At 47.5% G+C, this 72,089-nt stretch overlaps 2 protein-coding genes across 2 annotated transcripts; both read right to left on the bottom strand.

The window, feature by feature from the left end:
• Positions 1–38,290: 38,290 nt before the first annotated feature.
• LOC8030834 (chitin deacetylase 8-like) lies at positions 38,291–58,876 on the bottom strand. Its single transcript, XM_029974893.4, has 3 exons — positions 58,206–58,876; positions 40,339–40,791; positions 38,291–38,756 (listed from the first exon to the last, which is right to left on the bottom strand). Exons 1-3 carry the CDS (start codon positions 58,874–58,876, stop codon positions 38,393–38,395), a joined length of 1,488 nt encoding a protein of 495 aa, XP_029830753.3. The 3' UTR covers positions 38,291–38,392.
• A 1,899-nt stretch (positions 58,877–60,775) lies between these two features.
• LOC121834286 lies at positions 60,776–66,699 on the bottom strand. The gene is made up of 2 exons (XM_042288053.1): positions 66,683–66,699; positions 60,776–61,574 (listed from the first exon to the last, which is right to left on the bottom strand). The coding sequence occupies exons 1-2, from the start codon at positions 66,697–66,699 to the stop codon at positions 60,776–60,778; spliced, it is 816 nt and encodes a 271-aa protein (XP_042143987.1).
• Between the last annotated feature and the right edge of the window lie 5,390 nt (positions 66,700–72,089).

Below are 72,089 nucleotides of genomic sequence, written 5' to 3'. Positions count from 1 at the left end.
CCGCTTCGTTAAGGGCACGGATAACGCCGCAGCCGACGCACTCTCCAGAGTTGGGGTCAACCTCTGCTCCACGGACCGACCTGTAGTTCCTTACGCACAGCTGGCGGAAGCACAACGAGGCGACCTCGAACTACAACGCCTACGGACAACGTCAACGACACTAGTCTTTGAAGACATACGCATGCCCGATTGTGACGGCACAGTTGCGTGCGAAGTTTCGACAGGTCGTCCCCGCCCCTTCGTACCAGCAGACTTGCGGCGAACAGTTTTTGACTGCTTGCACTCCTTGTCCCATCTCGGGATACGAGCAACCCAGAGACTGATAGTTTCGCGGTTTATATGGCCTCGTATCAACGTTGACGTGAGGTCCTGGGCCAAAACCTGCGTCCAGTGCCAACGCTCGAAAGTTCACCGGCACACCAAGGCGCCCTTGGGAGCTTTTAGCACACCGGACACTCGCTTCGCCCACATTCACGTTGATATCGTGGGACCACTTCCTCCATCACAAGAAAACCGTTATCTTCTAACCTGCGTCGATCGCTTCACGCGGTGGCCGGAAGCGGCACCAATGAAAGACATCACCGCAACAACCGTAGCTCGCACACTGATTGAAATGTGGATTAGTCGCTTCGGTGTCCCACAGACCATCACAACGGACAAAGGACGTCAGTTTGAAGCGACTTTATTTCAACTGTAAAAGGGTTGATAACTGGGCTAGTTGGTAGTTAAACATATTAACGGCATTAGCGCACACGTATGAGGAAGAGAGAAGGGACAGAAAAGAGCGCTCTTTTCTGTCCCTTCTCTCTTCCTCATACGTGTGCGCTAATGCCGTTAATACGACTTTATTTCGAACTCTCTCCCACTTCCTTGGAGTTCAACACATCCATACGACGTCCTACCATCCGATCTCCAACGGCATGGTAGAGCGTTTTCATCGTCAGTTGAAAGCCTCCATCAAAGCGCAAACCAACAGCTCGGCATGGACAGATGCTCTTCCACTTGTCTTGTTGGGAATCAGAACAGCCTTCAAATCGGACATCAATTGCAGTGCAGCTGAATTCGTTTACGGCACGTCACTCCGCTTGCCTGGCGAATTTTTTTCTTCCTCAGCCAACATTTCACAGGAAACAGCAGAAAACTACGTCCAGCGGCTGCGACTACTAATGAAAGACCTCCAGCCCACCTGCCCAAGGACGCCCTCCACAAGACACACTTTTGTTAGCCGCGACCTCGACACAAGTAAGCACGTGTTCGTTCGACACGATGGCGTAAAGAAGCCCTTGCAGCCCCCATATGACGGCCCTTATCTTATACTGCGTCGAGACAAGAAGAACATGACGCTCGACGTCAACGGTCGAGAAGAAGTAGTGTCTCTAGACAGAGTCAAGCCTGCTCACTTGGCACCCGATTTTTACTCATCCGTGACCACACGCCTTCCAAAGCCACGTCACGTAAGGCTCCACATGAACACCAGCCTGCACACAGACCCTCTCGAAGCCAGGAACGCTCGCCAGACCGCTTCCTCGCTAGGGGGGGAGTACCTGTAGCGGCAGCTATCAGCAGCGATCCAGCGCTTGAACGGCGCCAAGCTCAGGGGACAGGCACGAGCTAAGGACACGAGGTGCCTGGACCACGAGCTGCACGGAATCTGGGGATTCGGCGAAGGGCCCCTCGATGAGCTAGTCAGAAGGACAGTGTAAAATATTCTAAATAAATATGTAGAGTGTGATTTGCCGAGCCTCCACTCCTACAACGTCATCATTGACGATCACGATGCGGGTACCGATGACGTCATTAGTGACGTCACTGATGACTTCACCAGTGATGATGACGATGACGATGGAATGTCGGTGACGTCATCAGTGACGTCGCTGATGACGTCATCAGTGATGATGACGATGACGATGCGGATGTCGGTAACGTCATCAGTGATGATGACGATGACGATGCGGATGCCGGTGACGTCATCAGTGATGATGACGATGACGATGCGGATGCCGGTGACGTCATCAGTGACGATGACGATGACGATGTGGATGCCGGTGACGACATCAGTGACGTCACTGATGACGTCATCAGTGATGATGACGATGACGATGCGGATGTCGGTAACGTCATCAGTGATGACGATGACGATGCGGATGCCGGTGACGTCATCAGTGATGATGACGATGACGATGTGGATGCCGGTGACGTCATCAGTGATGATGACGTCATCAGTGATGATGACGATGACGATGTGGATGCCGGTGACGTCATCAGTGACGATGACGTCATTGGGGGTCACGCGACATCGGCGGGGGTCACGTGACCTCAGGGGAGTCACGTGACTTTGGGGGGTCATGTGACCTCGGGGGGTCACGTGCCCCCCACGAGGTCACGTGACCCCGGTGGGGGGCTCGCGAGGTGCATTATGGGACATTTCCCATGATGCACCGGGGTCACGTGACCTCGGGGGGGTCACGTGCCCCCCCCCCCCCCCCCACGAGGTCACGTGACCCCGGTGGGGGGCTCGCGCGGTGCATTACGGGACATTTCCCATGATGCACCGCGCGGTTACGCCGACGGCGACGGCGACGCCGACGCCGCTCAAGCCGGAAACGGGCCCCTAAGAGCTGCGCTCTAAAACAGATACATTACTAAGTTACAGTAGAAAAGGAGAAAACTGACATTGTAAGGTCACGACAAAAAAAAAAAAAAAGAACACAGAACAACAATGTGGGCTTCATATCTGAAGGTTCCTCTTTTTCTTTCTTTCACAATACATAAGTTAGGAGTCAGCGCCCCTTCCTGTGTTTTGTTATCTTCCTCCTGTGCTTGTGCGCTGTTTTAGGGGTGTCTTAAATTAAGTACCAGCTAGCTCAACTCTCTATACTACTACGAGAACAAGCGTCAAATTAGAGCGCTACGCATTGGATTGCTTCGGCTGCACCCGAAGCGGGATGGCCGAACGAGTCGAGGCCGATCCAAGGCCAGAAGAAAATGGCGGAAGAGAAGGCTCCCGCGCGCGTTCGCTTCTCTATCGACGAAGCCATTTATGTGCTACGCGAGGTGTACGCCACTAACCCATTCGAGGATTCCAAGAGATGGACTTCAATTGCCGAAAGGGTTTCCGTCTCCGAAGCAATCGGAAGAATTACTCCACGCGGGCCATCCGCGACCGGGATGACCTGCTACTGGCAGAGTTTAATACGAAGCACAGATTTCCCGGTGACTTTTCGTAACGTAACGTAAAAAAAAAAAAAAAAAAAAACGGGTTTGTGTGAACAAGTTTTTAGCCACGCAGTAGCAATACGTTACCATGTCAACAGTTACGACGTATGTCTAGGCTTAGGAACGTCCAGAATCAGGTACGATCTTTAAAACGGAGGGAGCCCACCCCTCATTCTTTTTGACTTGAGCGAGATAAACCAGAGCGAAAGCCGGTTGCACTATTCATTGGCAATGAAATTGGCTAATAGTTCAGCGACCATGACGAATTGGCTCCGAAGCGAGCGGAAAGGGCGCCGCCATGTTTGCCGACAGAACCCGGCCCCAAGCACCTGGGGGGCCCCACGCTATTTCTTGAATTTCACGTTGGGGGCACGCGCCAACCCAAAACCCCAAACGGAATTTGGGTTCTGCGCATGCGCAGTGCTGGGCCCCTTTTTCTTTGGGGCCCCAAAGCTTTGGGACCCCCTATTATAAAACTCTCTATAACTGTCGTGCTGCATCAGCTACAGGATGGGCTAAGAGCAAGCTACACCAACCAGCGTCGTGCCTGTGACCGGGGAATGGCCCGTCGAGTTCGCAGATAATTCTATTGGCGCACATGATAGCCTGGTATTTGGGGACGTGCACCCTCTTGTGACAAGAGAAGTAGATCTTCTGATTCAGACACGGTCGGCAGATAGGTCTTGCTGTGCCGTTCCAACTGGTGTTACCCTTCCTATTATTTGAACCGCAAGCCAGGATAAAGTGTCGTTTCAGCTCAAATGTTTTGCGTTTTAATAATTTTACGCTGTTAAGAAGTTAGTTGGTTGTCCACAATGGCGCTGCACGCGAAAAAGGCGAGCGTGCCGCGTTGCGTCGTCACAAACCCTATTCTATAAGCACGCTGCGTGAGGTGTCGTTGCGTTGGGTACCCCAAGGCGTTGGGTTCCCCAAAGCGTTGGGGCCCCCTGTTCTAAAACTCTCTAATGACCTATGAAACACGCGTTCGTTTTTCACCCCACGCAATAAAAGTTCCAGATAAAAATGAAAGAAAAACAAGCACCGTTCACCCCCTCAACTCGCAGCCAGAATAAGCGGCCACGTGATCTGGAGCCGATTATTTGCCGCCAATGTTGATCATAGCCACGCGCTGGGGTTGGCAAAGCGCAGGGCGCGCGCTGAGTTCCAGGCATTGTTATGGCTCGGCTATTGTCGTCGTTGCAGCGATTGGACACGGGCCACTACCCGAATGCGTGTCGAGGCATCGACTGTCACAAGCCTGCAGATCGAATGCGAACGCAGTGTTAGCGTCAACTGTGTAAGCAGCATTTGAATATCGTCACCGCAAAGCTCGATGACGCATTCCCGGGGATCGTACTGTTGCCATTGTCCCCACAGCTCCGTCATCAAATTTCGCGAAGGAGCAAAAGGTGACTTTGGAAGGAGAGACTGAAAGAAAAGTTCCTCTATATCCTTTGAATTCCGCCGCGACGAAGACGGTTCTTGGTCAGTGGTGTTGCGTTCGAGTATTTTTGGGTCCCACTGGTGCCAGGAAGCTGGTGTAAAGTAAAGAAATATTCCTACCCAAGGTCGTTGCGCAGACCCTTTAAAGAGCATGGCGTTGAAAAAATACGTATCATCCTTCTTGAATCTGGATTTAGCTCTGATTACGACAGAGAATTGAAGGAGGCTTTTTTCATTCACAAATTCAATTCGGTTGCTTGTGGTATTAACGCAAGTCCAGGGATACTCACTTGGCTGCCACGGTCTGTGTGGGGCCGAAGCCGCATTATTATTTTGGTTCTGCACAGAATGGGCTAGCCGAGCGTGTCTATGACATTGTAGCGCCAAAGGCGCCTGCCATCGTGAGCTCATTCCACGCCTCTCGTGAACATCCGCGTGAGCGTGCGTCCCGTGGCGATTCTTCCGCTCCGTTAAATTCCTGGGCGCGTAAGCATAATTAAAGTATGACATGAATACTTCATACAGAAGAGCCACAGCACTCTTGCGCTGTCTAGATCTCCGCTCTCGAGGCGGTGTTAATCCCGAACACATCCTCATTGCTACTTTTGTGTGCGCTCCGGTTGCTCGGGGGTGATTGTGCTAAAGAACTGTAACAAACACTGTGGCAAATATTGCAAATTAATTAATTTAGTTTGAATGATAAGAATTATTATTGTTTATAATTGCTAATTTCAAAGATATACGACCTTTTTGTTGCTCCTTTTCCGAATATTTCTAATATTCTTCATCGTCACTCTTCCTCTTCCACTTGAACGTCAACAAGAAGAGGACATTCGACACACCATGCCACCCTGAAGGTAAGTAAGCGCTCTGTCCTGGGGTCACCCACCCCGTTTGTGTTTTACAAACCGCTCCTGGTTTTGGGACGTTTTTCACGCCGCACCGACGGTTTTCACCACTTCTTGGGTCACGGTCTCAAAACTAGACTCTTCTTCTTGGAGAACATCAGGTACCGGGGCAACCTGGGTGCCTACAAGGCCAGCTATGGCCTCCGCGGAGGCTGACCAAATGGACGCCATCGAACCAGTGGTTCTAACTGAAGAGACCGCTGAGAAAGACCACGCTTACCATATTATCCCGCCAAGTCAGCGACCCCACGCCCCTGTTAAGCGACGATTTGACAAAACCGACGACTCCACATCACAAGAGTCCACACCAGCCAAACTGCTCCTCAGCAACTGCGATTCAATGGACGCATCCCAAGCAGAGGGAGACGACGAGGGATTCATCCTAGTCGAACATCGCCGTAAAAGGACAACAGGCATACCTGTGCTGTTCACTCCAACGCAAGAAGGGAGAAGATTACAGCAGCTAAACCCGCTCAAGCTAAATGACGAAGTCAGGGCAGCTGCAGGCGCACCCTTCGTACGCCATCGATTTACAGCCAGGGGAGGTCTACTCGTTGACGTAGCAGAGCCGGCGACGGTCAACAGGCTCCTGAAGGTGCGCTGCCTGGGAGAGATCCTAGTTCAGGCCACCATCCCGAAAGCGTATATGCAAAACAATGGGCTGATCAAAGGAGTGCCTGACTGGTACTCAAACTCAGAGATGACTGAATTCCTCGAACCAGTAGGAGTCATTGCAGCACGGCGCCTATACCAACGCAACGGCAAACCAGACGAAACAGTGCGGCCGACAGATAAAGTGGTGATCACTTTTCGCCCTAACACAGAACGCCCTGCCAAGGTTAATCTCGGCTTCACACGACATGAAGTAACTGACTATGTCGAAGCGCCCCCAAGATGCTTCAACTGCCAAGCTTTGGGCCATGTGGCAAAATACTGCAGTGCCACCGCGATCTGCAAGAGATGTGGAGGAACACATGCCACCAAGGACTGCAATGGCGAATCACCCGTCAAATGCGCGAACTGCGGCGGAGACCATCCGGCCGATTATGTCAACTGCAAAACTCGACTTCAAGCTCTAGCGAAGAAGAAGAGTTTTATCAGAGGCCCCAAATTTTTCAAAAATGCGGATTGCACAGAGGTGGAACGTGATGCACCACGCTTAAAGGCCACAAGCCAAGATGACAAAATCACCGCGGAGAGGAATCCAAGGGTTAAGGCTCCGAATGACACTGCGAAAAAGAAGAAAGCCAAAGCTGCTGGGACAAAAGAGGGAAAAAAGCAGACCTCGTCCGAGAAAGAACAAGAAGTGGAAGCACATTACTCAAAAGATGCTGACACCGACACTACCGCCACCTCAAAGACTAATACCAGAGGAAAGAGATCATACAGCGACATCGTCACTGGAAAAAGACCTTCTCAGAATTCGAAAATCGGGGATTTAGTTAGTCTAATATTTTCTGTTTTACCAAACCTCATTGCCAACCTACCGTCAGGTAATTTCAAGACCATATTACAAGCAATCATGTTTTTCCAACCGGCCATTACAGAAATGACACGAAACTTCGACCAGAGCCATGATTGACACTTCAAAGTGTCAGCCGCAACGAAAAGCAATAAAACGACGAAATATACCGATTCTCATGCAGTGGAACTGTGCCGGGCTGAAAAATCGTCATGCGGAGCTTTCTTTGTACTTAGAACACTTCCCTATTCCGATACTTGCATTAAGTGAGGCGGGTCTCCCCAATGACCGCAGCATTTCTGGGTATTATTGCTACAAAAATCCAACCATGAGCGGTTTTCCTGACGGGAGTGCAGCCCTTTATATTCGAAAAGCTCTTCCACAACACCAGATTGACACGAGCGATTTGTGCACCCAAGATATTGAACTGGTAGCAGCACGTGTCATGTTGACCGGACGGAGTTTGTGTGTGGCATCCATATATGTCCGTGCTGGAAAGAGTGGAATCAAGATTTCTGAAGTCGTAAAAGAAATTTGCCAGCGCTGTGAGGACCCAATCTTACTTTGCGGAGATTGGAACGCACACCACAGCCTTTGGGGAGCTAGCAGAGACGATACTCGTGGCCGGGCGTTGGCAAAATGCTTTGAAGAGTGCGACCTCGCTGTTGCAAACGACGGTAGTCCGACCTTTTTTCGTCCTCCTGATACGTATAGCGCCATCGACATCACTGCTCATTCCACAGACCTATGCGTAAATTGGACGAGAAACCCTGATACCATGAACAGCGACCATTATCCGATATTTTTAGATCTGCATGGATTCCGTGGAACTAAACAGCGTATTCGATATGTTACTCACTGGGATTCATTTCGAGCACATATGGAAAAATCATCAGAACCCATATTACAAGCAGTCTTGACCAGCGCAAATCAGGCCACCATCAAGATAAAGCTCCCAGAGCACTACCCACAGCCTGATCTCACGTTGCTCAATCTTTGTGCAGCAAGAAGACAGGCCCAACTAAAACTCCAAAGGAAGTATTCCAGCGCTAACAAAACCGATCTAAACAGAATCAATGCAGCAACAACACGATATGCGAAAAAAACAAAGCGAAAACACTGGGACGACAACTGTGCATCAGCAGATGCAAATAAACCTGGAACCCAAATTTGGCGAATCCTTGATGTTTTCATGGGCAAACGAGATCTCCACCTATCACACGCATCGATGGCGTTTCGGTTGGGCACAAGTCTAGAGGACGCCGCAGAACAATTTGCAGACCAATTTTCTTTAATCGATAACAAGACAGTCAGGACGTATGACGCTGTGACTACATCGTCCCCATTAGATGCTCCCTTCAACATCGAAGAACTACTATCGGCTTTAAAAGAGAGTAAACGAAAAAGCGCTCCAGGACCAGATGGAATAACAAACCAGATGCTGCAAAACATACCAAATGGACGCCTACAAGAACTTCTCAAGTTTCTTAACTATATATGGGAAACAAATGATATACCAGAAAATTGGAAAACCGCTTGGGTAATTCCAATCCACAAGCCTGGTAAACCACGCGACGCGCCATCGTCCTACCGACCCATCTCACTTACATCTTGTGTTATGAAGCTCATGGAAAGAATGATACACGCTCGACTCACCTGGTGGCTTGAAACCAATCGCTTATTACCACACGAGATGACAGGATTCAGGCGTGGGCTATCCTCTCAAGACGGCATTGTAGATCTATTAAGTTCAATTGAACAGAATCACCACGACAACAAATCGACATTAGCGGTATTTTTTGACATTAAAAAGGCATATGATAACGTTGATCCAGCAGTTGTTCTTGAAAGGTTGACAGCCATCGGCATCACGGGAAAAGTCCAGGCGTTTGTACAAGGCATCCTCACGAATCGAACCTTCAAGGTTAGACTAGGCGCGTCTTTTAGTACATCTCGCAACTGTGCTCAAGGACTACCACAAGGAAGCGTACTCTCGCCAATCCTTTTTAACATCGTTTTGGCCAGGCTACCAACATCCCTCCCAAAGTACACTCTCCCCATCAATATATCACTGTACGCAGATGACATTTGCATATGGGTCTCAGCACATCGACATCATGGTCTTCGAAACGCCGCCCAAGCAGCCATTACGGGAGCGAGCAATTTTCTACTTGATTGTGGTCTGCAGTTCTCACAAGAGAAAACTGCGTTCATACTTTTTCCTGGAAAAAACCGGCGAAGCACAAAAATTACTTTGACTATTTATAACGTCCCCCTGCGCCGTGTTCGACAGCACAAATTCTTGGGAATCACACTGAACTCCCGCCTCAACTGGCATGCGCAAGCCACTAACGTGATAAAATCAACGATGACAGCAAGAAATGCCATTCGTAGAGTGGCAGGACAATCATGGGGAAACTCGCCAAGCTCTATGTTACGTCTCCATTCATCCCTTGTTGTCAGTCGTATTCTATATTCATTACCTTTCATTAGATTATCGCCGACAGACTCTCAAACTCTAGAGCGCATACATCGACAAGGCCTGCGTACTTGCCTAGGAGTGCCCAGATCAACGAGGAACGAAAATGTATATCGAGAAGCCCGAGCTCTGACTTTACCCCTTATGGCTACCAAATGCCTTCTTTCCCAACAAATTCGTTTGTCCACTACGTCCGCAGGAAGGAGCCTCCTACGCCGACTTCGAACCAGGCAACACTCTCGCTTTTTTATTTCTACGCAAACTCTTCAACATCTTGGATGGACACCAGAGTTACTGCAAGACAAAGACAACTCTTTATCAGCTCCCCCCTGGAGCGTTTACTGCCCGAAATGTAAGTGCCGCATTCCCGGTATACACAACAAGTTCAGCGCCAACTCAACTGTCATAAAACTAAAAACTAATGAATACATTTCGAGAAGATACGCCAACCACCTTGAGGTGTACACGGACGGATCAGTAAATCGAAGTCGAAGAAGTAGCACTTCCGCCTACTATGCGCCTACTTTACAGCTCGAATGGAGTGGGCGACTAGATGAGTTTGTGTCATCAACAACAGCTGAAATGCATGCAATCCTAGAAGCCCTTCACATGATAAAAAACTTAACACCACAGGCAGTTATTCTCCTAACGGATTCTCGTGCTGCACTTCAACAGCTCCAAAGGTCTCGACAAATGTCACAAGTAGTAATGGCGGCCAAATCAATTTCAAGATCACTAGAAGAAGATGGTTTCGAAATTTCATTTCAGTGGGTACCAGCTCATGTCGGATTACATGGAAACGAAAAGGCAGACCAACTTGCCTCCAACGCACACAATCTTCCTATTAGCATCAATACGCAAGATGACCCCAGAAAATATTACCAAATTATAAATGAACACATCTGTGATTTATCAATAGCGCACTCCTCCCCTATCCAACCCTGTCTAACAGGAAGCCTTCGACGAGCAGAAGCCACACTTCTCTTCCGCCTACGTACAGAAAGTGCGCGTACAGGAAAATTACTTCACCGCTGGAAAAAACGCGATACAGACACCTGTAACGTATGCGGTGTTACCGAAGATATAAACCATATCCTAGAAGACTGCCAGAAATTTGAAAAGGAAAGGAAAGACCTCGCATCACAGTTAAGAAGACATCACTTCGTCGTGGAAGACATTGCAAGCATTATTTTCCCTTCTGGTACCCGAGCTCGGAGGAAATTACTTCAAAGGATATTCCTAACCTTCCTTCAAGCCACTGGGCTACAAGGTCAACTATAAGAAGCAGAGCATTTTCTAAAGTTATGAACATACGAAAGTGCTTTCGTGATGAATAACTTTACACCTCTCACCTTTCTCTTTATTCTTCTCTTTCTTTGCACTCTTCATCTATTCTTTAAACATTTTTTTTTCCTTTCTCGGAGCGAACAATGTCAGCTAATCGGCTAGACTAACCCTCTCCGAATTTCATTATTATTTTAATAAAACGATTTTCTCTCTCTCTCTCTGCCACCCTGAAATCAGCTCGGAGCGCGTGGAGCGAAAGCCCGCGCTGCACAACCCAGAGATCCTGGGATCAATCCCCACCCCTGCCCGTTTCGATCTGGATGAGCATCGTACCGGCGTGCGGTCGTGTATCACTACTGCGTGGTGCACGTTAAAGACCCCAGGCTAGCAGTCGTAGTGCACGGCTAAATTGTTCATCTACAGTAAGTAACAATGTCGCCATGTTCTGGCAGACTAAACTCCTGCTGTATAAACAACTAACGACTAATTTTTTTGCCACCCTGAAGAAAAGTGGTCCCCGCTTGAAACGTGGGTGAAGTAAAGGCCTTTCCTGGAGCTCCTCAACTTTCGTCATATATATATATATATATATATATATATATAATGGGAATGACATAAGACTGACAAGTGCAGCCGTAGTAATATAGTGAACGAAGAGGGGAGAAGGTGATTACTGAATTTATTGCATTGAAGCTAGGGAAAGGGAAAGAGAGCTGGCGAAAAATTGTGCCAGATTAAAGTTAGGGAAAGAGAAAGGGAAAGAGAGCTGGTGAAAAATTGGGCCAGGAACTCCTGGCCCAATTTTTCGCCAGCTCTCTTTCCCTTTCCCTAACTTCAATGCAATAAATTCAATAATCACCTTCTCTCCTCTTCGTTCACTATATATATATATATATATATTGTGAGGCAATGATGTGCAGGTTTCATCCGATGATCAGAGGATCGTAGATGACGGCCAGTGCCGCAGCGCAGCCAGGCGAAGTCAGTCTGAATCGAATCGCGCGGGCACTCTGCGGCCGACACTTGAGCGCGCCACTCGCGTCACATCGTCGTCTTTCCTAACAATATATATATATATATATATATATATATATATATATATATATATATATATATATATATATATATATATATATATATATGTAATTTTTGGCTGGGGCGTGGCAGATAACCTTTGTTGCGTTGGCTTGTAAAACCGAAGATGTGAATATTTGCTTCACTTTAGCTTAGATCAGATCGCAGCCAGCGCTACGTGATGATGAAGCCACTGAAGTAGCACCAAGCGCGCGAGGTCATGCGCAGTTCGTTCTGTGCCCGTGCACTCGGGCCCGTGGGTCGGGCTCACGGGGGAGGAAACATTTATATGATGACTCTGGCCTAGTGCTGCAAAACTATCGATAGTATCGATATTCGCCAGGAATCTGACTATCGATAGTAAAAAAAAATCTATCGATAGTACTATCGATAGTCGACTATCGGAAAACCGTCGATAATACTATCGGCAGTCGACTATCGAAAAACTGTCGATAGTGCTATGGATAGTCGACTATCGGAAAATTATCGTTAATCGACTATCAGGAAACTATCTAGAGTCGACTATCGTAAACTATCGATAGTACTGTCGGCGGTTTACTATCCATAGTTTTGTGACACTATAGTCGGATGCAACCTGAGAACAATCTTTTAGCTCCACCCACAAGCGCATTGCGCCCATCTGAAGTGCCTCCGCCGTCGAGAAAGTAGTCCGCTAGCAACGTTGCTTTTTCTTCGTCCAGGAAACGTGTCTTAAACTACTACAATATTTATTTAATTCATTCAGGACATTTAAATAAGTTAGAATACGTTTTTGTCAACGAAATAGCTGTTTAGTAAAGAAAGAAAGTCATGTCCAATGTACCGTCTTCCCAATTCATTTTCTGTCCAAGATACTGTCTAACATACCGTCTTCCAGCGCCTTCGATTGAGGGAAAGCGAAGCACTTATAGTTCCTGCAAATAATGAATATATAGTGATTTACATAGTTTTGTGGGCTTTGCGCACGAAATGTGTGCCTTTATTTTGTTGGATGAATAGAAAACAAGAATAATTATACTTTTCGGGTTTTGACAAATCGGCACCCTCCCAAGTCATCGACACCACCACCGCGCCCCGCTCTTTTTGTCTTCCGTCATGGATCCCACTGAGGTGACATCAGAAAGCGATTCCCCTGATTCTTCTTGGACGAAACAGCCTGGTGCAGCCTTACCGGCGACACCACAGCGGTTCTTCAAGAAGCACAAGCGAGGTCGGGTTCTCACCTCTCAGCAGTGCTAAGCCTCGCGCCCGCTTCGAAATTTTCGTTGGCGATAGCGTCGCTGGATTTTCACATTGTCGCGCAAAAACTGCTGCAAACGCAAGCCGATACCATTAAGATTTCGTGGCGTAACCTCGGGCACGTAAAACACGGTGCAAAAAACCAGAATAATTGTCACGAGAAACTAGCGTCGCGTTGCTAAGGCCAGCAGCCATGTTGAGCTTTTTTTTTTTTTTTTTTTTTTTCAAAAGGATCGCGATTGGTCTACGGAATCGTGACGTCATGAAAACGATTGGCTGGCGTTTCTCGGTGTAGGATTACATTTTCCTCTCAGAGGCATTTCCGGTTTTTTCTTAGCTTGCAACCGACTATAGTAGTTTGCGTCGCTGCCTCTTTTCTTTTTCACGCTTTAGTTTTTTTTCAAATGGGACACCAACTAGCTTAGGCACTTACCATCCCAACTTTGGTTCAGCTTTCAGTGATGCCGAAGACGGGAGCTCGGGCGAAGAGAGGAGGAAGGGAGGCGAGCGGCGTTGCGGCGGTTGTGTTCGCTCGAGGGATGCAAAACTATCGATAGTACTATCGATAGTCGCCAGATATCTGACTATCGATAGTACTATCGACAGTCGACTATCGATAGTTCTGCGGTACTATTGATAGTTTTGAAAAAAAAAAAACTATCGATAGTATCAATAGTCAATTTATCGATAGTTTTGCATTACTAGTCTGACCGCTCTTCCCGCGGGGAGCGAGCAACCAGATAGTGCTCGGAGCTATACTCCGTGTCACCTTATGTTGTACCGCAGAGAAGGCTAGAAGCGCGAGCTCATAGAGTTGGGAGCTGCTCTTAACGCACGAGAGCTTGTGCCGCCGAGATCTTTCCTAGAGCAAGGAGCTCGCGCTTGTAGCCTTTCCTGCGGTACATCATAAGGTGAAACAGAGTGTAGCCTCGAACCAGGAGTAGTTATACTTCGTTTCAGCTTCGGTCCAGACGCAGCCGATGCTACAAGCGCGAGCATCTGGCCCAGACCAGTGCTTGCACTGCACGAGAGCACGTGCTTGGGAAGGATGCTGAAAGGCCGGAGCTCGCGCTCGTAGCTTTGGCTGCCTCTGGACCGAAGCTGAAACGAAGTATATAGTTCCGCGCCGCCGCGGAGGGCGCTGCGGTGTGGGGTGCCTCCTCGGTGGCCACGGTAGCCAAGGTATCGGCGGCGTAGCGTGCTCGCCTTTTTCGCGGTGAGGTGGGGTGAAGGTAGTGTGCGGCCCGTAGCTGGCCTCGTGTTTTGCTTTAATGCTGTGTCGATCACAGGTGCTACCATCGTCCTCAAAAGTGAGCCTTAACCTGACGAAGAAAAAGAGAAGGAAGAAGAACAAGGTAGAGAACACAGATTTTCGGACTCTGGCGACTTGGTGGCGGCGTGGCGGCGGTGAGGTACAGCAAGAAGCGGGGAGCGAGGGAATGCGGGACCACCAATGGAAGGAACAACCGGATCGGTCGGTTTGGAAGAGACCCGATGCTTGGGCGCCATCTATCCCCGTGAGAGTGAAGCGCGCTCGGTACGCCGAACATAATGTAGTCGCTTCGTCGGACAGAGGGTCCTCACCGAAATGTTTCTTCCACCATGACTGAAACTGATGCTGGGGAAGTCGCACTTTTGAATCATGACGATCGGCAGTTGCGTCTGCTTTGCACTAATCACAAAGATGGCGGCGCCCACAACAATATAGGGGAAAAGAGTGCAAATACTCTAAGGGTATCTCATTTAGTGGCTCCAGGCTAAACTATGCGAGTGCGGTGGGCAAGGAGGTAGGAAGTACTAGGAGGGGGCACGTTACAATATTGGTGAAGCCTAGTCATAAAAATTTTAAACGATTTTGTGCCCAGCGTGACCGCAGTTCTCTCTGGCGATTGGTGCGCGTGACATGTCACGTGTGAGATGGATGGTTGATGGTAGCAGGACTCCTTGCAGGCTTGCGCGCGCTCCGTCCGGTAGGTTTTATCAGTTCGAAGGCTAGACTGTGGTGTATTCTAGTACCCCATAGCTAAACGAAGGCTAGCTACGGCCACGAGATGTGGTCACGTCACTCACGTTGGCATGGTAATTGAGAGTAAGGAGGAAAATGAGAAAGAGGCGAGGCGTCAAGGGAGCTTGGCTTGTGGAAGCTACGCGGCCGACGTCATGCCCTCTCCTACCCTTCTATCCTCCTTGGCGATGGGGGACCATCGGCCGAGTATGTCGGTGCACCGGAGATCAGAGCATGTGGAGAGATGCGCGAGCGCGGTGGAGCTCACGCTGCAGAATCCGCAGGGACTCTGGGCTCAATCGCCCATTTGCATCGTACGGGCGAGCGATCGTGTCTCACTACTGCGCGATAAACATGAAAGACACCGAGCTAACGCTTTTACTGCACTGACTAAGTTTATAATATACAAAGGGTAGCCTTACGAAATTCCTGCTGTCTGATAAACTAACAACTAATTTTGAATGCGCCGTCACATTGCTTTTTAATGTGTGTTTGCGTGTTCGCGTTTTTTTTTTCTCGACACCTTTGGTTATGCGATTCTTACTTTTGATAAAACAGAGTATAGTGTTCAGACTTGTGAGGAAATATTATATAAATAATTAAATGGCACGTTAACGCAAACGAAAAAAAAAACAAACAAAAACAAACATGGGCGCACTTATTTAAAAAAAAGGAAATTATATGATTGCTTGCAATTGTCTTTTAAATGCGACAGCAATTCACGCCTAAATTAATTTAGTTCTGAGCGTACCGAAAGCTATAAAAGCGAGCTCCATAGTTTGAACGGCTCTATCGAGCACGTGCGCTTGTTCACTGGAAGAGTAATTCAGGGCAGGATGCTCTCGCCTGTAGGTTCCGCATCGCTCGCACGGTAAAACGAAATAATTTACTGGTAAAGTATTTGGTGAAACAAAACTTACCTGTTGCATATGTGGAATTCTTCAGTTTTCACATGACTTATCACTTGCTTATCATTATTGTTTTCATTTCCAGCTTCAATCTAGCTCCGGTTCTTTTGTGTGCGGCGTGCATTAGAATCCAAGGTAACGAAAGAGCAATAGATTTCGCGAATTGCAGAAACCTATGCCACTTGCCACGTATGCCACAATCAAAACAGAATATTCTAAACTTGTCATGTGGTCGCTTGCGTGGGTAAACAATGTTGTTTGCCAAGAACAACTATGACTGTTTGATATGACGCGTAAAAAAAAAAAACACAAAATAAACAAACAAAACAACTCTTTGTCAGAACACGATTCTTGGCATGCAGTGAATATTCATAATCGGCGCCGAGATGATTGGTAGCTTTCAGCAAATGGAGTTTTTCTATCAACCCAGAGTTATAATATTTCCTTCTTTCTGTTGCAAGAAATAAGGACCAAACATAAAGGCACTGAAGTACTATGACCATTCAAACATCACGGCCTAAGCAGTACATGTGTACAAACTTCAGTTTTCGATGCACACTAAGCTTTCAATACGCTCAAAGCTAGTGTAAAATGCAGCGCTGTTTCAGTCTTAATCAGTGTACGATGTGCGCACTTACACCAAATGTTACAACGACCCAGACCACCCTTTGCATGCCTTTAATTTTGCACACCACTGCTTGCGCGCAAAGATCACCAAATTAAGACTGGTACATTACTTGAACTCTGCGCAAAAGCTTTCCACAGACCCAGAGTCTTTGTCTGGCCAGTCACTGAATGTATCACGTACTGTACTTGAATTAAAATGAATTCTTATCATTTAATGCTGTGAGTGAATTTTTAACCTTGGAATCACTTTATTAAGCGTAAGACTCCCGCACCAGTCCTACTTTGGGTGTACCAAACTCAATATCTACACCTGAGTGTTATTATGCTTTGTTTTCTAAACTCATATGGTTTTGGTCAAAATAAACATAAAGTTACTGTTGTGTCCAAGAGTAGACACACGGAACGACGATGGAGAAGCGAGCTCAAGCTGACCTACGCGAGCCAGCGAGCCAGCCGAACGCTGCCGTCTGCCGATACCGGAATCACCCTGATTGTAAATAGTTGTTCTATGTGCTGTATATATCCGCGAGGCCATATAATCATCATCAACAAACTCGGGGGGGGGGGGGGGGGGGGGATCTCGCGGTGTTCGCTCGAGCAGCCATCTGTAGAATAGCCATTATGTTCCTTTCATAAAGTGTTCTTTGGAATTGCGTCTCTTACCCGGCGTAACTTAGGCTGCGATGTAACGGTTGGCGACGAGACGGTGAAGCAAACCCGCAATTTGCCGCAGTTCCAGCCATGACAGCCCGTCCACCGCAGTTTGACGAGACAACAGGTTCATGGAACATTTACAAGGTACGGCTGGAGGCCTACTTCGAAGGCCACAGCACCGAGAAACCGAAACGGCGGGCATTATTGGTGGCTGCCCTCAGCGACAACATGGTGAAGGTGCTTCTAGGCCGTTGTCGCCCCAAGAAGGTTAACGAGCTAAGCTACGAAGACGTCGTAAAGCATTTGGAAGAGTACTATGCCCCGCAAGTAAACGAGATCGCAGCAAGTTACAATTTCTTCATGCGAAACCAAGAGGACGGAGACTGCAATTTTGGCGAAATGCTGCACCGCATGACACGAGATCGTCTGGTTTGTGGGCTTCGTGATGACAACGTACGCAGACATCTGCTCACCAGACGGACACTCACACTTGAAGAGGCTGAAGATTTTGCCATTGCATCCGAGAAGGCTGCAGAAAGCTCACGGCGCATGAAGAAGCAGGAGGCTAGCGTAGAAGAGGGCGCTCACCTTGTTCAGTCGGGACGCTACCCGAAAAACAGGCCGAAACCTGGAAACAAAACCGGGGATACCCGAGGACCCTGCGGAAGGTGCGGTAATGAGTTCCACCTGTCACAAGACTGCACACACCGGCGGGCTACTTGCTTCAAGTGTGGAAACCGTGGACATCTCGCCAGGGCCTGCCGGGGTGCCAAGAAGGAACCTCGCTACATGCACAAGACTAACGCACTGGACGAGGATTACGCTTCCGATTTGGATGAGACGGATACGCTGGTCACGCTGGTGGCGCACAAGTCATCAAGCACTAGTACAGTAAGGCCCATCCATAGAACAATGACCTGGAACAACGTACCACTAGTGATGCTAATTGACTCCCCGGTAAGCGTTATTCCGCGAGACGTGTACGAGAAGCACAAGTCCGAGTGGCCCACTCTAAAGAAAACAGAGCTGAGACTTTCGTGTCACCTGGGACCTATTTCTATCGCGGGAAAGATAGAGATGACAGTGAAGTTCGGAGGACAAGCAGTGGCAGGATCGCTAACGGTGGTGAATTGCACGGGGCCTATCCTTTGTGGCAGAGACACGATCAAAGCATTTAACCAGTTGGGCGTGCCTGTGCTTTCCTCGGGAAACACACTGGCAAACTTGCATGCAGCCAAGCCTGCTAAGCCCAAACCGGACACATTGAAGATCCTGCTGGACAACTTTGCTGACGTGTTTGAGCCAACTCTAGGTCTTTGCAAGGGACCTCCAGTTCACCTGCACATAAAAGATGGAGCCTCTCCGCGTTTTTTCAAGGCACGTACAGTGCCCTATGCCCTTCGGGAGAAAGTGTCTAACGAAGTCGACCGACTGGTCAAGGGGGGTGTACTGTCAGCGGTGACAGTTTCCGACTGGGCTACACCCGTCGTGCCGGTGGTGAAAGAGAACGGGGACATCAGGCTCTGTGGTGACTTCAAACTAACAGTCAACGCCGCTACGAAGACGGAACAGTATCACCTGCCCAGGGTGGAAGATATTTTTTCTGCGTTGAACGGCGGGGAAGTTTTCGGCACCCTCGACCTTAGGAATGCCTACAACCAGCTGGTCTTGGACGAGGAATCTCGCGAGATGACGGTGCTCAACACCCACAAAGGGCTGTTTTGCTTCAACAGGCTCCCATTTGGGATTGCGTCAGCGGCTGCTATATTTCAGCGTCGCATTGAATCCCTGTTGAATGACCTACAGGGAGTACAAGTGTACCTAGACGATATCATTGTCGCAGAAAAGAAAAATGATGACATTGCCTTCCGCCGAGTGTTTCAGCGATTGCGAGAGAGTGGAATGAAAGTCAACCGAAAGAAGTGCAAGTTTCGACAAGAGGAGGTGACATTTTTAGGCCATCGCATTGACGCCAGGGGTCTGGACCCCACAGGAGACAACTTGTCAGCAGTGTCCCAGGCGCCAAGGCCAACTTCTGTGACCGAGCTAAGATCATTCCTTGGCCTCATAAATTATTACAGTAGCTTTCTGCCTAACATGTCCACGAAGTTGGCGCCTCTGTACCAGCTGCTAGCTGAAGGTGCAAAATGGCAGTGGAGAAAAGAACAGGAAAAATCGTTCACTGGGACAAAGAAACCGTTGGAAACCGCGCGGTTCCTAGTGCATTTCGACCCAAACAAGCCCTTAAAGTTGGAGTGCGATGCCTCTCCAAAAGGAGTAGGGGCAGTGTTGTCACATTTCACCAATGGCACAAATTATCCAATTGGTTTTCGGTCGAGGACACTAACGCCTGCCGAACAGAACTATTCACAGCTTGAGAAAGAGTCCCTTGCTTTAGTCTTTGGAGTGTCACGGTTCCGAGATTATTTGTATGGACATAAGTTCACACTTGTCACAGACCACAAACATCTGACAGGTTTGTTTCACCCAGAAAAGGCAACACCACAAATGGCTGCGGCAAGAATCCAGCGCTGGGCCTTACTCCTCGGATCCTTCCAGTACGATTTGCAGTATCGCCAGGGGAAGGACAATGCCAATGCCGATGCCCTTAGTCGGCTGCCAGTTTCTGACGAGACGCCATGTTGTAGCGATGGCGAGCCCGCGGAATACATGTTGTACACCCAGAGTCTGGATGTTGGTGTCTTAACGGCTAGGCAGCTAGCAGACATGACAGAGCAAGACCAGTCGCTCCGTCAAGTGAAGATCTGGATTCAGCAGGGGTGGCCAGGGCACCTTGCTGAGACAGAGGAAAGGTTTCAGCCCTTTTTCAGCAAAAGAAATGAACTGACTGTTTGTCACGACCTGGCCTACTGGGGACATCGAGTGGTTCTGCCCCAAGCCGCGTGCTCCAGGATGTTATCGGCCCTCCATGACACCCATCCAGGAGTGTTGGCCATGAAAAGTGTGGCTCGAACCGTCTTCTGGTACCCTGGAGTTGATCGAGACATGGAAGATCTTGTATGAAGGTGCGAAACTTGCATCCAGGCCTCTCCAATGCCCCCAGCTGAAGTTCCCATCAGTTGGCCGGACACCAACCAGCCGTGGTCACGCCTTCATGTAAACTATGTTGGTCCGCTGGAGGGTCAGATGACACTAATTGTAGTCGACTCAAGCACCAGGTGGATAGAGGCGGTACCGATGAAGACGGCATCGGCCGAGACCACAGTGGAAGCACTCCGCGTTATTTTTGCGCGGTTCGGGCTGCCAAGAACGTTGGTGTCAGATAATGGCCCACAGTTTACCAGCGCTGTTTTTAAACAGTTTTTGCAAGACAACCACGTACAGCACCTGACTACGGCTCCATACCATCCGAAGTCAAACGGACTAGCCGAGCGTGCGGTGCGCACAGTTAGGGAGGGAACTCACTAAGTATTGCTTGGCAATCTTAGAAAAAGGCTTGCCAGATTTCTCTTCCGCTACCGGAGGACCCCCACAAAAGATGGGAAGTGTCCATCCGAGCTGTTACTTGGCTACCGCATTCGGTCCCGGATTGACTGCTGTCTTCCAGACCACTCACACTCACGCCCGTCCAAAAGCAGCAGCCGTCCTTTATTCGCTGCCAGGACCGTGTGGTTACCTAATTTTGGCGTAGGACATCGCTGGGTTCCTGGAGTCATCCGATCGTCCGATTGTGCCCGGATGGGAACGGTGGATACTTCACAAGGGGAGCGGCGGCGGCATGCTGATCAGCTCCGGACACGAGCTCCCTCGCCAACGGGCCAGCCTGCGACAGGTCTTACACCTGCTACACGTTCGAGTGCAGTCGATGACCAAGGGACCACCTCACCGGTGCCGATTCTTAGAAGATCGACCAGACAACGACGACCTCCTGAGCGTTTAGATCTTTAGGGGGAGAAATACTGTATATATCCGCGAGGCCATATAATCATCATCAACAAACTCGGGGGGGATCTCGCGGTGTTCGCTCGAGCAGCCATCTGTAAAATAGCTATTATGTTCCTTTCATAAAGTGTTCTTTGGGATTGCGTCTCTTACCCGGCGTTACTTAGGCTGCGATGTAACACTATGTATACTAAAGGTTTATTCGTAACGGCTACGAGTACTCCATGGCCTTAGAAATACAACAAAGTGGCGACGAGGAGTCAACCTAGACCTGATCTACCAGGGCAAGAATCGACCGAACCAGGTACTGTGCATCATGGACGACCTATCGCGTTAGATTGGACCTTATGAGGAAGGAACAAGCTGGGACGAGTACGAGGAACGCCTTCAAGAGTATTTCGAGTTGCAAAAAGAGAAAATCAAGACCGATCGGATGAAATTTTCTGTTTTGATCACTGCCATCGGACAGAAAACTTACTCCAGACTTCGGGATCTGTCGTCTCCTGAGCAACCGAGCAAGAGGACTTATGAAGAGCTCGTACAACTCCTAAGTCGATTCTACTCGCCTAAGCGGTTGGTGATAGCCGAGCGCTTCAAATTTGGAAAGCGGGATCAAAGATCAGGTGAACTCTCAACCACGTATTTGGCAGAACTAAGCCGGCTGGCGGAGACCTGTCAATTTGGAGACAAACTCGAGGAGCAACTGCGCGACCGATTTGTTTGTGGTCTCAATCACATGATGCCCCAGAAGCAGTGCCTAACAATTGAAAATCTGGCTCTGACACGAGCTGTGGAATGGACCTTTTGGCAAATATGTGCTTCCACCTATGGGGCGATCGACGAACCTGAAGCGCACTGGGTTGGAGAGTATTTGTAGAGAAAACAACGTCCACGTTAGGCTTCTTGTGTGCTGCCGTTTCGTTTTTTTTTTGCTGCTCTTAGTTTTCTTTCGCTGCTCGCATTTATAGATCGGCCAAATTGGCCGATGTATAAATGATAGAGCAAGGGAGCACGCAGCCTCGGTGCAAAGCACATCAACAGGACATTTGTCAGCTCATTGCCAGACCTGTGGATGCGATGCCGAGCTCACCAGCATAACCGTCCTTCATAGGAACAAGAACTCCTTCGCGCGTGAAGTGCTGGAGGCCTTGGCCATCGAAGAAAAAGCAGAAGATTGCGGTCTGCCACACCCTGTTGAATACTAGAATAAAAGGTTTTTATAAGTGTTTATTCTGCCGTTAGACGAAGAAAAAGAAAGAAAAAAAGGGCCTAGGCCGGGAAGAAGACAAAGTAAAATCCAGTTGATAGTCAGCGTTGTCTTTGTCCAGTTCTTTCCTTCGTGTCCTTGTTTTTTCGCGTTCAGCTGACCTGATTTCCAACAAAAGGTTCTCACCTTGGGTTGATGATCTGGAGGACCAGCGTTGAAACCGACCGAGGGCTGACGGCCGTGGACGCGAGTAGCTAAACAGTGTAGGGACATAGTCCGGGTGTGCCTTGTCTAACGCCGGCTGTGATCATCGCCGCACTTCGCAAAGCTCTATCGCTTGCAAAAATTACAAGTCAACTTACCTGTAATAAAATGGGCGCTACATAGTGGACAGCTGACTCGGCTTCCAGTTCTTCGAAGGGTCGGACTTGTCAACTCTCCTGACGGCACGAATCCAGGCTGACGGGATGAAGCTTAGCACACGGGAAGCGAAAAAAGCTAGTCCCACAACCCGGGCGATAATAGTTCTGACAGCCGAAAGCTACACAGTTCACCGGCATGATTGCGGTGCACGTCGTAATCTAGAACGGGCGTTGTCAGTACGATGACTCGTGTTCACCTTGTTCGCAACATCAAAACTTGAGTCTCAATGGTCTCCAAGGCGCGCAAAGGCGAGAAAAGCAAGATGGCGGATTGTTTAGAACTAGATACGCTCGAAACCAGGCGCATCAAATACTCCGCGCATGCGCACCGCGTATTTCTACAAAAGGTCCATTGGTAGCGGGATTGGAAGCGGCTGAGGATCAAATGAAAATTCTCAAAGATGCACGCGCCACCGCTGAAGTCGAAGTGAAACAACTAGCAAGCACAAGCGCTGCCTGCTGGCGTTGTCTCAAAACCAACCACACTCCTCAACATTGCCGCTACAAAGGCTGCGACTGTGACGCATGTGGACAAAAGGGTCACCTGCGGAAAGCCTGCAAAAACAGCGGCTTCCAACAAAGAACAGGGAAAACGTGAAATCAGCATGGAAAAGGCAAACGCAAGGGACCAGCCAAGAAAGGAAAGGGAGTGGTGCGACAGCTGAAAGAGGAAGAGAGAGCGGAAGAATATTTAGTCCTGCGGACAAACACAGATATGCTGACTGTACCACCCCTCAAGAAAAGCGTCTTTATTAATAAAGTGACTCTGGAGATGGAGGTGGACACCGGAGCTACGGTGACAGTGATTTCAAAGCGGCTGCAAGGAAAACTGAAGATTCGCACGCTGGAGCCTTTCAGGACCAAGCTTCGCACTTGCTCGGGACAAAGCTTGAACGTCTGTGGTACTGCGGATGTCCAGGTCACAAGCAACCAGAAGACCTGGACTCTGCCACTTGTCGTGGTGAATGCAGAGCTGCCACCACTGTTGGGAAGAAATTGGAAACAAGTCCTGGACGAGACATGGATGCCAGCACTCCAGGTGAATACTGTGAAAGATGGGCATTGCTTAGAAGGCATCCTGGCCGAGTGTCACGAACTTTTCAAAGAGGAACTAGGGTGCTTCAAAGGAGTTGAAGTCAAGCTGCAGCTGAAGCCGGACGCCCAACCAAAGTTCATGAAAAGCCGGAAAGTTCCCTATGCACTCCAGCATCTGATCGAAGCACAGTTAGATGACATGATAAAAAGAGACGTCATTGAGCCAATAAACTAAAGTGAATGGCAACGCAGTCAACATTCCAAAAGGAGAAAAAGAGGTCCGGATCTGTGGCGACTACAAGCTCACGGTAAATCCACAACTTGAAGTGGACCAGTACACTCTGCCAACAGCCAATGACTTGTTCATGACTTTGAATGGTGGGCAGAAGTTCACTAAGTTGGATTTAAGACACGCCTACGAGCAGCTGGTGTTGAATGAGAAGTCTCGCCAGTATGTCACCATACACACGCATAAGGGACTCTACAGATACACGCGTCTACCTTATGGGATCGCCTCCGCCCCTGCTATCCTTCAGAAACAAATTGAGATACTATTGGGAGGGATTCCAGGTGTCTGCGTGTTCCTGGACGACATTTTGGTAGCCGCAGAGGACGATACAACGCACTTAGAGAGACTGCACGAAGTACTAACGCGCATGAAGGATCGTGGACTTCGGCTAGCGAAAAAGAAGTGTCTGTTCATGAAAGACAAGGTGGACTACCTGGGACATACAGTTAGCGATTCTGAAATAAGCACAATGAGGAAAAAGATCCAGGCTGTACAGGAAGCACCGGTTCCCAAGAATGTGAGCGAGCTAGGATCGTTCCTGGGACTTGTAAACTGCTACGGACGTTTCGTGCCCAAGTTGTCTACGATTCTAAAGCCGCTCACGCTTCTGCTGCATGAAGACGTGCCGTGGAACTGGTCACCAGAGTGCGACAGGAGATTCCAGGAACTCAAGGGAATTTTGAGAAGAGCCCCAGTGTTGGCTCACTATGATCCAGAGCTTCCACTGATTTTGTCTTGCGACGCTTCCCCAGTTAGAGTTGGAGCCGTGTTAGCGCACGTGTACCCGGACAAGACAGAGCGTCCGATTGCTTATGCGCCAAGGACACTTGCTCGAGCAGAGGAAAATTATGCTCAACTAGAGAAAGAAGCTCTAGCGATCGTCTTTGGAGTGAAGAGATTCCATGACTACATATATGGACGAAACTTCATCTTGGTAACCGACAACAAGCCGTTGGCAACCATCCTTGGACCCAAGAAAGGCATTCCAACAATAGCAGCTGCAAGATTGCAACGTTGGGCAATGCGTCTGTCAGCATATCAATATATAATGGTCTGCAAGGAATCAGAAGACAATCTGAACGCGGATGCCCTATCTTGCCTGCCAATCGATGGACAAGGAAAAAAGGTGAATGACTATGCCACAAGTTTCTACTTAAGACAACTAGACCTGTGTCCAGTAGACACGAAGACTCTGCAGGAGGCAGGAGAGAAAGACCAACTGTACAGCAAGGCACTGAAATTCACTCAGACCGAATGACCTGAGAACGTAAGTCCAGATATGGAAGCATACTTCAAGAGGAAGTTGGGACTTACGGTTGAGGAAGAAAGCTTATTGTGGGGCCGAAGAGTTGTTATTCCAGAAGCATGCCGAGGAAGAGTACTGCACGAGCTTCATGCGGTACATGACGGCATTGTGCGCATGAAAAGTCTGGCAAGACTGCATGCTTGGTGGCCCAACATAGACAATGACATTGTCAGAACAGTCGAAGAGTGTTCTCTGTGTCAGAAATTTCGGAACCAACCAATTTGAGACTATTTCCACTGGCCGACACCCGAACAACCCTGGGAAAGACTGCACATTGATTTTGCTGGCCCGTTCCTAGGGGAAAAGTTTCTAGTTGTCACCGATGCCTTTTCTAAGTGGCTAGAAGTGGAAATAATGTCGAGCACGATTGCGGAGAAAGTCGTGGAAGCGTTGCGGAAGTTGTTCGCACTGCATGGACTACCGCGAACTATAGTCTCAGACAATGGACCACCCTTCCATTCTGACGTTTTCGAAGAATTTTTAAGGGGAATTAATGGAATCCAACTCAAGTTTTGTGCTCCGTTTCATCCTGCGGCGAATGGTGCAGCCGAACGAGCGGTGCAAGCGCTCAAGCAAGGACTGCGGAAACAGACCGAAGGGTCATTACAAACGAAGCATTCCCGAGTTCTGATGATTATCACTGCACACCACACACATCCACTGGTTTCGCACCATCAGAGCTGTTGTTCAAGCGAAGACTTAGAACAAGATTGGATGTCCTTCACCCAGAGAAGTTATCGGAAGTTACATCAGAGAAGTTACCGCTCATGCCGATACCAACTCCACCTTGGAACGCGGAGGCAGTCACCCCTGTCAAACCCTTTCCAAGTCACGAAGGACCTGATCGCCCCGAGAGACGAGCTACGCAAGCGGCCATTCATAACAAGGAAATCAGCCAGTTCCTTAAACACGTAGAAGTCTTCTACACGGATGCAGCGAGGGACGATAGCGGCCGAACTGCAGTAGCATGGCACTCACCTACTTGCAACGAGACGAGCAACCAGCTTACCTCACGTACACGAAGCACCTGCATGGCAGAACTTCTGGCGATTCTGTTCGCAGTGGAAACGGCCACGACCACGCCACGCCCAGAAATCAGTGAAACCCGCATATACACAGACTCCCAAGAGGCAGTGCGCGCACTTGGGCAGTCGAGCACGTGCAACGTTACGGTTGCGCACATCCGGGAACTGGTTCGCCTCGCCGGGGCTAAACAGAAGATCACCATCGCGTGGATTCCTGGCCACGCCAACATTCCGGGGAACGAGCGGGCGGACGGGGCCGCGAGGGCACTGCTAAAAGCAAGTATTCAGCCCTCACAAGGCCCGGTCCCTTCGCCCGTTCAACGAGATGTTTCAAGCAAAGAGGTCTTCAACCTCTATGAGATCAAAAAAGAAGAAAGAAATGCCCGGAAAGCGCGACTTGCTGCGCTCCTCCCTGCTAACCCCCATCCGATCCCTCGAGGGCTTCCAAGATGGGAACGAGTGGCCCTGCACAGACTTCAAACTCGCACTATGCTAACTCCCGTTTGGCTTGCCAAATTCCACAGGCCAACAGACCAGGAGGACACGGGACCTGACCCAAGATGTCCCCACTGCGGTGTCCCCGCGACTTGTGACCACCTTGTATGGTTCTGTCCAGAGACGTCAAACGAACGGGCGGCGGCGATTAACAACCTGCCTCCTTCCCTTCGACCGAAGACCCTATGGGAATGGGCCCGCCCGAGATCCTCAGAACCCGCGGATAGAACAGCCGTCTTTTCATCCCTCATCTCCTACCTCCGGTCCTCCGGGATCGGACGGTACATCTGATCCATCGTCATCGCTAGCTCCCTTTTCCCCTGCCCTCACGCCAAACGAGGCCCACAAGCCAGAGGCGTGGTCTTTCAAATAAACGTTTCAATCAATCAATCAATCAATTATCGGAGTTCCAAGTTCAGAAAGAACCAAAAAGGAAGTTTGAAGAAGGAGACGGGGTTTTGGTGCGGGACTACCGAAATGCAAAGAGAAGTTGGATTCCAGGCACAATTCTGAAGTGTCTTGGGAGAGCGCACTACAAGGTCAAGGTGCCGAACGGAGTTTGGAAACGACACCTCAACCAACTTCTTCGCCGACCAAGCCAAGATGCAGGCACCGGGGAATCCGAGTCAGATACTCTGTTCATTCCCGAACAGGAGGAAAGTAAATCAGCGGAACGTGGGAAACCAGATTTAAAAGCAACTGTCTCTTCTCCGGGCGCCCGAACAACTTCTGAATGCGCGGAACGCCGATACCCCCCGAGAGCACGCAAGCCGGTGTCTCGGTACGGACTGTGATTAGTCTGAGGGAGTGTTGTGTCCAAGAGTAGACACACGGAACGACGATGAAGAAGCGAGCTCGAACTGACAGACGCGAGCCAGCGAGCCAGCCGAACGCTTCCGTCTGCCGATACCGGAATCACCCTGATTGTAAATAGTTGTTCTACGTATACTAAAGGTTTATTCGTAACGGCTACGAGTACTCCATAGCCTTAGAAATACAACAGTTACCTAAATGGGAAACCTGACCAAAAAAGAAAAAGAAATAGTTTATTTGTTTTAACTTCTGTAATATTTAATTCCTCAAACTAATATTTTGGAAACCTGCGCCTATCAGTCATCACGTTTTTCTGAAAAACCGTAAAGAGCCAAGCACATGCACGACAAAAGGGCCGGCCCGTCATAATTAAATTTGATCACATTGAAATAAGTGGGATTCGCCTCCGAAATCCCCGGTGTATTGTTTACGAACACGCAATATTATATTTTTACACGTGTTGGTTATTTTGTCGTGTATGTGTCTCGCCGTTAGCTCAGGACGATTTGGTCGTTTTGCTCTGACCACATTTGCTGGAGACATAAGCTCTGAGCGTAGGCAACTGGCCCCCTTACACGAGAACTGGCACAGCCGTGCGCGTTTCAAGGAAAGCTCGCGCACAGAAAACAAGCAAACGACCAGGGGTGTGAATTTCAGGATATAGGAAAATACCTGAGTGTATCGAATCGCCGCCACACACGATATCTTGTATTGATGTATAGGGCTGGATGGATGGATGGATGAATACGGCTGAGCCCTTTGGATCGGGCGGCAGCTTACGCCACCTAGCCATTTTGTTTTACCATTTAAGCTTAGAATATTTAAATGTGAAATCTATATTCACTCCGCAGTGCGAAGAAAGTGAGGCTATGAAACCCCCTTGCCATCAGTGAATAAGAAAATACCTAGTTTTCTTTCGATTTCTGCCACCATTCCCTTAATCTTTGCTTGGTAATCTCTACAGTCTTGAAATCCACTCTCCCTTCGCTGCCTCTAAAACCCAATGACTTTATTAAATCTACGTTGTCTTCGGTAGGCATAGGGTGAAGCCCTTTACAGTAGAGTATCAAGTGCTCAGCCGTCTCGTCCTCCTCTCCACAAGCAGTGCACACTGTATCCATTTCCTGGTACTTCACTCTGTATGCTCTGGTTCGCAGAACACCCGTCCTCGCCCCAAACAGCAATGAGCTTCCCCTAGAATTGTCATTGGCTGGAAGGCGATCCCACCGCCATCTGTTGGTGCAGAATCACACTAATCAAGAGTGAGGTTGCGCCTTAAAGGGTAACTGCAAAGAAAAAAAAGCTTTTTTTTTTTAAGCAGCCTAATTGGGTCAAGCATGTCAAAAAACAATTTTTCCGCGAGAAAAAAAAATTACAGCAATATTTATTGCGTGAGACCGGTTTTAGTTTGCGGCTATTTCGTCCGTTTTGAATCGCGCGCCACGAAGTTGGTATTCCGTGACGTTGAATACCAATCGGCTGCTATACTTCTCATTGGCTAAGAGTTTGATTGACAGCTTAGATCTTGGTTGTTAAACCTTTGTTATATGTTGCAATTTTCTTTTGAAAGACATATTTTTACATTTAAAGAACAACCCATGTGATGAGAGTTATTAATCTTTACAAAATGTTTGCAAGACGGGCACTTCCGTTTGGATTCATACCATAACAAACAAAGGCTTTGCCATTCTTTCATGGCCGCCGAAGTCTCTGCTCCCGCCTGTCTCGCCTACCTCGACTAATCGTTTCGCCGAAATGATCAGTGTTTCGTGCTGACCCAGGTGCTTGAGTGAGACTTCTTGAAGTGAAGTAGTGTGTGTTTAGCAGCTGTCGCAGGTGTTAGTGATAGGAAGCGACGCGGGGTTTTGACTTTCATAGCGCGGTTCTTTCGTTTTCCTCTTTGCTGGCTTAGCGTGCTTTTTTGTTTGTTTGTTTGTTTGCTTGCGCGTGCAAATACCGACTTTTCGGAGATGTCAGATGAGTGATCCCGACAGCGAGTTTTCCAGCAGCCATTTTGCCCCGAAAGGAATGCTATTGGCTGGAGGCAATCGGGCGTTCGCGTAGCGACAAACGTGTCCAGATACGTTTTCGTCATATCGCTCTGGAGGCCGTTGAGATTCGCCCCGTGTCCACCTAACGTCCGCGACTAGACACAAAATAAAAAAGCACTACGTTCACTACGTAAAAAGTGGTCTCAGTTCATGCATCTGTAGGCATGCAGGTCCAAAATCGTGCCCAAATTTATTCACACCGCACGATACAACACGTAGCTGTGCAAACGCAGTCCAACACGAAGCATAAAAACGGCAGATTTAGGACAACAATTCGGAGTCCATTGTTCAATTAAAACGACGTAATTTTGTTGAAAACGCCCGCAGGTTTTTACTCACGGTATGCGTCGGGAAACTTCCACATTTTGAAACAACGTGGCAGGTTTACTTTTAAAAACGCTCGCTGCGTCCTCCCGGACCAGTTTGACTGGATCAGCGGACAACGACGCGACTGAACTGGTTGAGCGTCAACCCCACAGCAACTAATTTGCGCTCCGTGTTAGCACCGCATTACACACACCACGAACGTTTCAGCTCTTTGTCGCATCGCCGTGTTGCACCAAACAGAACGAAATCGCCGAAACCAACGCAGCGCTGTCGTGAACCCTTGGCTTGTGGTTGCACACTCGTGGATTCTGTGACTCCCTTCGCTTTCAAAGCACGCACGACGATTACGAATGATACTTTCCATTTTCCGGGAACATCACAGGAGCGCTACTCTGGTCACGTCTTCGCTACATGTGCTCGCAAACCGCGTCAAACAAAAACTATGCGGAGGGCAAGTTCGTCTGGTCCTTGCACAGGGGGTAGCGGTGACGTCACAACACCGAGCCCTGATTGGCTGATCGCGACCCCCGATCTGAGCGTCGTCTGCTCCCTTGCAACGTCGTCTGCTCGTAACGCCGTCTGCGTCTGTCTTACCTTTCCTGGGACTTTCGAAAGTGCAGAGGCCAGGTTTACAAAATGATCTTACGCCAAAAATATGCGTAAGACAAAACTCGAGAACAAATTCGTATTCACGAAACGAAATTTTCCTAAGTTTTGCGCAGGTTACGACGAAATCCTACGACAGCGCCGAAGCTGTCTTACGCACTTCTTACGATGAAATAAACATGGCCGACAGCGTCGCGATGGCGACGACCAACGGACTTTTTTTTTTTTTTTCTACGTGCGCTTTTCACGCGTCCCGACTTCAAGCAGCAAGAAAAAAGTAAAAAGCACTTAAACAGACCACGACGAACAAGAACACTGGATCCACAAACACCCGGGAAAAGCTCCAACGGCCACGATTTCACAGACAACGACCAAGCGAGCACGGCAGATAGGCCTAGCAGGCACTCCGACTCGGCGACCGTCTGCCCACGACCGGCTGGCGTGCTGAATGGAATATGCCCGCGCGACCCAGGTGAACCCTTCCCGTCTTATACTTTGATCGCTGACCTCAATTTTAGATTAAGAGGTGAATCTCTTCCTCTTGTCATCTCCTTGTTTTCAGAGGCAACGGTGACTCTCACCGATAAAAAAGCGGTGAATCTCCGACAGACGCAGGAAAGGTAAAGCAGCCATCGCTTTGACTAGCAGACGTAAAGCAGACGACGTTAACTACGCCAACCCGCCGACGCCGTTAAAGAGTGAGGGGTCTCGCCGCACACAAAAGGAGGGAAAAAGTATTTGGGAGGGAACTTGCGGACACTAACCACCCTCACTCTCCCTCGGCGCCGAGGCGCCGAGGGAGAGTGAGGGTGGTTAGTGTCCTCGGCCACGGCGAGTGACCTCGGCGCCTCGGGACACCTCGCCAGTGAGTCCTTTGACTTCCCTCCTTGATACGCGTCTGCTAGTTGTTAGAGAAAAAACAACGTACCGCTCGAGTTATTTCGTCTGCCCTCTCTGAAAGGCGAAGTCGAGCACGCTCGACTTCCGAAAGTCGCAGGAAAGGCAAGACCGACGCAGACGACGTTGCGAGCAGACGACGTTTCAAAGGAGCAGACGACGTTGCAAAGGAGCAGACGACGCTCAGATAGCGTCGTCAGCCAATCAGCCGATCAGCCAATCAGGGCTCGGCGTTCTGACGTCACCGCTACTTCCTTTCTCATGCGCAGAAGACGAAAATGAGCCCACTTGCGAGGCGTCAGGGGGGTAAAGGTGGCTGAGGAGGAGTGGCAAATCCCGTGCGCCGACACCCGGGGTCCCGAGTGAACGACCGCAAAAGAGAGCGACAGAACACGAAAGAAAGAAAGCAACGTTGCCATGGTAAACGCGAAGAGTGAAAACTCTCAGCAATACAAACAGTGATAATTTAACGTTGTGAACTAAATTCTGAGCTATTCCAACGCTTATAAAAAGCAATAAAGTCATTACGCTGCATTAACTTCCCTTCTGTCGAAATCTCGGAAATCTGGTGGTTGCGCAGTTTCGTATTCCTCAACCGCGCCCACCCGCGCCCCACCGGCGACGCCGGGTATTGAGGAGTTTCAGCGACGGCGTCACCGCCCTGGCGGCCGGTCGCCGAAGGAGAACGAGGGGGATAGGTTCGCTGGGCGCAGACTTGTACCGTACGCATTACAAGTAATCAAATTACTTGTAATCGATTACTTTTTGGAGTAATTTTGTAATCAGTTGATTACTTTTATTAGGCAGTAATCAGAAGAGTAATCTGATTATTTTTTGAAGTAATAAAATTACTTGTAACCATTACAATTTCTCCACAGGACCCCCCCCCCCCCCCCCCCGGCACATGCCATTTTTTTATGAAATGACAAAAATAAACTCAGTTTTTTTTTGTTTTGTTTTTTTCGAACGGAAAGAACAAAGATTTTTGCGGAGCTGTAGGAAACGAGGTCAATCTCTTTCTATGCAAAGTTTCTGTAAAATGTTCGTTTTTCTTTTTTGTTTGTTTTTTTCGAGCTGGGAGTGGGAAGCCCTAGGAAAGCCACAGTGCGTGACAAAGCCCGTTCAGGGCGAAGTTCGAGGAAGCAGAACGTAGCTTTGTGAGTCCTTCGTTCAAATTAGCCCCCTCACGCACACACACAGAGAAATAAAGAAATAAAAAATCCTGCTTAGGATACCTACTCGCGGTCCGTAGGAGAACCAGAAGCGAAGAATGCCTAAAGCGGATGCAAAATATAACAAGGGCAGTTGAAATATTTCCCCATTTCCCCTACGTGGTCTTTGTGACAAGCAATGTTTCGAGTTGAGAAGTGGTCGGGGCGATCTCTTCCGCTAATGGATACTACACATGATCCGTTTCAAATCCTGGAGCTGCTGCTCTTTTGTATAACATGCGAGCTCATCCACTTGTGAATAATAAAATGAGCGACGCAAACTTTGAGCGGCAACCCTTGCTCAAGCTTAACAAGATCTAGAACCCCCTCCGCTCCCCCCCCCCCCCCCCCCCCCCCCCCCCCCCACAGGCTTGGGGCCAGCACATCCATCGTGCCATTACATCCATCGAGCAAATCCGTCCAACCTCGTGCCGTTACATCCATCGTGCCAGTACATCCATAGTGCCAGTACATCCATAGTGCCAGTAGATCCATTTCGGGCCAGTTCATCCAGCGTGTAACCCACACACGCACACACTCTGGCGAACGTCCAAATCATTAAACATCTTCAAACAAATGCTTTGCTTGTGTCCGCATTGTGAAGATGCAACGACCACGAAGAGGGAGCCAGTTTTTTTTCTTCAATTCTTGTGCAAATGTGAAATATTGGTTGGAAGTAGTTCATGGTTATGAGCGCTAAAGATGTGTCTTCACACAATAAAGTAATCGGAAAAGTAACGATTACTTCTTTAAGTAATGTCCAATTACTTTTGCCGTCGAGTAATCAAGTAATCTAATCGAATACTTTTTAGCCAAGAGTAATAGTAATTGTAATCGATTACTTTTTTTTAGTAACGTGTACAAGACTGGCTGGGCGTCGGCTTGGTGTAAATGCGCTGGCCGCGAACGTAGGCTTATAAACTTCGGCAGCAAGAATATTACGCGGCTCTAGTGTTCCGGTACGAGCAACAGAGGTGACACGATCTGCTACGACTAGCTACGACCACCCTCCGCAGCGATGCAGGCGTCGAAGGAGCGCAACCTGTGTACTACGCACTTAGTCGCCGTCGCCCGCCCGACGCAGGTCGTTTGGCATTCAGGGCGTTCCGCCCCAGGTTCTTCGTATGTACTTGGAACCGAGTATTATTTCCTGTGCTTGTGTATGTGCTCAGTGGCTGGATATGGACCTTATAGAGCAGTTGTTCAGACTCAACAGCTACTCAAAGTTGACGGCGGAGGGGCTTGCAGCAACGCTTTCGGTTGGTGCACAGGTGCGACGACTACACGGATAAATTTTAAGATTGCTGCTCGCAAGGTGGGCCATTGTCGCTTTATGTTGACACGATTTTGAGTGTAAGTGTTCCGTGCAAAGGCGAATCTATTGCGTTTCTAATCCATCTTTGTTTTTGTTGTTTTTCGCACGCACGACCGACTGCTAAGCAAATGCTTCTGTACCGATCACGGAGTGAATGTCTTCGGCCTTACATTGCGGAACGCCCAATAAAAAATCATATTCGTTCAGCGAGAAAACTTCCCTTTCGAGTGACCTTCTGATTGATAATTTCTCCCGTACTTTAGTGCTTTAATCAACACGATCGATTAAGTTTGCTTCCCTAGTTAGGACATTTTTGTGCCCCATGCGGCACTAATGGTTGGCACGATGTATGCCACCGGTGGTATTGTGAATTGGTTTACTTCCAAAGCTAACAGTGTGACAGGGGGGATCATTCAATTTGCTAAAAATCTGATATGGGAATTTCGTTGCATAACTAGCGTTTTACGTTTAAGATTGATAAGAAACATGCTCATGTGATGATGCATGTCTACAGCATAAGCTTTGCAGATCCAGAATGGACGTGCTATAGGCTACAGCCTCAAGATGTTTAATGGACCAAATTGGTGATTACACGGCAATAAATATTGTGGTGGAAAACTGCCCATTGACTCGGTGAGTTTTGATCTTGACCATTGGTGTGCTGTTGGCAAATTAGGTAATGGCACACCTTTTCCCTGATCATCTGGCTTCAAGGGATATTGCATCTAGATGTGCTTAAATAACTTTATTTCAAGGTTCAACGGACCCTTCTGCATCATTACATGAAGGCGGTCTCAAGCCACAAGAAACAGCAGTGAATATACAATGCATAATAACAGGCACCAGTGTCCAGGCATATAGTCCACAGAAGCCAATTTGAGCCTAAAAATTTTTGTTTTGTTTAGATAGTTTGCATTTGGTGTATAATCCGCAGGGCCCGATTTCCGCGCCCAGTGCATAGTCTGCCAAGCTGGTGCGTTGCGTCTTCGTGCTTTTTTTCCTGGGTGGTATTTTCTTCAGAAGTTCTTCGGCAAACACTATTGAGCCTGAAGAACTGCTCTTGAGGCCCATATCCAGCCACTGAGAACACACAAGCACAGAAAATAACACTCGGTGCCAAGTACGAACGAAGCAGCTGGGCGGAAGGCCGTGAATGCCAAGCGAGCAGCGTCGGGTGACGGCGACTGACTGCGTTGCGCCCTTTCGATGCCAGCATCGCTGCGGTGGGTGGTCGTAGCGAGATGATCTTCAAGCAAGAAATCTTGCCATACCATAGTGAAGATATGCGTGCAAGTGTTCGATGACGTGGACTCTCTCACGTTGGTGCAGTTGTCATCAAGAAAGGTACATATCAACAATGTTGCGTGTTTGAGGCTGAAACTAAGACGCATACTTATCTAAACCTAAATTTATCGGTCTGCGGCTACAAACATTTTCGTTGACGTTGCTTAGATGACGTAACCGTTCAGGCCTCGCAATAAATGGTGTTGCAAACTCTTCGGTTGTGTATGAAAACCTATTTTTGCCCTAATAGAAGACATTTTCAAAAGGACACGTGTCTTCTGTGGATACATATCTTCCAATTTACAATGCAGAGGCACACAGAAAATTAACTGCGTACATCTACCTCTTAGCATAAGCACCTTTTGCCATTCATTCTTGAGCACACTCAGATATCAGCTTAGGTTTCTCTTGTTTTAGAAGCTTTGCCCTGTTCTGTAAAAAGAAAACAGTTAAAAAAGCTTTACCTTCGTTTTCCTTCTCGCATTTAATACAGACTTGTTTGTCAGCAGATCACACACACAGCAGATATCACCGTGGCACATATAACTCGAATAACGGATGAGACTATTGCTATTACAATAAAGCTTTCCACAAGAGCCAAAACGAGGCTTGTGGGGGTGCACAAGCACATCGAAATGAGATTGGCGCTTCCGGGGCTTGTTTACATTATGCGTAAAAACAGGACGATCGGCGACCAGCTGATCGCAATATAACACCAAGGTAACCGATGTTTCGATACATAGAACGCGGGATAAAGACCTCAATCGTCCCTTGTATGCTGTAGTTGTCATACTTCCCATCCAACCGCTTTTTAGCACAATTAACTAGAACAACCGAAGAGTTCGCAACACCTTTTAATGCGAGGCCTGAATGGTTACATCATCTAAGCAACGTCAACGAAAATGTTTGTCGCCGCAGACCGATAAGTTTAGTTTTATATAAAGTACGCGTAATGGTTTCAACGCGCGAACATTGTTGATATGTACCTTTCTTTGGACCCGCGTACATTCGGTTCAACGTGATGACAGCTGCACCAGCGTGAGAGCTTACGTCGAACACTTGCGCACATGTCTTGACTATGGCAAGATTTCTTGCCTTCGATTGGCTTGAACACTTCATCTGTAGCATCACGGTAGGTCTTGGTTGAAACGATGATCGTCTCGCACACGGCAACAAACAGAGAACGACATGCTTTGTTTTATTTATACGCTACCGGTCTACGGGCGCCGCAAATCTATCCCCCTCTCGTCCGCCATGTTGGATCGATCGGAGCGCCCCCTATATTCGCTGAAACTTTTCAATATCGTTTAGTTTAGCGTTAACGCGAGGCCGTACATCTGCGCGCTATGCAAAAAGAAAGTTTCGAAAGGAACGCGAATATCTTTCCACCGGTAAGTTCGTGGATTGTTAAACTTCACGAAACTGCTCTGATGATGTAACCGTGTTTGGGACCTCGAGGGTCTGCCTGCATGATCCGCCCCTTGCGGCAGCCAGAATGTATGGGAAAATGGCGGACCTTTTCCTCTAGAGTTAGTATGTATGATCTCTATGCGAGCCGTATACCGCCGCCGTGCGTTGTTGCCAGATCTTACTGGAAGTCGAGACGCTGCGTCGTTCAACTCCGCAACGCAAGGAGAGTGAGGGGCGGGCGTACTCCTCTTCCGCGGGGGTCGAAAGAGCGGGAGTTTCAAATGTGGAGAGGTTCTGACTCCGACTAAATTACGTCCTGTGGCGTAAATATTGATAAAAAAAATTTTTTTTCTTCGCGGAAAATTTGTTTTGTGACATGCTTGTCCCAATTAGGCTGTTTAAAAAAAATACTTTTTTTTTCTTCGCAGTTACCCTTTAATAGAGAGTTTCAGTACAGTTCCGACACCTCCGATACCTTTCGATAAGGATACCCGATTACGACACGATGCACGCGCAAAGGCGGCGGCGGAGTATCGGGTATCGGTATCCGACTCGTCGGAACGATCTAACTAAAACTCTGTATTATCACTTCGCTGTCAACTCATGGCGTGCGTTGAGCATCACGTCAGCGTCCATTGCGGCACTGGCTTTGCTGCAAGGCGCGAACTTTCTTCCTCATACACTTTGCGCCGTCAAATTTGTAGATGGTTTCTTGTCTTGCCAAGAACAAGCAGAAATGACCACCAGCAAGACGCGATGACGTCACTAATCGCAAAGCAAGATGCGATGACGTCACCTGGTCAGGCCCACATTTCAGGAGCCGGAGTCACACTGCTCCTACATCGCCTGGAACATATAACAGCACATAAAGGACGAGGACAAAGGAAAGGAACACACACTGCGCGTGTGTGTCTTGTGTGTTCCTCTTCGTCCTCGTCCTTTATGCGCTGTTTATGTTCCGCATGTCTTCGCACCAACTAGCCCAGCTCACCACTCCTTCTGCTCCGACGTCATACGAAAGACGCGGTGCTTGCTACAGACACGATGACAGAATCATCTGCGAACGCTCCTCACGCGTGTTCCATGCATGTTTGTTTCACGCGTACGTACGCTCCGAACATGTCTGCCGACAGTGTCTGCATCACCAATGAGACAGCGCCGTCGTTCGAGGAAGAAAGCAGGACTCAGACAGTGTCTGCACGCTGTCTTTCGTATGATGTCTTAGCAGGGTGACCGGGTCTTTAAGCTGTACGTGACTCTGTAGAGTCATGACGTTACGCCATGGCGGTGTGTCGCTAGCTGTTCAATGGCGCGTGCACGAGCGCTTCTTCCAAAAACGGGACTTCGTGCATTCTGAGAGCGTACAGTTATATGGGGCTAAACCAACTCGAATGTTGACAATGGGCTGGTTTATATCAACCGCCAGAAACAGTAACTAAATCTTTCAAGGAGAGAGAGAGGGGGGGGGGGGGGGAGCGAAGGCTTCTGGTGGCGCTAATTGCCGTCCGGATTGTTGACCCATGGGTAGTTTTTAGGACAGGTCGTTCCGCAGATCCTCATGTAGCGTTCTTTTCCGAGCGTCGTCGTTGGGTAATGGCAAGTTTTCTGTTTCGGACACGTGGACTCGGGCAGGTCTTCTTTGGTGCAGCGGCGCTGAGCGTAAATGCTTCTGGACTTGGGTTCTCTCATGAAGTCGATCACTTCGGACACGGTGACCAGGTACACGTCTTCCTTTTCCATGAGCCAGTCCACGAATCTTAGGTAGCCCTTCTTTCGTTCCTCGTACATGAGCCACGCCTCGTGAATGAAGACGGGAAACGGAGCCCGGTTGGTGTTGTAGAAGCTCTCGAAGTTGAACCTGCGTCGAGGGTGTAAACGACGGCGGATCAGAAACCATACACACACGTTACTATAACCGGCGCCTTGGAACGCTTCTTAGACTGGGGCTTCTAACGTCCTGTCCCGCCCTATGGATACAAAGTCGTCCCGAAGTTAAAACGAACGACGTCACGGATGCCGGCGTGCCATGCTGTCGGAAGTCGCGATCCTGACGGTTAATCGTAGATAACCTGGCAAGAAAGGCGAGGAAACGCGAGGGTCACTGTCATTGCAGCGTCCCAACTTCGGGTTTTTAGGCTTCCCTGACCTGTCTGAGTGCAGAGCGACGTGCAGTAGGACAGGAGTTTTATACATCCCCCTGTGGTGCTGCACTCGGCCACCAGGATCGCGGCAGGCAAGAGCTTCGCACTTCTATGACGTCATCAGGCGGAAATCGAGAAACCGCATTTGAGTACGCAGAAAACACACCAGTCGGAGACGCGTTCCAGGCTCCAGAGTACAAATGAGCGAGAATTTGCCAAATATGTGTGCAGAGTAATGCGGAGGTGAATGACAAGAAAATGTAATTGTGTTTGCAAAGCGCAGTTGTATATACTCCCTTCGAAATTCAGTGCGGCAACTTTGATCACCATCCCCAATTCCGTCGTTGATTTCAGTGTATGGCATCTGTGCGAAACTAATGGCGGCCTTCTTTTAGCTGATGAAGGAAGAAGTTGAAGATACGACCAAACGGATTATATACGAGGCCTGTACGTTCTAAAAATTGCAGTGCAACACCAGGCACAAAGTAGATACAACGGCTGCGTAGCGTTTATTACAAAGGGTGACCCAATAAGTTTCTTTTCACAAGTCTGGCTCTGCAGCCTTTTGATAGCGGAAATTTAATTAAGGGGCCTATGGGTCACCACCTTGTACTGGTCACTTCTTATGTTCACACAATTGTAACTGAAACAAACCAAGAAAAAATTACGAGATGATCAAGCCAAGTTTCACCTGCCATTGACGTACGAAAGTGGCAGTGTCCAAGAAAATGCAGTTTCATGACCGCCATCCATTTGGCGAAAGTGAAAGTGTTTTTTAAGCCCGCAGATGGCACTGAATTTCGGAAAGAGTATATTACGTTGAATTAAGCGCAGCCTTGTATTACTTGAAGAAAAGCATAATTGACCGCTATAATTAAAAAGGAACCGTTACTTCTCCGATTACTTCAGAATTTCAAAACGACAGATTTTTCTGCTGGTTTGAAAATGGGTATTTGTACTGTCCCATATTAAATCAGAGTCACAGAAATAGGGAATACTTTTTGGTGAACCATTTTTTTTCCGGTGATTTGGTTCCATGATTTTTTGGAAGGAAACTTGTACGAACAAAAGAGGTCATAGGAAACGGAAGGGAAAAAAAGAAACGGCTACGAGTAATTTTAATACTACTACAGGTAATCAAATTACACTTGTGATTATTTCCTAACAAGTAAATAGAATGGTCCCGAAATTAAATTACCCCAAAGAGTAATCGATTGCGAGTAATTTCATTACTTGTTATTTGTACCGTACAAGTATATAATTCAAGTGTAATGAAATCAACGTATTGCTGTCACGTACCTTAGGTACTCAAAGGTATCACTGGAAGTTTCCGGTGGCGGGTGGCAGGCGTCCGCCATCGCACAGGGCCCGTATTTATCGACTCCTTCCTCCTCATATTTTCTGAACAGATAGTTTAGGGGAACACTCCAGAGGCCGGGATAGGTGTCGTTGGGACACTTGGGCACCATGCAAGGCTTCTGGAAACCGTAGTCGAGCGTGTATGGGAAGACCGGGGCGTCGTCTGGGCCGTCCCTCTTGTGGATCAGCGTGCAGTCGTAGTCGAGGTGACGGTGCAGCATCCGGAAACCGGCATCGCCCCCGGTGAAGAGGAAGGGACCCCGGAGACCCCTGATGTCTTGTGCGGGAACGTTGGCGTACTTCTCCACCATCAGCCTCTCGTCGACGACTTCGGCCTCCCAGCCTGTTGTGTTTAGGTCATTCCAATAGTTTTGAGATAGATCTATAGAGTGGCTTGGGGGAAAAGGAGAGAAAATCATTGTTATTTTTTTGTTTTTTTTTGCGGGATACGGTGCTCTTGCTCATTGAAGTTATTATAGCTTTGGCAAGGTCTGAATCCGAGGGTCGCGAAAAAATTGCCTCAGATCTACATGACTGACAAACTCTGACTTTAGCGAAAACCATCGAATGTAAGACGGCAGAATTTTTTCGCGGTGGCCCGGCCTACGACCTCACTATAAAATTTACCTCAGTAGTGATCCAGTTGGTCTATAATTAGTCGCAAACGACAAGTTCAATGATGGATGCAAAGTGCGTGGTGGAAAGACCTCCCTAATTCCATTGTCACCGAATTCAAACCCCGCTTTCGTGGTCTTTTTTCTAGTCATTTAGTCATTATGTGATTTCTGTTCGATCGTTTCTTGTTTCGGACCCCACTGGGTCTGTGTGATTCGATTTGATTATTGATTGATTTGTGTTTTTACTTGAATTTATTTGGTTGTGCAACCACCAAACCCCATAAATTTGTCCGTCTGTACGTCCGTGCATTTCTCCGCTAAATTCAGCGGAGAAATAGACGTCACGCTACCTAAACACCAGCTAATTTAACGGGAGCATCGACCCGTCCCATAACCTAAACACTTATTCAGTTTCACCGCTAAACTTAGCACGAAAATCGATACCACGTGTTCTATACACCAATTTATTTTCACCGCTAAATTTAGCGGGAAAGATTACTCCATGTGACAGCTATACGCAAATTTAGTTTCTTCCGCTAAAATCGAAGGTGGCAATAATGTCACACGGCTTGGAAACCATTTCAGGTTTCCCGCAAAATGTAGCGGGGCAATTGACGTCACCCGACCTATAGACCAACTCAGTTTCCGCCACTAAATATAGCGGGAACATTTACGTAACGTAACATGAAATAATGCTAAGTGAATTGTGTAGCTGAATTTAGCGGATAAACTAATGAAACGTACGCTCCTCCTCACTACCCGAAACGAGTGCCTAAGGTATTTTAAAAACGAATTGAAATGATTGGTCCTTAAAGGGGAGCTCCGGCGGTGTTTTTAGTTACTCCAGCGAAACACATTTTCGAAATATCCAGGCTTAAAGGGGCGATGCAACGATTTTTTGTATTTTGCGCGAATACTGCTTAGAACGGACCCTGACGTTAATGACCTGTGAAATACCCGTTGGTTTTTCACCACACGCTATCGAAGTCGCAGAAAAAAAATAAAAAAAAAAAAACGAGCAGAGTTCACCCCCTCAACTCGAAGCCAGAACAAGCGGTCACGTGATCTGGAGCCGATTATATGCCGCCAATGTTGATCATAGCCATGCGCTGGGGTTGGCAAGGCACAGGACACGCGCTGAGTTGTAGACATTGTTATGGTTCGGCTGTTGTCGGCATTGCAGCGATTGGACACAGGACACTACCCGAATGCTTCTCGCGCTATCGATTATCACGAGCCCAAATCGAGTGTCCACGCAGTGCTCGGGTCCAATCTATGAGCTGCATTCAAATATCGTCACTGGGCGGTACTGCTACCGCCCTGCTACGTCATCAGGTTTTGCGAAGGAGAGATTGAATGAAAACACTCGGTTTTGTCCTCGAAATTACAGCGCAACAAAGAAGTTTCTTGGTCAGTGGCGTTGCGTGCGAGTATCCTTGAGTCCCACTAGTGCCAGTAAGCTCGTGTAAAGTGAAAAACATTCCAATTGAATATCGTTGCATCGCCACTTTAACTTTTCCCGGCAAGCTATTCATTATCTCCGAATAAAAAGAAAATGAAATTAAGTTATTAAAAAAAAATGGTAAGTAAAAGTAAAAATAAAAATAAAGCCAAGAACTATATTCCAATCTTCCCGAGCACTCGATTGGGGTAACGTCACGTGTATAATGTGACGTCATGCAGAGTCACGTACACGCACTTATCAGTCGGGCGACAACGCCCCCTCCGAGATCTACGTCAACACTGACTTTCTTGAATAAAGCACCCCCCCCCCCCCCTCTTTTTTTTTTATCAGGAATTCGGAGGCTGTTCTTGAATTTCTGAAGACAAATAACTTTAACAATCACACTGTCTTCAGCGTGGATGTTCAGGAACTCTTATATTCACTTCCCCATGGTTCCTTGCTCGACTCTGTAAGGTCCTGCATTGAGTCACATGATGAACTTTCGTTCCGGAACTCATGTGGGGTAACGTTGGAAAGTTTCCTAGAACTTCTCCATTTCTATCTTAATTCCACTTTCATAGGGTGGCAAAATGGGGTTTATTTACAAAAGTCGGGTGTGTGCATTGGCTCATGTGTAGCAGCGGTTTTAAGCGATATTTTTCTTTCGGGTGTTGACCGTGCTATTGAGTCTTCCATTGATCCTACCTACGACTGTCACACAAGTGTTTAGATATGTGGACGACTTCCTGCTGGTGTACAAAAAGACGGTCGATGATGATGTTGTCTGTAAGACAATGGACATTTTCCACAAATGTGGTTTAGGACTTGTCTTTACCTGTGAAACGCCAAAGGAAGGAATTTTGCAATTTCTGGACCTTTCGCTTTCCCTACTACCCAATCACCTGTGCTGGACCTTTTCCCCTCGTTCCAAGAAAGGCATCCTAAACTACACGTCCTCTCACTCCAAAGTCGTTAGAAGGGTTATAGCTATGTCATGCCTTACAAGCGCCTTAAATAAGTCTTGTTTTCATAACCTCCAATGTAGTTTTGAAGCACAAATTGAGAGGCTGACATCCTCGGGCATTCCAATGCAGGTGCCGACTGAGGTAGTGGGAACACTGGTCAAGAGTGAAGGGAGCTCAAAAACCTAAGCCCGCTTTTGACAAAAAAAGAATTGTGGTCGTCCCGTATATGCATAAAATTTCCCACAATCTTAAAAAGGTGGCTAGCCGTTACGGGGTCCTTTTAGTGATGTCAGCCCCCGAAACACTGGCTCAAATTTGTCAAAAAGTTCATGCTAAGGTAAACAATTTAAAAAAAAAAAAAATTACACCATCTTCCCGAGGGGAACTATGGGGTGATGTGGAGCATCGTTCCATCACACTTCATCTGAAGAACGGAGTGAAGTGGAGTCAGCAGCGGTGAACTGAACGCGCACAGAAATTGGTTTGCTCTTTATGTTTATACAGCCTTGATGGAGATGCGCCTCAACGGGTAATCGGTCTCTTAGCTGTCGAAGAGAAATTTAGCCAGTGCAGTACAACCGCTAACCTGGGATTTTTAACGTGCATCACGCAGTAGTGATTACAAGAACGCGTGCCGGTACGAAACTCATCCAGATCGAAACGGGCGGGGGCGGCGGGGACTCGAACCCAAGAGGTTCCCAGCGCAAGCTTTCGCTCCACGCTCCGAGCTGAGACGCGTTGGCCCACTCGGCCACTTCCTCCCCTTCTTTTTTTTTTTTTTTATTGCTTGCTTAGACAAGAACACAAACAAAGCCACATGGATAAAAACAAATGCTCGACGGATGGCCGAAGTGCATGAGGGTTAAAAATTTCTCATATTTTCTAGCACATTCGGTACTGACACACAGTCAGGTGAGCACTTCAGCGTGGCATAAACTGAGTTCAGTCTGCGGACCGTTTCCACGAAATACATCCACACAGGACGTGCATCAACATCCGCATGCCGCACAGCCATTCTGCTTTGCCAAATCGCGCGCAAACCCAAAACCATAATAAAATCAACAGGAGTTTCACCATCTTTGTCAAGAGGAAGGAATCTAATGCCTTGCGGCGTTAACGGTAACTCTTTTTTGATAGTCCTCTGAAGGACATCCCAGAACAGAAAAGCGTCCCAGCAGTCTAAAAATACGTGCTCTATGGTCTCAGATTTCTTGCACAGAAAACAATGAACACCCCATGGAACAAAAATGTTTTTCTGCTGAAGCAAAACTTTCACGGGGAGGGTGTTTGTGTGTAAGTAAAAGAAAAAAGTTTTTATACCAGGTGGGATTGCCATCTTTTTAACCCGGGATAACACGTCTTGCCAGGACTTGCCCGGAAAATGGACAGGTACAAAGGGATGGGGAAAACAGTTTCAATGATATCACGCGTTAAACGCTCACGCGTGACACCCGACAAGTATTCAAGAGAGAAACGAACGCACAGAAAACGGAAAGCCTCCACCACTTCTCTAAGAAAACTACCAATGTTGCGCTGTTTCCGACAACACGATGAAACGACAAACAAAGGAATTTCATCTGACAGTCTGGTCTGAATTACAGCTCGAAGAAATGGATTTCATTGGTCCCTAGGAAACATGAAGCGCGACACAACCTGCCTGACAAAAATGTGTGACAATGACAACCCGCCATTTCTGACGTGACGAAACAAATTGTCCCGACAAATCCTTTCCCATCCAGACCGCCAGATGAACTCAGCAAAAACGCGGTGCAGCTTTTGCAGATTTACACGCGCGCACGCCAAGACTTGAAGCACATACAAAATTTTTGCAATTAAAAAGATGTTACAGACGGTGGCGCGCGTAAATATAGACAACTCCCACCCACCCCACTTACTACACCTATCGCGTGTTTCCTTGACAACATTTGACCAGTACGCCTTCGAGTTTTTATAATGCTGCAACGGTACTCCTAAATACTGCGTAGGCGTTGACATAAAATTGATATCTTGAAATATACGAGGCTTCGTGGCCCACGTTCCATGCCAAAGCCCGCAACACTTTTCCCAATGAACTGCCGCACCGGTCAGGTCGTAGTAATATTTTAGGTCACGAACGGCTTGCACAATACTTGCTTTGTCTCAACAGAAAATTGCGACATCATGGCCACTTCCTCCCCTTGAACGCGCGCAGCGCGCTACCGCTGCTTATATTCACACTTGAAGGAGAGGAGACTAGAGGAGGAGAGTTGCGCATTCGCGCGCGGTGTGAGTAGAAGCGAACGGACGCGAAGTGCACGCAGCTGGTAGAGAGAGAGAGAGCGGAGAGAGTAACGCACAGCTTTTGGAGAGAGGGAAGGAGGAGAGTTGCGCATGCGTAGTGTGAGTGCGGACTACGGACGCCGCGGGACATAGACCCGAGCAAGAGGTTCTCCGCATCTAAAAAAACGTATGTGCCACAAGAACCACTCCCACTTTTATGTGCCCTGCTCCCTGAGTGTAGTATATAGGATCCCCCTGTCATGTGGTAAAAGCTACGTTGGACAGACCGGACGGTGTGTGAACGACCGGCCACGACAGCACAATCTCTCTCTAAAGTCTAGGGTGGGGGGCCATTTACCCCTGCACTGTAAATCCTGTAATTGTACGCCATCCTTAGCAAAAACCAAGATAATAGGCAGGTACCGAGAAAAACACACCAGAGAGATTTTTGAAGCTTTCATTATCCTAAGCATGGGCGAGCGATGTGTTAGCTTTCCGTTTGTATTTCATTAACAGAGGAGGAAATTTCCTTCTTAAAATCTTTTTCGTGTGAGTAATTTTACATGTCCCTCTCGAGCCCTCGGGCCTGTGGTCCCTCGTGCCTGTGTGGCCATCGCTCGAGCGGATTCCGCGTTTTGTACCACTTTCTTTTCTTCTTTCGTTAATACATGAGTTGTGAGTGTGCGCCTGTCTGTCGTCTACGTGTTCCTCTTCTCTGTCCTTGTCCCTGTGTGCGCAACTGTAACTATGTTCAATAAGGCATCTATTTCGCACGAGGCACTGTCGAAGTTACACCGGCAGTGTTCCAAAATTTACTCGATCCGACTCCGGAGTATAGGTTTCGTACCATGGTGTTCCAAAGCTTACTCGAGTTTACTCGATGACGTCTGAACTGGCGTTCCAGAAGCGGGTTGTTTACTCCCTAGTAATTATTCACTCTACCCTGCTCGATCGGGGGGTAACGTCGGATTAAATCGAGTAAATACGTCACGTGATCCGTTCGTCGTCTGCTTTCTGCGCCGACGGCCGTTAAAGCTCGCTTGCTCCGTTGGCTTTGGTGGCGGACGTTCGAAATGACAAAGAATGAGGTGCAGCCATTTATATGTGGTTATCGCGATTTCCTGTTTTCAACGCAGGAATTGACTGCATTGCATCCAGACCCTGCATCTTCTCCAGGAAGGTATACTTGTTGTTATTATCAAAGTACAAGCTTAAACAGTAGCTTCTTCGCATTCTCGGCATGGGAGGGAATGCCGTATTCTCACGTTCAAGGCTGAAAATGTTCGAACGCAGTAAATGATGAGGTGGTATTTTTGTTTCCCCAAGGGTGTGTGCAACGAGAGGATAACGCTTGTAAAGCAGTGAAGGCATCGAAGATTTCATTGTAATCATATTCGCGTCTAAGCGAGCGTAAGTTACATATCACTCTCGAGAAAGCACCCTGCGCTGTACCGCTACACCATGTGGAAACAATTCCTGCAAAACGTAACCGGTGCAAATTAATATGCGTGGAATATATACGTTTAGGGAACCTCGACTAGAATTACAGCCGATCGCGCTGAATAATAAAAACACATGTTTGATGTCTAACTGTAAGTAGTGAGTAATTTTTACCTCAATACAGCTCAAAAGAAAGGTGAGTAAAATGAGCTAGTGAATCCACCTCAGAAAACGCTGCGTCGTGATTAATATAATCGTCTCTTCGAGTGATTTATCCATGGTCAAAAGGATCGTCCGCTATTTTCTGCCATCGCTGCTGTGTTTTATGTTTTCCGTAGCCCAAAACGAATCCAATCCGCGTAGAATCGAGGGGATTATCCCGGCCGTTTTAAAATCGAGTCATGGATCGTTTACTCGCGTTGTCACGTGGTATTACCCGCTGGCGTAGGAGACAGGTTACGCGAGTAAGATTTTGAACCTAGCCATGGTGCCCAGGAGTGGGCGGTTCACGGTCAATGCACGGGACCAACACCGAAAGAGCTACCGGCTAGCACGCTAGCCTGGGCGGAGCAGTCATCGGGCCAGAGACATGGCGCTTGAAGGCCAACAACGTCGCAGCTGCCAGCCACACCCGTAACCACGCTACTGCCTTCCCCGAAAGCCCTGGATACAACAGGAGAAGTCTGGCAGAGTTGAAAGACGTAGAGGCAAGAGGTTCGAGCTCTTCGCAACTGCAACCTACTTGGACTAGCAGCCGAAAGAGGTACAGGCAGCCCACTTTTCTTATCAGTATTGGAGAAGACACACGCAAAACGTGTAGCACTTTTGTGTTGAAGGTGACGAGGAAAAAAGCGACGTCAAAGTACTTAAACGAGAGTTTGAAGTTTTCTACAAGCAAGCGCTAAATCTAGCCCATCACGAGTTCCGTTTCGCAATGCGTGACCAGAAAGACGGTGAAAGTTTTAACCACTGGTTAACGGAGCTGCGAGTACTCGCTAAAAGCTGTGAGTTTGGTGAATTGGAAGAACGCAAACTAAGAGACAAGAAACTAGAAGAAAGGTTTCTTTCTGAGAATGCTTCGTTCGCAAAAACTGTCAAAATGTGCCACGCTCGCGAACATACGGTAAATTACAAAGCGAAGAAAGCCATTCTTGCACGAAAAGTCGTGCGGAAGTCAACACACTTTCTCAAGTTAAAAGCCGCCGCTCTAGTAAATGCGCGAGGGAGCATCACGTCAGCGAAGCACGCCCCGCAAAAGGACGCACATGCAAGAAATGCGGAAACCGCAATCATTTCGCGACAGCATGCGAAACGAAGACCATGACGTTTCCCGCGAGCTAGAAAAGAGTTGCGTCATTTGAACGCCGGACGCGTATTAGCAAACCATATCCCGTACAGTGCCTGGCCACGCCCCCTTCGGCGCGACGCAAAAGCGGCCATTTCATTGGTTTTCAGAACGTCACGTGACATGACGTCACTTCCGCGCCGTTTGAATGCATCTGAGCGCGTTTTCGTCTCCTCAAGATGGCGTCCGCCGCTACGCTGGTGGGTGAGACGCGCGTTACGCTGCGCCGCTCTAAACACTTCGTTTCACGCGCGTGCCTAGATGACTCGAATGCTTTCAACTTAGCGATGTGAACTCGTTTTTCGGTAAGATGAACGCCCAGGAGTGCACGCCGAGATGATGCCACCGCATACGCGCCGCTGCCGAAGTCGCCCTTACGAGTACGACCACTACGATCGTCGAAGTTCGCCGCTGCACCGTCAAACTCGAAGGTTAGTGTGAAAACACAAGTAGAGAGAGAAAAAAAGAAAGAGAGAGAGAGCGAGAGAGAGAGAGAGAGCTAGAGAGAGAGAAAGAGAACATAGGTTATTAAAGCAAAAATTTCCGCGACCTTTAAAGCCAAAGGAGCAGGAACATGGGCAAAAAAGGGATCAAAGAAAAATTATACGAAGAATAAGGTGGTGTTAAATCTGAGCCGTAGAACAATATTGGGTTTAAACGTTTCTGACCTTTGGCAGGCTTACTGGCACTACTGGGACCTAGGTACGCTCGCACAAAACTCCACTGAACGAGGCGCTTCTTTGTCGCTGTGTAATATCAAGAGTAAACACGGACTTTTTCTCTCAATCTCTCCTTCGCAAAACTTGATAAGTGATAACGTATCACGGAGGTGCAGCGTGGACTTAGTCCACCGCGCCTCGCAGATTGTGCGCCAGCGCAGCGCGAGCGCTCGATTTGGGGCTCGTGACAATGACTGCCTCGTCGAGTATATCCCCACCCCTGCCCGTTTCGATCTGGATGAGCATCGTACTGGCGTGCGCTCATGTATCCCTACTGCGTGGTGCAGGTTAAAGACCCCAGGCTAGCGGTTGTACCGCACTGGCTAAATGTTTCATCTACAGCTGGGAGACTCGTCGCCCGTTGAGGCAGACCAAGTTCTAGGCTGTATAAAGGCCTGTTCCCACATGCAGCGGAGCGCTACAAGCATAGCGCTTACCTCGCGCTAAGCGCGTGCTGATGAGAGCGTTCACCAGCTTCGTATCGCACCGTCAAAACTGTTGCTCATGGCAGACGATAAGTAGCTGACGGCACGTGGCCGCTAATAGACCCCTTTCGAAGGTGTGTCCTCAGTTGGAAGTTGAAGAGTCCCTGCACAATGGCAGACACAAAAGACACCGCCAATGTTAGAACCTTCGAAACTTTACTGATGACTCTTCATTTTTAGGTAATGTGGTTTTAGAATTTCATATTCTGTGGTGTCGCTTGCTTCGCCATTGTTTAGTGTGTCAGGCCTTTTAACGGTGAGCATGTGACTTTGTCAAGAAGTTTATGACGGGGACAGCAAAAATCCTACAATGTGTGACACTATCAGCGGTTGCCTTGAGCTTTGCTAACCACAGCGCGTGATTATGATTAATATTGACACCAGATTACGTGGCCCTTGTTCTGGCTGGCTGCGAGTTGAGGGGGTAAACGCTGCTCGTTTTTTTAAACACAGCTTTCTTATGGCAGGCCCCTAATGCCCAAGTTACACTAGAGCGACACACATAAAGTACCGGCACCGACAAGCCTCAAACACGTGCGGCATGCACGCGAAGGTATATAGACCCTTTTGCTGTTTACAAACGTGAACTGCCTCCTGCGTCCCAAGCGACTTCAGGTCGCTCCGCGTTCGCAAGCCTCTCGAGCTTGCTTTGTCACCAGTGCTTGAAAGCACAAATGCTACATGTACAGTCAGCACGGAATGAAATCCGAACGCCGGAACCCGTGGCCATCGACACAGGCTGCTCCACCTGGAGGGCCCCTGAGAACTAATGAAAATGCGCCTGGGCGCGAGGATGCGGGTCCTACTGAGATGTGCTCGACCCTCGCGCGGCGCGTCTGTGGCCGTAGGCACGCTGCAAGCGCCGTCACTCGGGGTGTTTTTGTGTCGCCGCACTGTCGCCCGGTCGACACCGGGCGGCCGCTTAACCTGACTGTAGCTCTTTGTGGTAGGCCCTGTTCAGACAGGGTGATGAATTTATTCCGCTCCGGAATTGATACGCCTGGCATATCGGTGGTTACCAAGGAGAGCGCGAGCGAGCAATTTCTCGCCTTTTATAAAAAATCGACTGATAACCTCGCACGAAAACATGCGCATTGCTCATAAAAAGCGAGGCGCCCACGTCGGTCTGCTCCAGCACTTTTTAAAAAAAAAAAGAGTATGATTGTGGCCAATAAACGAATTTTATTTCGCGTCTATGATGTTTCACTATTTCGCAGAAACCGCGCGTGCCACGTTGTTCACCAGAGCTTCCGCGTGGTTCCGGTGACACGTCATCAAGCACTACGGGTCTTCTGTGCACGAAATGTTTCAACTTTTATTTCGCCCTTACAAAGCGATAATTATTGACAGCGCTGAAGAGATATCATTGGGCATCCGATACACAAAGCGATGATTAATGGGTGCGCTGGACAGATGGACCAGAATATGTACAGAGTGACGTACTGTTCAAGGCTCAAGTCACTACAAATAAGGAAAATGTTTGCCGAGTGCGCGAGTATGTAGACCTGAAATATGGCATTCGCAGCAAGGCATACGTGCCTGACGAAAAAAAGGTTAATGAACGAGCTCTGGGAGTGGACGTATGGATGTGTTTACATATTGTATACGAAATATTTGTAGTAGCAACCTTCAGTTGGGTGTCAGCACTCGTCATATGTCCCAACTTGTTCATCTGTCTTGTACGTCGCGCTATATTTGCTGTAAGTACTGCTAATTATAAAATTACGATACGTATAACAGACAACAAAAATTGCGAACGCCAGGAGGAGAAGACACCATGGGCGCGCTCCACTGGCGCGCGCGCAAGCTGCTTGCTGCTGCTCTTAACATCGACCTACTCGCGCTGCGCGCAAGCCGCAGGTGTCGATCGGGAGACAGTGCGGCGACACAAAAGCACTCCGAGTGACGGCGCTTACAGCGCGTCACTGGCGAAACGCGGAAGTCCAAAACGTGTCGCGTGAGGGTTAAGCACTTCTTAGTAGGACCCGTAACCTCGCACCCCTGTGCATTTTCATTTGTTCTCAGGGGCCCTCCAGGAGGAGCAGCCTGTGTCGATGGCCACGCGTTCCGGCGTTCGGATTTCATTTCGTGCTGAGTGTACAGTACATCAAAGTTGGAGACTTAGCGAGGGCCCTCGGCTGGACAATTTAACGTCTTGGAGAAGGCAAGTTGGTTTGCAAGAATATTCGAAAATTATTTACAAATCTCGCTGTACTTCGTTCTTTTGGCGTTCACCTGGAGAATTGGTGGTTAAACGTTTCATCGACATTTCAAACAGTGATGTTAGGGTGGGCCACGGTGTAAGATAATAAAATGAGGATGGCTAGTTGGGCTAGTTGGTTTTGCATCATGGTGTAATACGCCAAAACAACAGGGACAGACAAAACGAAGGTAGAACTAGACAGGACGCGGCGTAACTTTCAACTGAATTGTTTATTTAGAAGACAAAATTTTGGAAAAATATAATATAAAAGCAGGCACACGTGGCAGAACAACAGATATGGTCCAAAAACACACCCCCCTCAAATGCCAGCGTCATTGGTTCTTCAAATAGTGGAATTCTTTATCAGTCAATGACAAAGAGGGAGCGCTTATGCAAGTATTGTCGTGGTGGGACCTAATCAGGAAAGCTTCATGAATTTCTCTTGCCGTTTTTGTTTTATAATGGCCCATGACACAGGTAGCACCAAAGATGGGGCTGCACTTTTCAGAGTTGGGCCCGCAATCGCAACGGTCACAATGAACCGCTAAGTGGCCAGACGGGGACTCTCTGATCGCCAACGCATGCTCTCTGACCCTATCATTAATGCATCTCCCCGTCTGGCCAACGTACACCTTACCACATGACAAGGGGATTTTATACGTGACACTGGTAGCGCACTCGCGGAACTTGGTGACATGTCGTTTTTTGCATGACTCTCGTGTCACATCCGATTCGTCTTCTAATCGGCTTATCCTCTTACACAGCGAAGAAAGTTTGTTCGGTGCGGAAAAAACGACTGGTATATCAAAGCAATGGGCCACCTTCTTCAGATTGTGGGACATCTTATGTATGTACGGTAGGACAACAGGCCTACCTACTCTCTTAGGAGCCCTTTCGCACACTGCGCTGTTGTCTTTTCTCATATTTTTTGCTAAGGACTCTGAAACATCTCGAAGAACATGACGGGGGTACCCTGCCGCTTCAAGTCTGCTGAGTTGAGAATGAAAACTGTTGTTCATCCTGTGGGGGCATGATTTCTTTAGCGCTGCCCTTAGGCAAGATGAAGCAATGCCCCTCTTCACTAACTTGGAATGCGCCGAGCTGAATGGAAGCATTCCTTTCTTGGAACGGGGCTCATACGCCCAGCAGGTATGCTCCGCTCCGAAATATATCCCAAGATCCAAAAACTGCAGCCGACCACAGACCGACGTCTCGTGGGTGAATTTTAAGCCGAAAGCGCAGCTAGCGAACAATTTTAAGAAATCGGTGATTGCTTGATCATCCGCAATTACAGGGCGGGAAACACACACCAAATAATCGTCTACGTAACGAAAAAGTTTTACATGTTCCTTTTGCTGAATTTTTTCAGAGATACGCTTGTCGCAATTTGCAAGAAAAATGTCACACAGTACCGGTGCTACAGCGGAACCGATGCAGATACCACGTTTCTGCACAAACAGCTCTCCCTCGAAGGAAACGACAGTGGAGTTGAGGTAGTGGTTCAGCAGCTCCAAAAAACCTTCGACTGTGAGACCACACGCATTGCGAAATGGGACTTCTCCATTTTCCTCAATACAAAGTCTAACAGCCTCAAAAAAGTGTTCATGGGGGACCGAATAAAAAAGGTCTTCCACGTCAATTGAGAAGCCTGTTGTCCCCTTGAGGACTCCTCCCTGTAGGAACTCTAAAATTTCTTCAGAATTCCTGACCAGGAAAGGATCCCCCAGCTCCAACGCAGACAAGTGTTTACGTAGAAAACCCCCCACTTCCACCTGCCACGAATCCCTCTCCGTAACTATAGCCCTGAACGGACACCCACTCTTGTGGGTTTTTGCTGTGAAAAAAACTTCCAGGTTAACATTTTTTGACGATTGCACTTTCTTTTCTAAGCTGGACAGATCCAACTTCTGACATAAGGCTCTGGTTTGTGATTTTACCCTGTTCAGTGAAACATCCTTAACAGGTTTGAAGTGTTTTTCTATGGCCTCACGTGACTTGTGTTTGAACACGAGTCCACGTCCACCGAAAGAGAGGCCTGCAGAAAGTATGGAGAGCACCTTCGACTTGCTTCCAAGGTCACAGAATTCCTTTGGGATAGGCTCCGATCGTCGCTGCCGAAAAAGAAGAGAAGATTTGATTCGCCGGACTGTGTCACCTTTCTGGGAGATGCTTCTGCACCGCCAGATGTCACCCGTATCTTGGAAAAAGGACCCAAGACAAGCCTGGCGCCCAGGATGAAGCCTGTGGACAAGCTTGGATTGGTGCGAACTCTGGCGGACAAGGCGGCACAGGAGGATAGGGACAGGTGCGTATCTGAAGGTGTAGATGTTATTATGCGCACGTCAGGACTTGGTCAAGCAGGCTTCAATTTGAGGCATGTTGTTTCACACTTCAAGGAAAATAACCTCCGTCTACTAGTAGCTGACAAGGAGGGCGGCTTTGTGGTAGCGGAAGAAAAGCTGTTCAAACACAAGTCACGTGAGGCCATACAAAAACACTTCAAACCTGTTAAGGATGTTTCACTGAACAGGGTAAAATCACAAACCAGAGCCTTATGTCAGAAGTTGGATCTGTCCAGCTTAGAAAAGAAAGTGCAATCGTCAAAAAATGTTAACCTGGAAGTTTTTTTCACAGCAAAAACCCACAAGAGTGGGTGTCCGTTCAGGGCTATAGTTACGGAGAGGGATTCGTGGCAGGTGGAAGTGGGGGGTTTTCTACGTAAACACTTGTCTGCGTTGGAGCTGGGGGATCCTTTCCTGGTCAGGAATTCTGAAGAAATTTTAGAGTTCCTACAGGGAGGAGTCCTCAAGGGGACAACAGGCTTCTCAATTGACGTGGAAGACCTTTTTTATTCGGTCCCCCATGAACACCTTTTTGAGGCTGTTAGACTTTGTATTGAGGAAAATGGAGAAGTCCCATTTCGCAATGCGTGTGGTCTCACAGTCGAAGGTTTTTTGGAGCTGCTGAACCACTACCTCAACTCCACTGTCGTTTCCTTCGAGGGAGAGCTGTTTGTGCAGAAACGTGGTATCTGCATCGGTTCCGCTGTAGCACCGGTACTGTGTGACATTTTTCTTGCAAATTGCGACAAGCGTATCTCTGAAAAAATTCAGCAAAAGGAACATGTAAAACTTTTTCGTTACGTAGACGATTATTTGGTGTGTGTTTCCCGCCCTGTAATTGCGGATGATCAAGCAATCACCGATTTCTTAAAATTGTTCGCTAGCTGCGCTTTCGGCTTAAAATTCACCCACGAGACGTCGGTCTGTGGTCGGCTGCAGTTTTTGGATCTTGGGATATATTTCGGAGCGGAGCATACCTGCTGGGCGTATGAGCCCCGTTCCAAGAAAGGAATGCTTCCATTCAGCTCGGCGCATTCCAAGTTAGTGAAGAGGGGCATTGCTTCATCTTGCCTAAGGGCAGCGCTAAAGAAATCATGCCCCCACAGGATGAACAACAGTTTTCATTCTCAACTCAGCAGACTTGAAGCGGCAGGGTACCCCCGTCATGTTCTTCGAGATGTTTCAGAGTCCTTAGCAAAAAATATGAGAAAAGACAACAGCGCAGTGTGCGAAAGGGCTCCTAAGAGAGTAGGTAGGCCTGTTGTCCTACCGTACATACATAAGATGTCCCACAATCTGAAGAAGGTGGCCCATCGCTTTGATATACCAGTCGTTTTTTCCGCACCGAACAAACTTTCTTCGCTGTGTAAGAGGATAAGCTGATTAGGAGACGAATCGGATGTGACACGAGAGTCATGCAAAAAACGACATGTCACCAAGTTCCGCGAGTGCGCTACCAGTGTCACGTATAAAATCCCCTTGTCATGTGGTAAGGTGTACGTTGGCCAGACGGGGAGATGCATTAATGATAGGGTCAGAGAGCATGCGTTGGCGATCAGACAGTCCCCGTCTGGCCACTTAGCGGTTCATTGTGACCGTTGCGATTGCGGGCCCAACTCTGAAAAGTGCAGCCCCATCTTTGGTGACACCTGTGTCATGGGCCATTATAAAACAAAAACGGCAAGAGAAATTCATGAAGCTTTCCTGATTAGGTCCCACCACGACAATACTTGCATAAGCGCTCCCTCTTTGTCATTGACTGATAAAGAATTCCACTATTTGAAGAACCAATGACGCTGGCATTTGAGGGGGGTGTGTTTTTGGACCATATCTGTTGTTCTGCCACGTGTGCCTGCTTTTATATTATATTTTTCCAAAATTCTGTCTTCTAAATAAACAATTCAGTTGAAAGTTACGCCGCGTCCTGTCTAGTTCTACCTTCGTTTTGTCTGTCCCTGTTGTTTTGGCGTATTACACCTAAGATAATACTCCTCAGGTGAGGACAGCGCGCTCCTCGCGCAGTGCAGATAAAGTTCGCTTTTCACTCTCTCTCTTTCTCTCACTATGGTTTCAAGCGGTGGCGGCAGATGACTCGTCGACCCGTGGGTACGGCAAAGACGGCTCGTGCCGCCTCATACTCCACACGCGCAGAGCTCCAGCGAGGTTGTCGCTGGGGCAGAAAGACCACGGTATACCGGGGTGTCACGGCAACGAGATAATTTTTTTTTCGTTCTCACAGAGTTTCTCCGTTTGGCCGCCGGCGACACTGTCAGCCGCCGGCACGGTTGCCGCGGAATGCTGCATGCAGCCTTTCGGATGCCCGTCGAACGAACACTATCTGATTCCTCGCGCCTCGCGTTCAGCCCCGCCGTGTCCTTACCTATAGAGTGTATCTTACACCGTGGGGTGGGCTTTGTTCATTTTTTTTATGAACCGGACGTTTTTTGGGACACCAAAGACTGGAGCACCACCTGGTGACCTTTGCCATGAAAAGTGTTATACATGGCTTGCACTGACGTCACATCGCTTAGTTTTGACCGACATGTAAGAGGAGGATATGGAAGCTGTTTTTTAAGAATTTCGAGTGACGGGCTAATCTTCTATAATCTCCTGGGAGGAGAATAGCGACGTTTGTGCAAATCTAGGAGGCATAAAAGAGGATCCTGATAAGAGGGTAGCTCCTTCTTCCCCTCTTCTCTGGTGGTCATTGGAGCGCTCTTTGAATGACGTCCCGTGCACGCCATGTATATATTTGGCAGGATTGCAGTCTCTCGGTACTCGGGAAGTAAGCACTAGCGATTGCAAGCCTGCTAAAGATGCCTTTGCGTCATTGCAGCTTGTTGGTGTCGGTTGTGTGTGTCTGTCGTTCAAGTGGGACACGGCCATGACCAATCTCACTCCAGTGATGAAATAAGAAACACGAATGCATGGAAGGCAATGGCGCTACTTGTGCAGTACATAGCGACTTTAACCTTGACAGACGCTGCTGGACTTGAATACCGCGACAGATATCTTTGGGCTTCAACGCGGTCATAAAACTGGTGTTGCCGCCGTTGAGGCACGAAACTAGGGTAAGTTACGAAGCAGTGTCTATGCAACACGTGTAGCGCAACTACCAAGCTCTCTATGACGTGGCGCGTACAGAAAGCGACTTTAAAAACAAGCATGTCTCCCATAGAGAAGCGCGGGAAACCGTGTCTGCGATGCTGCTGCCATTAGCTGCATATCGAGGAACCATCTGGTGGCGCCGCTTGCAACCACGGCGAGGAGAGGACTTTATGTGGCAGCTGTGATTAAAAGCAGCTGTGCATGGACGCCGTCATTACTGACCTGCAGTTTTTTTTTTTCTCTTATTCCGTTTCCTTCACTCCATTATCATAGCAGGCCAGGTTATTTCCACTTTAGATTCGTTGTCCTTCTGCCCAACAATGATCTTTCTGGAGGCTCGTTATTTCGGTAAGGCAAGAGAACGTCAGCAATGGTGACTGTAATCTGGCGCGTGTCCAAAGCGTTTACATATGCTTCACCGTGATTCGAGGTACTCCAGCTGGATCACGTCACGTGGTCACACATAAAGCGAAGCCAGCGACCCGCTCAATACGCCTAGCACGCGCTAAACAAGCGAGCGCCAGGCTTGCAGCGTTGCTGCTGCCAAGCGCGATCACCCTTTTGTTTTTATTTCTTATCTTGACACTTCGTTGCTCTTTCTGGATAGGGCCCTTCACGAGAAGGCCGAGGCGCGACTCTCATATTTTCCGTTCTGGCGTGCAAGAAACGGCGGCTCTGTGATCTCTAGCTTGTCGATGAATCCAAATCTCAGTTATCACTGCCTTTGCTCGTTATTGGGAGACAAAAGACACTGTTTTTTTACCCCGCATAAAAAAAAAAAAAGCGACCATTGTTGTTTTTGTGTTAGCATTTTTAGTTTTGAAGGGCTTATTTTTTCTCCGTACCTTGCTCGAGTGTACGAACGGAGGATTAAACTTACCTGATGGAGTGTAGCGCAATTTCGTTGCCCATTCTGTAGAGCTCGTTCACGGACGGGTAGTCAAGGTAGTCTCCCGAAACAAAGAAAGTGGCCGCGATGCGGCATCCGCTGGCCATGTTCTTGCGCTTGGGATCTGCAAGAAGCTCCTGGTAGAATTTCATGTTTTCCTGGTTGACTGCGTCGTCGAAGGTCAGCATCACAAACTGGGGCATGTTGTCTACCGGAGGTTTCGTGCTCTCGCACAAGCAGTTGGGAAGCTTGCAGTTGTTGAAGTTGCACTGCTCAGGCTTTTTAGTCACGGAGTCTTTTCTTGACGGGGGTGTTGTTGGTGAAGTAACAGGAGCTTTAGTCGTTGTCCCAATGTCGACGCAACCTTTCAGTTGTCGAGCTTTATCGCCGGGACAGCCGCGATTCTCGCCATTTATGATTTCGGTCTCGCCTGTCTTCTCGATGGGGATCACAGTCTTCTCGTGGGTCACCGTCTTTGTTCCACATTTCTGACTGCCCGACGAAGAAACGTTTTTGCATTCGTCGGCTGGTGCCTTAGAAACCTGGGGGGAAGTGTCATGTCTTACAGCGTACGCATTTGGGGGCAATACACCGTGCGGGACCGACGAGGCCCGGTGTAGAATGCCCAGGAACACAACAGCAAGGAAGATGCCCAGGCGCATCTTGCGTGGTGTACGTGGTCAGTACTGAGTGCTGATCGAAGCGTGCCCTTTTTAAGCTCGCCAGATATCTCCAACTTTTTGCGAGTTACGTCAATGAGATCAAAGGTTCCTGCGGCCGCTCAGCCGTTTAAGTGTAACAGATAAAGGCTTCGGTCGCGTGATGCCCTTTCATGGAAAAAGTGGCGCCATTCATTGTTCTGGAAATGCTCGAGAGTCGAGACATGTCACGCGCGCATCTTCTGGGAAGAACTTGGCATCTTTTATCTAGCTCAGTGCTGCACCGTACGGCCTTGGTCTTCCCAAGGGCTGCACTTTGAACGTGCTTCGTGCATCGACCCACCTTGCGCTAATTTTAAAACCTGAAGGGGCCTTAGAAGTCAGACACCTGACTGCTAGCCACGAAGGAAAAGAAAATTTTGGTTGTGTGTATGTTTATACAGCCTAGAACTTGGTCTGCCTCAACGGGCGACGAGTCTACCAGCCATAGATGAGAAATTTCGCCAGTGCAGCACAACCCCTAGCCTGGGGTCTTTAACGCCCACCACGCAGTTGTGATACACGACTGCATGCCGGTACGATGCTCATCCAGATCGAAACGGACAGGGGTGGGGATTGAACCAGACTTGTACGTAATCCGCTACAAGTAACTAAATTACTTGTAATCCCTTACATTTATCAGTAATTTAGTAACGGAATAATTACATATTTTCTAGAGTAATTTTAATGTATTTTTTTTAATTTTTTACGTTTTTCGGGATCAACCCCCCCTCCCCCCCGCCCCACCCCTTCTAAAGAAAGGGTTAATTGTTTTTATTTTGGTAAAGTCAAGCGCAGTGACACTGTCACGCGAATTGACCAGCGCAAAGGAAGGCTTGGCACTCTTCAGTTCCGCAAAGCCTTTATTTGCAACACCAAGCATATTTTTAGACCGTAAAAACAATGTCCAAAAACCAAAATAAACATTTTTACAAGAAAAGAAAAGAAAAAACAAAGGGGGGGGGGGGCATGTTATATCCGCTTTTTTTAGTCCCCGTTGTCTTTTCTTTGCCATCGAAGACGGGGAGAGGAGGTCACCAAGTGATTGTGTGCCTCTTCGAGAAGCTGGAAGAGGTAAGTGCACAAACAATAATTAACAATGTCCTTCTCGGTTATAGTGACTATGACCATTTTCATAATGTCACAACACGAGACAACGCCCCGTCAACCCTAAAATCCAATAAAAGAGATGCGATAGTATGTGAAGGTATTTTTGCCACAAGCATTCTCGTTCGTTGCGGCACACTTATCTTTTCTTAGAAAACAGGATCTATTTTTTTCTGCATCTTTCATATTATTTGACCCTGTTTTAAGAGCTACTTACTTTTGTGTAGTCAAACTTCTAGGGTTGGCCCACTTTATTTTTGAAATCCAGCCAGGTTGTCTGCATCTCAGTTAATAATAATTGGGTTGTGTGTGTGTTTATACAGCCTAGAACTTGGTCTGCCTCACAGGGGCGACGAGTCTCCCAGCTGTAGATGAGCAATTTAGCCAGTGCGGTACAGCCGCTAGCCTGGGGTCTTTAACGTGCATCACGCAGTAGTGATACACGACCGCACGCCGGTACGATGCTCATCCAGATCGAAACGGGCAGGGGTGGGGCTCGAACCCAGGATCCCTGGGTTCAGCAGCGCGAGCTTTTGCTCCACGTGCTCCGAGCTGGTGTGCGCTAGACCACTCGGCCACCGATCCTTTTTTTTTATTACATGGAAATATTAGACAACAGCAAGACAAACACATGGTAAGGTATCACATCCCAATTCCCATTACATATAATTCTCTATCTTATACTCTCATAGGCTCATTGTTGTGAATAGACAGAAGGAACAGAAAGGAATATTAAATAAATACAAATTTCACGTTTCACATTTTGCATCGATCAAAAAGAACATACCAATCTGGCCGCTCGTCAAGGTAGTTAAATACATTTCGTACATGCGTTACGGTTTCAATGAAATTTGATTTGATAGACCGGGGAGGGTCCGCATTCCTGTCAATCATTCTTGTTTTCCAGATGCTATGCAACCCCATTAATGTAAACAGATCGTAAGGAAAACTATTATTTAATTTTAAGGGCAAAAAACGGATTGTGTAAGCATTGATATTCAAGTCTTTTTTCAGTGTCCTTTGTAGGACATCCCAGAAAAGGTAAGCATCAGTGCAGAAAATAAAACAATGCTGTATAGTTTCCGGTTGGTTACAAAGGCGGCAATTGATTGACCACGGCACAAAAATTCCACGTTCGCGAAGCCAGGGTTTTACAGGTAACGTAGAAGTATGGAGCTTAAAGAAGAATGACTTTGAGTTAGGCGAGACATGTAGTTTTCGGACACGTCTGAGGACATCTTTTCCAGGGCCTTCACTATATATGCTTCGGTACAAAGGTTCAGGGAACGTTATGTCAATCAGATCAGCATATAAGATTTTGCGTGAAACCGTAAATAAATGCTCCAAAGAAAAACGAGCTGTTAGAAACTCAATCGCGCTCACCACTTCTTTGAGGTACCCCACAGGACGTGATGTGCTTGCGGGTATCGTCGTAACCACCAAATAAGATAATGCACTCCCGAGTTCCGTCTGTAAGTAAGTGCGAAGGAAATGATGAGATGCAGTTTTGAAGAATAAAAATCGAGATATTACTTGCTTTAGAAAGATGTGTATGAGTCCGAGTCCGCCGACATCGATGGGGCGAAAGAGGTTATCACGTCTTGTAGGTTCCCAATTGGAACTCCATATAAAAGTAGCAAACACTCTGTGGAATTTTTGACTATGGCTTCTGGTACAGCAAATCACTTGAAGTATATACCAAAGTTTGGCGGCGAGAAACATATTACAGGCCTTAGCTCGCCCGAAAACTGACCACTGGTTGGATTTCATCTTGTCAGCTTGACATTTGATTTTTGACACCCGTTCAGTCCAGTAATGACCATTGTTACGGATACTGTTAAGAGGAACTCCTAAGTACTGAGGGGCAATGCAGCTCCACGATATTTCAGCATACTCTGAAGGTGTTGTGGCCCATTGCCCGCACCAGAAACCTACGCTTTTCTCCTTATTAACGAGTGCGCCGGTTGCGTCACAGAAGTTTTGTGTTATTGTAAGGACATTGTCGACGCTACGTTTATCGGCACAAAAGAAAGCTATATCGTCTGCATATGCCAATACTTTAACTTCAGAAGAGTAGAGACGGAAACCTTCCACGATAGGGCTATTAAGTACACTTAAACAGAGGGGTTCTAAATAAAGCGAGAATAAAAGCGGTGATAGCGGACATCCTTGTTTGACGGACGATTCCAGACGAATTCGATTTGAAAGTGAACCGTTAACTATAAGCCTGGTGGCGCAGTTACGGTAACATAACTTAACAGCCTTTAAAAGTGTTGGTCCTGGGTTTACATGACGTAAAATAGCAAACAGGAAAGCATGCATGGGACACGCGATCAAATGCCTTAGCCAAGTCTACTTGAACCATGGCGACCTGACCGGCATGAAGAACGCAGCTTTCTATCACTGAACGCGCAACGTGGATGTTAGTTTGTACACGTCTCCCCCTAATCCCACAGGTTTGGTGGTCTCCAACAACAGATGACGTGACACACTGTAATTGTTTTGTCAAAATTTTAGCAAAAATTTTGTAATCTACGTTGCATAAACTAATTGGTCGATAGCCTTCAATGCGCTGTAATTTGTCTGGGTCTTGACTTTTAGGGATCAACACGGTATGGCTATCATAAAATGACAGCGGTAAAGTTCCCATCTCATACGCCTCCGAAAACACCTCAAGTAGGAAAGGACATAGCAAGTCCTTGTATGTCTTGTAAAACTCTGCAGGGAGCCCATCAGGTCCTGGTGTTTTAGAATTTGGCAACTCGTCTACCGCGCATCGAACTTCTTCCAATGTTACTGGTCCACTGAGGAGATTTCGCTGAAGCTGCTTTACCTGGGGCATTAAAGAAACTAAGTTTTTTGCCAACTGGATGTCTAAATGTTGAGTTTGTCCAAAAGAGACTTTTGTAATGCAACTCAAATGCCTTCATGATGACTTCTTCGTTGTCTGAGAGTGTCCCATTACATTCTAAAACTCTAATTTTCTTTGAAAGGCCGTTACGCCTCTCATCATCGAGTGCACGACGCGTGGGTGTCTCTGAGGACAAGAAACGCCTACACCGGGACCGTACTAGTGCACCGTGTAAACGAATGTGCTCGTATTGCTGTAGCTGACATTTTACGCGAAGAATGTCTTCTTGGAACATACCAGGTGTTTCGTACTCCAACTCGTGAAGCATACATAGATTTTTCAAAAGTGTAGCTTCTTCCTTCTTTGCATGAAAGGATGCAATGCACGCGCATTCGATTGCTTCATCCTTAACTTCCTGTTTGAAGGAGTCCCACTGAGCAAATATGCCAAATTTCTGATTCGTTGACACGTGATTAAAACATTCGCGGACACGTTTCTGAAAGTCTTGGTTGTCTAACAGTCTTGTATTTAGTTTCCATAAAGGCCAATTTGGTTGTGCCTTTCGCGGTGCGTCTGTTCCAAAACGGGTCTTTACAAGGCAGTGGTCCGAAAAAGAAACTGGTTTTACGTCATAAGCAGTCACGTGTGAAATAAGCGAGCTTGGGACGTAAATACGATCGAGTCTCGCATTACTTGAAGCACGGCCACCGATCCCCCCTGCATCTCAGTTACCTTTTTTGTGAGTCAGCTTTTTGCGAGCACGTGGAAAATGGTAATAGTCTTCCTTTCTTCTTCTGATCCTGTTTTGCCCCAGCAGGACGCATTTTATCTCAAGCAGATATTTTTTCAATAAAACATGATGGTGGCTGACGTAGACTTGATATTCTGGGCTTGAGGGGAGAGTGAATTTCGTGAGTGGGACCATAGCGCGGCTTACTTAGTACTCTGCCCTTCGCTGCCCGTGGCATCAGCGGACGTCTATCCGGAGAACACCGGAGTAAAATGCAGTCGGTTCGTGCTCCGTGCGTTTTTGAACGGCACCAAGAAAGGTACACACAGCAAACCTGCTTTACATTTCCTTGTTTTAACCGACGTTCTAGTTAATTGTTGTTATGAGTGTCCTTTTTTTTTATTGCTTATATTTATAAATGCAAAAATGTTCCAAAAGCCGGGTGAATTCATGATTGAAAAGGTTTACTCCGACTTAATATAACAAATTAATAAAAAAAAATTAATAACTGTTTTCTTCGGACGGGGCCACTCCAACCATCTACGGGCTACCTAAGGTGCATAAAGAGGGCTGCCCTCTCCGTCCTATCGTGTCTTTTGTAGGTTCACCAACTTACAACCTGTCGAAGTTCTTGGTTGAAGTGCTGAAGCCGTTAACTGAGGACAACTCGAGGTCGGTTAGAAACTCTCGCGATTTTGTAACCGAAGTCCGTACGCAGAAGCTTGATGATGACGATGTGATGGTGTCTTTTGATGGTATCTTATTGTTTACAAATGTCCCCATTGGCCTGGCTATCGATAATGTAGAGGCGCGTTTAAAAGAAGATTGTAATTTCGAGAGTCGTACGTCCTTACTTGTGGAGGATATTATAATTTTGTTGCGGTTTTGCTTGAATCAAACATACTTCAGTTTCGCCAACACGATTTACCATCAAATCGAAGGGTGCCCTATGGGAAGTCCTATTTCTGTTACCGTAGCAAACTTAATGATGGGGCACGTCGAAACACGGGTGCTAAACTCAGTACCCTTTCCGGTGAAAATGTATTGTAGGTGCGTAGATGACACTTTTGTAATTTTGAAAAGAATTAACCTGGATGCTTTCCACGTGGCGCTGAACAGCGTACACCACGCCATCCAGTTCACGTACGAAACAGAGAGAGATAATGTGTTGCCTTTTTTGGATGTGCTGGTACGCCGGGCCAGTAATGGCAGTGGGGAAACGACGGTGTACCGCAAGCAGTGTGACACCAGAAATTTTTTGTCCTTTGACTCGCATCACCCGACCGAACACAACGGTCCGTTGTAAGAACCTTTTTATCACGTTGTGATGCAGTGTGCTCTAACAAGCAGCTACGGTTGCAAGAGGTAGAAAATGTGATTGGTGCGTTAGATCGGCGCCATTATCCCAGGACGTTTATTAACGATACGCAGAGGCGAATGCAGAGGGGAAGGGAGAGTGAGTCACGAGTGCGGGCAACGTCTATTGTATCTATTCCCTATGTCCGGGGCGTGTCAGATGCTGTTCGGAGAGCTTTGCGCCCGCTGGGCGTACAAACTGTTTTTAAACCACATTATACCTTGGCGAATGTGTTCCCGAAACCGAAGGACCGCACCTCTGCAGACGGTCAGAGTGGGGTCGTATACAAAGTGCAGTGCGGGGATTGTGACGCGACCTACATCGGCGAAACGGGCAGAGAGAGGGCAACGAGATTGAAAGAACACAAAAGGGACGTTGCCAGGGCCACCCATGCCACGCGGTCCAAGACGGAACTTGTCGAACACTGCTGGACGACAGGACACAGTTTCGACCTGGACAATGCGACGACGCTGGCCCGAGAACAAAGGTGGGGGCATCGGTGTGCAACACCAACCGTGGCCCCCTGCCGGACGTTTACGGGGACGTGTGTGATAAGTAGACTGGTCGACCTCACCTCATATGTGTCAGTGTATACTGAAGATGCCACCTGCATAGGTGGCGAAACGTCTGTACCTTTTTTTTTATTAATTTGTTATGTTAAGTCGGAGTAAACCTTTTCAATTATATTTATAAACTGGAAACTTTTTTTTTATTCACCAACGTCTCAACCGAGGCTCGACCTGTTCAGAACCAAAGAAAGAAGAATATCGAGCCAAACCTTATTTATTATTTATCACCTTACTGTTAGAACTATGTTTTGCAATTGTCTGGCAATATATGTCGGTATAGTAAGATGGACATAAATCAATTCTTATTCTAGTTTTGGCTAGATGTATGATTACTTCCTCAGCTTCGCGATTTAGACAATGGAGAATTTTAGTAGATCGGTCCAATGACTCCGATAACGATACCCGATACCCCGCCGCCGCCTTTGCGCATGCATCTTATCGTTATCGGGGGTATCGGAACGATCTACGACTGAACTCTCGAATATCAGGCTGCAACGACGAAGCTTGGTGAGAGTTCGTGGACGTCGGTGTCGACATGACGCCACTCGAAGTCATGAAGACGTCCCGACAGCTTCACGACGTCGACGTCATCTTCGACGACGTTAAACGACGTCAAGACTTCGTCGTGACTGCGCGTCAACGCTGATGCTGGCGAAGGCGACGTTACACGCCGTCAAGGCTTCATCGTGATGTTGGCGCTCACGGTGACGTCAGGACGATTTTAACGTGACGTCATAGCGATGTTTGACGTTGCGTGAGGCGTCGACGTCAACGTCGGCATCGACGACGACGTCCACATCGTCCTCGATGTAGCGCGCGACGTCATGACCACGTTACAAGGGCGGCTTGATGACGCGTAACGGCGTCGGCCTCAACGCGACGTAACGACCCCGTTACAACGGCGACTTGATGTCGCCAAGCGGCATCGTCCTCGACGCGACGCGATGTCACGACGGCCTTACGACACCATCTTGGAGTCGCGTAACGTCGTCGGCGATTACGTCGTAACGTCTTCGTGTCGTGGTGCTTTGACGTTACCTCTGACGTAAAAATTATAAAAAAAACACAATATAGCCTATATTGCATGTGACCTTGACCTGTGTCGTCGCTCGTTTGCAGCGAAGGTGGCGCTGCGATCGAAGTGGCCTGGTTTCACCTGATCGCTTCCCACATTTTGAGGTACAACTGAAAGCATGAGCTGAACCTGTAGCTCGTCCCACTCGTTCCTTCTTGTACACTCTAATGGGGCCCCTGCTGTTACCCACCCAGTTTCCTCACCCAGCTGTTAGGATTCACAACACCCGCTAGCTGGCGCAGTGGTGCCTAATTAGTTATGAATTTGTTATATCTCATCCATTGAGAAATCGTTTATTTGTAATTTACGTATTTCTAATACTATTAGTAGCTTCAAACTTTTCAAATATATTACGGCGACTGCAACTTCGCAAGACTTGGCAGCCGCCATAACGGCAGCCAAGGTGGCGGGGGGGGGGGGGGGGGGGGGGGGGCGGATACGGCGTCTTGTTGCTGTCATCGTGTGGATTTCTTGACGTTCTTTCTTTGCGGCGAAGGTGAGACGATCAAAGGGCAACCCCGTGGAGGGTGTTCCAAGCGTCTCTTGGGCGTCAGCTGCGTCGCCGAAAAGCTCGTTTTTGTTTCCCATAAACTGAAGCGAGCTAACGCCACTAACACGAACGTGTTGAGTTGAACGACGCTTTCACTCCCTGAGGGTGCGTGCATTACAAGTTTGTTTGAACGTCTGAAGCGTCGAACTCGCCCTTGTTGCTCTTCCTTTGCTCGTTCTTACGCTGAACGGGAGTACAAATTTCTGCGGATAGCTGTAGAGCAGTTGTTTTTTGTTATGTTTGTCTAGAATAGTCAAATATATATATATATACGTATATATATATATATATATATATGGGTGGTTTCATCTCAAATCGTGCAGGCAAAAAGGGTCGAATTTTTAATTTCGATGAAAAAAATATATGTTATGGTGCCGTTTCTAAAACCGCAGTCGACAAAAACCGAAAGTTCGTTGGATTTTTTGTTCTCGACTTATGAATTTTTAAAGAGGCCGCGGCGAAAAGCAGTGTTTTTCACACCCGTCGTGGGTCGGATGTTTCGCTTGATCTCCGGCCATGGATTTTCAGTCCACATTATATTATCTTTTTTGAAGCACTCTGTGGATACATTTAAAAGGCTCCAATACCATGAAATAATTTTATGTCTTTTGCTTTTTTTCTGTAAAAATGTCAAAAACGCCTCCTCGGTCAATTGTTGACGAAATTTGACAATTAATTACTGGCGATCTGCTTGGGTTACACCGATATTTTTTATGTCCACGGAGAGCCCAAAACACGCTCTTTATATTTATTATAAAATGGCTTGGCTGTATAAAATATCCTTTGCGGTACGTTTACGTTAATATTATGAAAAAACCAAAAAGTACCATATTTGAAATTGATTTTCTCAAAAAACCCATTTTTTATTTTTTTTATTTTTTGTTCAAATGTAGATATGATAGTTGTCTACACGAAAATTAAGCCTAGAAAGTGTATATTTTGTTTGTATGTTCTACATTTAATCATCAATATCGTACAAAAACGTGTTTTTACGGCTCGAAATGGACTTGCGAATTGCGCGTCTTCACAAGCTTGGAAATAGTTGTTTTTTTTTTATTTTTTTCGACGTTCCCACATAAAAATGAAATACAGTAATTCCACCCTGATATATTTATTGATTATTTAAATTTTATTATAGGCGGCAAGCTACATCGGAGGAGTTCCAAAAAGAGAAAGCAACACTTCTTAACACACCAGCAGGTGTCGTAAATTTTTAACGTGTAGGAGTCGGCAGACGTCTTATTGATTCGGGGCCCTCATTGGCCTGCATGAACGTCCCGCCCTTTCGGAGCCAGCAGATGACCACGACCTTTTGCGCTTATTGTGTTAGATGGGACGGCCCGTGACAGTAAAGCGAGCAGCGCACCCTGTGTCACGAGAAGTGAAATGGTACGATTCTGTCGTTGACGCGGCGAACAGTGACAGCCACCCAGGAGGAGTCTGTCAGAGTATTGCAGAAGGGAAAGCAAAGGAATCGTTGCCTGAAAGGATGAGGACACCACGGCCTTCCAATGTCGACGGTCAACAACTGTTCTGCCAGCCAAAACAACGCCGCGTGCGCGCTAAAACCGGCGGCGCGGGACAGAAATCCCGCAGACGCACACACGAAGATTGGCCGGTTTCATTAGGGATGTGGGGAAATTTGAAACCAGCCATCCGTGCATGCGTGAAACGATACCGCCTGTTTGTACTAGCTTCGAGTGCCCTATCCTTACCTTGAAACGGCTGTGCTCTCTCTCTCTCTCCGGGGATATCCGATAGCACCGAAGGGTTATCTATTAAACTTGAGGAAGAAAACAAGAGGGGAGTGTTTAAGTTTCATTATCCCCACCAGCCCGCTCGTTCTGTCCTTATAAAGGGTTATCTCTTTTGGAAACGGCAAAGCCCGGAGACTGACATTAAAGCGAGCGTGTTGGTAAATATACTTGTGTTTGTATTCTGCCCGGAGACTAGTTGGGTTGAAGTCAGCCTCCTTGTCAACTATAACCGTTTGTGAAGAGTGGGCTTCTCCCGAGATGAAAGGTTAGCGCCGGCTGACGTGTTCTTTTGAAAAAAGGAAAGGGAAAGAGAAAGTTTGAGTAACTGCAGAAACTACCTCGAAAGCTCCTCTCCCGATATGAAGCTTGAAGCATAGTCTCGGTTACCTTCTCGCGCATCGTCTGCTCGAATCTATTCTTCACTTTCTTTCGTACAGCCTCTGTTCCGCACAGCCGTCGTGGATGTGCGTAATAGAGGGAGGAACAGATTCGAGCATCATCTGGACGCCGTCATCCTGCCAGACTTCAATGTCGTGGGACCGACTCGTGTGTGTTTCTTCGCCCCGCTGAACTTTGTTTCTCGGATGCGGTTTTTTCTGAACGTTTTTCTTTTTTTTTAAATGTTTTCTTACTAACTGTTTGTTAGCACTGTTCAGTTGTTGGGTTTATTTCGTCATGGCGTAGCGGCCTGGCGGTGATGTAAAGAGCGTGTTCGCACGCATTTGGTTGCGTCCCGTTTAGGGAATGCCCGGGGGAGTTGGTTTTTGTTCTTGCCATGTGCGGCTGAGTTTTCCCGTCTTTATTAAATTATTGATTTTCTTTTTTTTTTTTTTTTTACCCTTACGTGCCGTCGACTTCTTTGTCTGACTCTCCACCAGGCGTGGACCACCGCTCGAACCTAAATACTTTATTTTTTTAACGCAATTTTCGTTAAGATCGGAGTTGGGCAATTTAATTCCTATTTATTTACTTTTATTTCCTACCCCTCTCCATGACGCACTCTTTGTGTGTTTCGGACCGTTTCTGTGCCACCACTTTTGTGTATTACGGAAGTGAAAGGACATTCCCTGGTGACCTGTGCGATGTGCGGTGAACAAGCCCCAGTGTTTGGTTTCGTAAAGAATTGTATATAATATATCGACGATGTGGTGACTTTCTTTGTCTTAGTAATATGACAGCTAATAGCTAGTCGTGCTAGTTTACTTTGAAAGGTTTATAAATCGAAACAACACAACGTCTGAGCCTTTTGGTTATTGAAAGTCTACTAGGCCTGCTGATTTGGTTAGATATGTATCTCATGGTTCCCGCTCTTATCAAAACATACATAAATATTCAATACCACAAAATCTGTTTATAATTGATTACAAAATGCAGAAGAAAATTCAAGAAAACTTTTTCACAATTCATAGAGACGCATGGGTCGCTATGTCTGACTTAGGTCTTGCAAAACAAAGACGTCTTTTTCCGATATTGAGGCCTAAATATAAAACATGCAAACAAAATATACACTTTCTAGGCTTGATTTTCGTGTAGACAACTATCATATCTACATTTGAACAAAAAATGAAAAAAATAAAAAATGGATTTTTTGAGAAAATCAATTTCAAAAATGGTACTTTTTGGTTTTTGCATAATATTAACGTAAACGTACCGCAAAGGATATTTTATACAACCAAGGCATTTTATAATAAATTTAAAGAGCGTGTTTTGGGCTCTCCGTGGACATAAAAAATATCGGTGTAACCCAAGCAGATCGCCAGTAATTAATTGTCAAAGTTCGTCAACAATTGACCGAGGAGGCGTTTTTGACATTTTTACAGAAAAAAAGCAAAAGGCATAAAATTATTTCATGGTATTGGAGCCTTTTAAATGTGTCCACAGAGTGCTTCAAAAAAGATAATATAATGTGGACTGAAAATCCATGGCGGGAGATCAAGCGAAACATCCGACCCACGACGGGTGTGAAAAACACTGCTTTTCGCCGCGGCCTCTTTAAAAATTCATAAGTCGAGAACAAAATATCCGACGAACTTTCGGTTTGTGTCGACTGCGGTTTTAGAAATGGCGCCATAACATATATTTTTTTCATCGAAATTAAAAATTCGACCCTTTTTGCCTGCACGATTTGAGATGAAACCACCCATATATATATATATATATATATATTTGGGTGGTTTCATCTTAAATCGGGCAGGCTAAAAAGGTCTAATTTTTCATTTTGACGAAAAAAAAAATGTTTGAAGGCATTTCTCAGATAAAGAAGGGCGCAAACTGCATATTTCCCAGATTTTTTGTTTTCGAGTTACGAAGCGTAAAAGCCGCAGTGGCAGAAACTAGTGTTTTTGCCTGCCGTCTCAGGTCACTTGTTTGACACCCTTTGCTGCCACTGCTGTTTTTCCTCCACCCTCTTAACTTTTCCCCCTTATCTATTAGGTAATATAAAGGTACCTTATTGTATTAAAACTTTTTTTTTATAAAAAAAGTCAAATTTGTCGTTCAGGTCGATTTTTGGTCAACTTTGACAGGTCTTTATTTTGTGTGTACTTAAGGTAAATTGTTGTTCTTTAGCCCAATAGAAAACCCAAAGCAAGCCCATTTTAGATAGAATAATACCATTATGTTTTTTTAACCAGCCGATCCTCCACCTTCACGTAAAATGAATGTGAGAAACAACAAATGTTGAAAGTTTGAAATCGATTTTCTAAAAAAACCCATTTTTGTAAATTTTTTATCTTTTAAATTGTTTTTAGATATAATAGTGGACTACAAAAAAAAATAGAAATGTAACATTTTTGTTGTATGCCCTCTGTTTGAGCCACGATCCAGTGAAATGTGTGCCTATTTGACCAAAATTCAGCAACCTTACGGGCATTGTGCGCCTCTACAATTTCGAAAATATATTTTTAGTTTTGTTTGCGTTTTTGAAAAAGACCCTCTAGACGGTGTTTTAAAAAACGCAAAGGACTAATACCCGTGCCACCCGGGCAACTCGAATGCCATTTACAACGAATGACATTCGTGTGATCGAGGAATCGGCTCGCGATCTGTCGCGCGTGGAACGCCCCACGTTCGGAGTGTCGCGCGCTGATTGGCCGATCGTTCAAATGTCATTCATTGTAAATGGCATTTGAGTTACCCGTGTGGCATGTGTATAAGAAGAGAAGAAGGAGACAGAACAGAG

This window comes from Ixodes scapularis, unplaced genomic scaffold, assembly GCF_016920785.2.
Source record: "Ixodes scapularis isolate PalLabHiFi unplaced genomic scaffold, ASM1692078v2 ptg001029l_1___fragment_2___debris__unscaffolded, whole genome shotgun sequence".
Lineage (NCBI taxonomy): Eukaryota > Metazoa > Arthropoda > Arachnida > Ixodida > Ixodidae > Ixodes > Ixodes scapularis.
The sequence above is the reverse complement of the archived record's forward strand: the minus strand, read 5'-3'. Positions and strand labels throughout refer to the sequence as shown.

What these genes read in the sequence shown, in the direction of transcription:
- LOC8030834 (XM_029974893.4), bottom strand. Translation starts at nt 58,876, where the DNA reads ATGCGCCTGGGCATCTTCCTTGCTGTTGTGTTCCTGGGCATTCTACAC. An exon ending in ATTGCGCTACACTCCATCAG is followed by an intron (nt 40,792 to 58,205) that starts GTAAGTTTAATC and finishes TTTTCCCCCAAG; the next exon opens with CCACTCTATAGATCTATCTC. An exon ending in GATACCTTTGAGTACCTAAG is followed by an intron (nt 38,757 to 40,338) that starts GTACGTGACAGC and finishes CCCTCGACGCAG; the next exon opens with GTTCAACTTCGAGAGCTTCT.